General features: G+C 34.7%; 1 protein-coding gene across 1 annotated transcript; it reads left to right on the top strand.

The window, feature by feature from the left end:
• The first annotated feature begins 38,654 nt into the window (after nucleotides 1–38,654).
• LOC134246461 (uncharacterized) lies at nucleotides 38,655–40,984 on the top strand. Its single transcript, XM_062728828.1, has 2 exons — nucleotides 38,655–38,794; nucleotides 39,262–40,984. The coding sequence occupies exon 2, from the start codon at nucleotides 39,263–39,265 to the stop codon at nucleotides 40,727–40,729; it is 1,467 nt and encodes a 488-aa protein (XP_062584812.1). The 5' UTR covers nucleotides 38,655–38,794; nucleotide 39,262; the 3' UTR covers nucleotides 40,730–40,984.
• The last annotated feature ends 31,105 nt before the right edge of the window (nucleotides 40,985–72,089 follow it).

The following is a 72,089-nucleotide window of genomic DNA, read 5'->3' as shown; positions in this document are numbered from 1 at the left end:
TTGCTTAACGGCCCCATTAAGGAGTTGAAGGGTTGGCCCCTAATTATATCTTTTGCTTATAGCTCAAAAACAAATAAGAATTTCTGAACAGTTGTTGAACAAAAAATGTTCAAAATCTTAAGAGCTTTAAGATGAGATCCCGAAAAAGGGGCTGGGCACTCGAATTAGGGGCCAAGAGGGGCCAAAAGTCTTCAATCGATAACTCTTTATCAGCTTATATTTTGTAATACATTACTGAAGCAAAGATCTTTATCTCAACCATCTACAACTATATATTATGATTTTCATGTCGTATGGTACATAATGAGGGGCCACAAGGGGCCAGAATGCTAAGTCTTTGATGCCTTATATCTCGAAATGGAAAAATATTTTGATAAGAAATATTGAAGAAAAGTTGTTCAAAATAATGTTCTGAACAATATGCAACCTTTCATTTTTCGCTAAACGGCCCCATTAAGGAGTTAAAGGGTTGGCCCCTAAATATTTCTTTTGCTAATAGCTCAAAAACGAAAAGGAATTTCTAAACAGTTGTTGAACACAAAATGTTCAATATCATAAAAGCTTTAAGATGAGATTCTGAATAAGGGACTGGGCACTCAAATTAGGGGCCAAGATGGGCCAAAAGTCTTCAATCGAAAACTTTTTATCAGTTAATATTTTGTAATACATTACTGAAGCAAAAATGTTCATCTCAACCATCTACATCTAAATATTATGATGTCGTATGGTTCATAATTAGGGGCCATAAGGGGACAGAATGCTAAATCTTTGATGCTTTGATGATATTTTGAAAGGGAAAAATATTTTGATAAGCAATATTGAACAAAAGATGTTCAAAATAATGTTCTGAACAATATGCAACCTTTAATTTTTGGTAAACGGCCCCATTAAGGAGTTGAAGGGTTGGCCTCTAAATATTTCTTTTGCTAATAGCTCAAAAACTAAAATTAATTTCTAAACAGTTTTTGAACACAAAATATTCAAAATCTTAAGAGTTTTAAGATGATATGAATAAAGAGGGCTGATTCATAAAATTGGTGCCTGTTAGGGGCAAAAGGCTGATTTTTAAAAGTCTTTAATGTTCAATTTTTTTTTACAGATTGTGGTAAATCATTATTTTAGAATGAAAATCGCAATCAAAATCTTATCTCATCTCATCGAGAATTGGACGGAAGACCCACTCGTTGCTCGCAACGAGATCTCATCTAGTTATTATTCTTTTTTTTCTTACCGATATTGTGCAGGCGATTTCTCGAGAACGCCTGGACAGATTTTCATGAAACTTTCAGCAATGATTGGAAACTATTTGAACTTCATGCGTTTTTTTTTATTTTGCCGTCGTCACTTCCGGTCGCGAGATATGGCCATTTTTCTGTTTTTAAAGTGTCATTTTGTCCGAGAGTGTTCTCGAAAACGGTTGGAGATTGAGTCCTGAAACTTTCAGGGATGATAGATTATGTCTCCTAGATTTGAAAAGGATATAAAGTTTTTGCTTCCGTCGCGTCCGTCGTCCACCGGAAGTAATTTAAAAATATGCAAAATTTAATTTTTTTCTTTTTTAAATGTTTCTTATGGAGGCAAATAGTGTATCTCGAGTAATATTATGTCCACCGGAAGTTATTTTTTCCAAACCGGAAGTAGTCCAAAAAATAAGCATTTTTCCTCGATATTATCAGAGAAGACAGGGTTTGACATTAAGGCACGTCCGACCGACTGAGTCTAGTAAAAGATGGGTCCGGTCGGGTAAAATGCCTGTGTACTAGACCGACTGGTCGTGTAAGAAAGATAAAGGAACTTATATATTTTAAAACAAATTTATTGTCAATGAAAAATAAAATCAAAACGTTTCTAACCGCATAGTAGAAAGAAAACTACATACGTAACGGACAGCATGACGGAAGTGCTTATTAACAGCAGTCATTGGAGACATTCGTAACTACTCGGCCATTTTCCTAAAGAGAAACAATATGCTATTTATCATTTGCGGAAAAGGCTGAGTAGTAACGATTGTCATTGTCGAAAGATATTCACGTTTACGACATCGGTAAACCGTGTAAATGGCAATAAAACTATATAATTATAACATTATTTTTACTTTACTTAAATTCTCTGAACAATTTAATGGTATTGTACACAAATTGATAAAGTTAAGACTAAACACGACAAGCTGCATGTATATGACCTAGTTTCGATGTTGACATGTGTGCGGGAAAATTTTGTTATCAAGATACGGATTACATTGGTAAAGATAAACCAAAACAATTTTAGACAGATTATAAAAAGGGTTAGTCATAAATTATTACTATTTCGTGCTTTAAATATTTTTTCTTCAGTTTGGTCAGGGCTAGTGGTTAAAGGGTCAGGGCTAGTAAAAATTTGCCATAGTAGCCCGACTGGTCTAGTATTCCAAAAGCTTAATGTCAAACCCTGGAAGATTCCTAAACGCTCAGAGAGGAGTCATAGGTCATTTTAAGTACTTCCGATCACACCGGAAGTGAATTATAAAACCGGAAGTTGTTTGAAATTGATAGATTTCACTCTTAAATGTGTTCTCACGTATTTTGAATAATTGATCTGAACACTTTTTTTCATTTAAAGTTGTTTTATAACCTTATCAAAAATCGAACGGAAGACCTACTCGTTGCTTTCAACGAGATCTCATCTAGCTTTATTAACTTTTTTCTTCTTTGGTCATTTCAAGTCTCTAAAGCTGTCATTACAACATCAAATTAGAACTGATTGTTTTCCGGTGCGCCGTAACGTCATAAAACGTCGCTATTTTTCGTGTGTTGTGTTTACCACTTTCCCATTTCGAATGCCCGAGAAACTGCCAAAAATTAACCAATGTCTTAAAAATTTTACAAAGATTACAAAATTGATTGTCGATTTGAATGAGGATAATTTTAATCCAAATCTTATGTATTTAAAACTTTTATCTTGAATTCAAACTTGTGTATTCTTAAATAAAATCTTGGTTTTTTGTCCGTGCGCCATAGGTCAATACCCTGTGCACATTCAAGCATAATAAAATCTTTATTTTTGCCTATATTTTTTCGAAAAAAAATTATCATGCACTTAAATCTGATAAATAAACATTTACTGAAATTTTCAGCTTAGTGTGCCCATCTTTTCGAGAAAAAGGCTTTGTCCACGATTTTACGGGACAACCCTCGTAATCATCAAGGTATGCAGACGCTCACGGTATCAATCACCCAGCATTCCTCTTTCCCCTCTTTATAGTCCAGACACCACGACAATCGAACCAACGCACTCTACACCAACCTCATCGTCAGAAGAAGAATTTTTTAACAATACAACACTTACATCTATATCGTCAGAATCAACGCCAAAATAATCATTCACACCTATAGATACATCTCATGTCCAACTGATAGCACCAAGTGTGAAATAAAGACATCAATCAGCCAAACTTGTCCATGAAATTTATTAGGACGTGTGAATTGTGAATCGAATTTAGTTCGTGTTTTAAACCACATGCCATGAAATTCAAAATTTTAAAAGAGGCACCGTTGCTTTTAATTATTATACACTTAGAATGCTTACACTAATTACTTAATATCCAGAGTTAAAAAGAGAAAATGCATCTTCACTTTATTTCCAGTCGTGCACCCAATCCCACAGGAACCACTGACCTTGGGGCCACATAATTAGGGCCCCGCAAGGATTTGCGGGTGCCCTATAGTAATCACTCTGTCTGTCCGTCTGTCACTCTTCCGTCCACAAATTTTCTGTTTTTTGCAATAACTTTTTTTATGATTGCCCAATCAAGTTCAAATTTGGTATGGTAGTTCAGTAGGCAGAAAGACATATTTTGATGCTAAGTTTGGTTCTCTATGTCTTCTGGTTTGGAGCTGGGGTGGTGGGGTAGATTCCTTAACTATGCATAAGAATGAATGGGCAACGTTTTTTATGGTTGTCCAATCAAGTTCAAATTTGGTATGGTAGTTCAGTAGGCAGAAAGACATATTTTGATGCTAAGTTTGGTTCTCTATGTCCCCTGGTTTGGAGCTGGGGTGGTGGGGTAAATTCCTTTACTTTATATAAGAATGCATTGGCAAAGAGAGATAACTGTTGAAGATGTTCCCATTGTAACCTGAATGCTGCTATGAGTCCCTTGGGATTAATTAGCTTTCTCCTGAAGAAAATCCAGAGCATTATCTTTATCTGTCACATTGAGATGAATTACCGCAAATGAAGTTTGTTTTGAAGTTAAGTCAACTTGGAATGCTATGAACACTCTGAAATGTGGAATTAAATGTAAATTTTTGCAATTTATTTTTGTTAAATAGTTATCATTTCATTGAATTCTAAAAACAAGAAATAGATTAAAGAAGATTTATCTGAAATGTGGATCTAAATGTAAATTTTTGCAATTTATTTTATTTTTTTTTACTTTATGTTAATTCACGGATATTATTAATTTTAAAGGTAGTTGTATAAAAACCCAATTCTATCATTAATACTGAAAACGTTCTTATTGTAACTTTAGAAGAAAATGATTAGAGAGGTACAATTAATCCCTTGGGATTAAATATCTAGCCTGTTGCAAAAAATTTAATAGGCTTTTCTTTATCTGTCACTTTAAGATTAATTAAAATCTTTGTCTGCCACTTGCTGTTTGTTTGAAGTTATATTTGCATTCATTGAAGGCTGGCATTTTTATACGATAAGCTTCATAATTGTGTAAATAAAAATTGTGTAAAAATGTTAAGTTTTTCTTTATTGCCTAATGTAAATACAAGGATATTATTTTCAGGTTTTTGAATATTCAGGAATTATCTAAAATTTTAAGAATACAGTTGCTGTTGCTTATTCTTCGTACATTTTTTAATCATTCCGTAAGCTGCACCCTTATAATTCTACCCCATGGCGGCGCCCTTGCTGACTGGTCAGTTTTCTAGTTCAACAAGAGGCCGAGGGGCCTTATAGGTCACCTGAGTATCATGCGACAACTTTCCAACAATTGAATTTGATTCATGTTTTAAACTAGAGGCCATGCGATTCACAATTTTGAAAGAGGCACCATTGCTTATCATAATTATACACTCAGCATGCTTATTTTGGTTACTTAAAACCCAGAAGTAGATCAGAGTAACAAAGAGAAATGCATTTCCACTTTTAGTGAATTTCAGGGCCCCTGGGTCAGGGCTTCTTTTGTTAGGGTGGGTCCACAGTTGAGCTCCCCATCCACCGGAACCGCTGACCCTAAGGCCACAGCTTTCAAAATTTTGGAATTTTTCAAAAAAATTATTTCATCATGCTGTTGATTGATACCAAAGTGCAAACTTCAAAGCAGAGAATTATTTCAAAGTACCTCTGTTCCAGGGGACAGGAAATTAACCATTTTTGGAAGAAGCAGGTTTTTCTTTTATAAATATACACTAAGATCATTGGCATTCAAAATAACTATGTACTTGGTAAGTTTATTTAATACTCAGGAGCAAAGAAGATTTTCAAAGAAATAATTCATTTTTTACTTTATAATCCATATATCCCCGCCCTAGCACTAGAACCCCTGACCCTTGGGCAATGAAATTCATACGTTTGGAAAAGGCAGCCTTATTAAACATAGCCATACACTTGGTTAGTTTATTTAATGCCCACAAACATAGAAGAAGAATTTCAAATATTTTTGCATTTTCACTATATAATCTATATAGCCCCACTCTACCACTAGAACCCCTGACCCTGAGGCCATTAAATTCACAATTTGAGAAGAGGCAATCTTATTCAACATAACTATGCACTTGGTCAGTTTATTTCATGCCCACAAACATAGAAGAAGAATTTCAAAGAAATAATGCTTTTTCACTATGTTACCTGTTTAGCCCCGCCCTAGCAGTAGGACCCTTACCTTGGGGTCACTTAAAGGTCTTTAAAAAACTCAGAGATTATTAAAATTATAATTAGGAATTTTTTATTGTTATTTTAGGTTATGAAGAATTGTGGTATGGACACCCAGATATTGTTTTGATGCCGGACGACCACAACAAAGAACAAGATTACATACCCCTTGCCTTTTATGAAGACAAGAATGATGATGGTGACACGAATTTCACAATTTTGGTAGAGGACTCAATGCTGATTACAATCAAACCAACAGTTTAACTGCTTGATGTCGAGGAGTAAAGAAGAAGATTTTTAAAGATTGCACTAATTTTAGTGGTTTTTGCCCCACCCCCAGGCCCAAGGGGTGCAAGGACCATGAAATTCACAATTTTTGTTCCCCTTCACCCATTGATGCTATAAGCCAAATTTGGTTGAAATTGGTTCAGTGGTTTCAGAGAAGAAGCTAAAAATGTTAAAATGTTAACGCACGACGACGGACAAAAACGGATAGCAATAGGTCTCCTGAGTTTACTCAGGTGACCTAATAATTTGAAAATTTTATAGTAAATTTTATTTCATCATAAATGGTAGGTTAAAACCACAGATTTTTGACAAGTCTCGAGGAAACAGACAGCATGGCTTCTTAAAAAACACATTACCGTAACAAATACAAACAAAATATCAAGAAATAAGATGACCAGCAAAAGAGCTAAAGCCACGAACCATCGAAATGCGCCTTAACTAAAAAATTAATGAGAAAATCTATAAAGATAGTGCAAGCTTGTATTTTTTCATAACTGTTTTCCTTTTTTAGATATCTATAATACTTTTCCAAGAAGAGAATTGACAATATGGCATTGTTTTGAACCAAATATCCGCGAACATTGAGATTGCCAGGAAACCCTAATACTGACTTATGGTCCTTTTATAAATTTCTTACTTGTACATCCACTACTCTGGATAATCGTCTTCTTATTATTCTTTCTATTCCTCTTTTGGATGCTCAGGAAATTTTTATGGTCTATAAAATTCATAATTTACCAGCTCTTATGACTAATCGTACTAATACTATCACTGATAATGAATGTTGTATGGTGGCGCAATATAGCTTAGAAACTTCGGCTGTGGCTATAAATACAAAAAGAACTCAGTATATTTTATTAACATCTGAAGAATTACAATCTTGTTCCAACCCAACTTAAAGGGTTTTGTTTTGCTAGAAGTCCAATTTATAAAACAATTGTTTCAAAATTATGTGTGATTTCGTTGTTTTTGCAAGACACTCGGAGGACAAAGAAATATTGTAAAGTAAATGTTAAATTAAAAACAATCTTACCTATGGCAAAATATGTAACTAATGGCCACTGGATTATCTCTACTCAAACTAAACTACCATTTGTTAAAATTTGTGAACATGGTCATACTTCATTGACTTCTGATTTTGTTGTTCGACCTCCATTACAAATTGTTAAATTGGGTGAATCTTGTTCTGCAGTAACAAGTCAATTGACATTACCTCCTCATTATCATCAAGAAAGTAAGTATGATATAACTAACAATTTACTAACTTTTATGGAATCGTACAATGTGTCATCAATAAAAATTTGGGAGCCTTTGCATTCTAAAATGAGTAATTTATCAAACCTTCAAATTCCTACTAAATTACAAGACGTTGAGACAGTACCAATGAACAGACTGGTTCATGAGTTAACAAGCATTGATTCAGTTGATTATTTACCTCCCCGGGGGGGGGGGGGGGGGTGGGTGGCCAAATTGGGTTTTGCAATTTTAGCTTTTATTATCGCTTTAATCCTTGGAATTGTAATTTATATTTATTGTAAATGCAAAAGGCGTTGGTCAGGTAGATTTTGGCAGAGAGGTAAGAAAGCAGATGGAGAGCAAGGACAGTACCCATTGCTGGCGATTAACTCGTCTGGTGAAGCTAACACTGACAGAGATACAAAGGCCTCTGCACCATTGCTGACAACCGTTTACACCGCTGTAGTGGACTCCGTGGACACCATTACTACACTTTATCTAAAGATTAGGACGGATGCAGTACCACCCAGTGCTGAGCGTACCACCACAGCGTGATTGAACTTTTATTGTAAGTCGATACCTCTTTTATTAGAGCCGAGGATCGTGAATAGTGGACTTATAATTATACAATAAAATTTTGAAAATTAAATTGAAACCCGTGGTTTACTACAGTCAACGGACGTAACGAACAATGATTCGAGCATAGCCGTATATCAAAGTGTACATAGCGATTTATATTTCTACGATGGAAATTATTCTATCATTGGAGGAAGGTACCATATTTAATCAGTGAAAATCGGTGATCGGTTTATATATCATTCTCAATAGTGTTATTCTTACAGTGTCGCCACGAATTAAACTAATTCATTTCCTGCAAGGGAGGAGTGTAACACAATTGACGTTATGAAAACTTTTAACATTAAATTATTGCATAATTTATTAACTTAATGAACTTATATTCTTGATCAGGTGAAGGTTCTTATATTGTCCTCTATTTATTAATGTGTTTATTATGTATAAATATTTGTTTGTGTTTATAATTCGGACGTGTATAAACAAGGCAGAATAACCCCTGTACGTCCGGTGCTGAATGAGTGATAGATCATTCCGCTTGTCATTTACCGCGCTAATGTGAACACTAATGTGAACGTAGAGTGATAGCCGTACCATCTGGACCACGCTTTGGTCGCACTTCGCTCCTGATGATAAATTATCTACTGCTACTAATGTCCAGTATACTGACTGACCAAGCGAGTGTACCACAGCCCGAGGCAAGGTAGTAACAGCTGAACCACGCTTCGGTCGCACCTTTACTCCTGATAATTAATTAACTGCTACTACTACGGCTATCAGATGTACCATGGCCCGAGGAAAGGTGAAAGACAATATAGCTCTAAGTTTGGGCTCTCGGTTGGACACAACGCACTACTATACGACCAGATTAACACTGACGTTAAAGCCTTCCCTGTACTAGAAATATCAGTGACTATATTTGAGACTGTAAATACTGCACACAAGTTTATATTATAATTCGGACTTGCTGTTTGTATCTGAACTGATTGTTTGTCCGTTACTTGATTAAAAAACTTATATAACCCGCATTGAACGTTGATGTGTTATACACATGAAATATCGACTTTAGACGATGATCATACTGATGATGTCATCGTGATTTCTGAGTGAGTATACCTTAATCAGAATAGTTTAATCAATGATTTTATCAGTTCTTTTTTAATTGTGCACAAGCCTTATCTTAATTTTAATAAAATTACAGTGATGAAGAGAGTGAAGAGGACGAATGGATGGACTTTGAAGAAAAAGAAAACAATGAAGTCAAAGAAAAAATCGTGCCAACAAACCAAAGGTACAATATTAAAATTGGGAAAAAAATCTTGTATCATTTTTTTTAATTATTGCGAACAAGATCTTATTATTATCATTATAAAATATTATTCTTGCAGGGAAATACTAAAAGCACATGAAGAGGAACTTCTAACGAAAAAAAGAATCCTACAAGAACAAATTGACAGACTTCAACAGCAGATGAATCGAGTAGATGACGAACTTGAGGGTGTGCATTTAACCCTTAACCTGCTGTTCGAAGAAAGTGATTAGATTATAGCTTGGATATGGAATTCGTTTAGTGTTTAAAGATTAAAGTGTGCTTATCTGCGTCATATGTTAACTTTTGTGTGAATTTCTAGTGGATTTTTCCCCCAATATGATCAGTTTGGATTTTATTGAAGAATAAGTATTTCTGAAACAGTCTATTATATCTCTTACCTCTGGAATAACGGACAAAAAACTGACCAAAGTGAACTGGAATTTTTAAAGAATAAATTAAACAAATTTTAAAGTCAAATCAACACACCGACACTGTTATTTTTGTTGTGAATAACTAATCTTGATATAGATACAGTAATATTCTATTTACAAACATTGTCATATTTTTGGGAATAAACGAAATAGTAAGAACGTTTAATGGAATATTTTTTTTATCTTGTGTATATATTGGATATATCATATTTTGAAAGTAAGTTTATTCCTTTAAAAAACTGAATAAAATAAATTATTCGAGGACCCCATCATTTCTTAATTTCTGATATTACTGCTCAAATTTGTTGACAGTTCTGGGAATACAACGTTATTTAATTTGAATGTATTCGATATCGAAATTTCTACACATAAAAAAGAGAAGGCGGAATTTAAAGACAAAACGGTTGCATTAAAGAATGAATAAATGAAAAAAAACTACTTGGATGGCGTTACATTTTTTTCTTTGGCTCATTATATGTTACAACAATGTCAGTCAATGTGGTCTAATGTTATCGCTATTTTTTAAAATTATTATATTTTATGATATTACAGTTCATTTTCCTCAAGTTACTGAATTAAACAATTCCTTTTACCAACACGTCGATAGGTTGTTTTTTTTATTTATTTCTTTATTTTTGCTATGACAAATACAGAGTCATCATTACATAAAGATTAAACCCTGTTTATTTTTTTAATCGTATAATTCTATGACAAAATTCTTTGCTTTTGTAAAACTGAAATCTTGAATTTTTCTCTTTTATGATTATTTTTTCTAGAAAATAAGAAAGTGGGTTTTTTCTTTAAGTACACAGTTCTTGTTGATTGATTAATTCCCGCTCATTCGTCTGCTTGTATAAACTTCACTTGCCATTTATAAGCCAACTGACCTGCTGGGAGAGATTTTTCTTCACTGGTGCCAAACATAATTATCTCCGCGAATCTTGTAGATTATTAATTTCTTTTGTTTTTTTCTTTTTAATCCAGATTCTATGATTTTTCTTTATAAGTACTACAACGTTCTATTAAAAGCAGATACAGAATTTATTATTAAATATTTTCACCACTTACTGTTCTGAGGAGACATACTTTTTTGCAATGTGATATACAGTCAAGAAATAAAAAAAATATCTAATTTGCTAAAAGATACTATTCAAAAAAAATATTTAAGTTTTTCGTAAGTGAAGAAAATAAAGTGGATGAATTAATTATTCTAAGTTTGTTCAGTTAAACTCCATTATCTTTATTTTTACATATTAGAAGTCAGTAGTAAAGATCCTCCTTATGAAAAATGTGAGATTCCGTTTAGAAGATTGATGGATGCTAGTCCATATTCTTTTGGATGTAAAACTCCTCATCTAGATATTATTTCCATGTAAAACTCTGTTTAAAACGTTTTGATAGGATTCAAGTCAAAGTCCATGTGGTGTGCCAACGATAAACTTTGTGATTTAATATGAGTAATTCGCCTTTAGGGGATTTCCAAAAACATGACTTCATTTTTGGCAACGTCATTGCATTATGTTAAGTATTGAATGACGTAATTATCTTTTACATATTCTTCCTATGACGTCATATCCATATTCATTGTATGATGTCATTTCCATATTCATCAGATGACGCCATTATCGTTCATGAATATTTATCACCTGAAGTCACTCATTTACATATTCATCACAGGACGTCACTAATTTGCATATGCAAATCCACATCCAGACAACCATATATGCAGCAGGTGTGCTGTTGAGTTTTTCATTAACCGAGTCATTAAATAAAAGGTGTTCTAAATGACGATTTTAATGTGCTAGAAGAGGGGAGGTACATGGCTTTATATTACCACTCCCAGATAATTTTCCCCTCTCTTTCCCTTCCAACTATCGTCAAAGTAAGTACTTCTTGAAAATAATTTATAACTTTTACATTATTATATAAATTATTACATTTTAATTTCATAATAGTATTACGCCAATGTCTCTTGTAGACTTCTTATATCTTCGAGCCCATGGACCACTCCACTCCTAGGGTGATAATTGTAAGTAGTTCATTATTTGAAATTCATAACTTTCACGATGGAATAAAATGCATCCTTTTCTGATACTTAGCTTCTTCAATGGTATTTGTTTTATATCTAAACGTGTAATGTTTGCATTAAAGATGACAATACACAATAATTGATATATATATATATATTATAGAAGTAAGAACACACCCCGCCGACGCTTGTTTTCGCTCGGTAGAAGAAGGTCGGAGTCCGACCTAGACTCTGCAAGTAACTTATTCCTTAAAAATGTAGAATGATTAAATTATCATCTATTTCTTACAGTTTAACGAGATTATTCCGAGGGTGATAAATCTTTTGTGTGTGTGTGTATTACATTATGAGCCTCTTTTTTTATTTCAGCCCACCATCGAGTGGGAGAGTTTTACGTCCAGAAGATTGTCTTCATTGGAGGAGCGAGTTCTTCAATTAAAAAGGGCCAGGGAGAGCAGCGCAGTTATTCTGCGCTGCAAACGTATTTGCAAAAAATGTAAGTATACGTTTTTGTGTCTTTATAGTTTATAAATTTCTTTTAACAACCCGTCTCTGAGAAAAACATGCAAATTTGAAAGAAAAAAATTGTCCGAAAGTCAGTGTTGGAAAAAATTATTACAAACATGTTTTAAATAAATGATAGTTGATATTTGAAAATATTACATTTTTTTCAAAAGGATCTTATATTTTTTTCAAATAGCTCGGTCACATATATAGGTGTTATCAATCATATAGGGGTCTTGAACTACAATGCTTTTTTTCTTTTTTTGCTCATTACATTATTTTTTAAAGAATATATTAGAAGCAAATAATGAGTTTACTGACATTTGTATTAAGTTAATATGAAATAGTATATTTGGAAGATTCTTCTTGTCATTCATTTCAAGTGTTAAAAAGAGTTTTTTTTTTTGTAATTAAGAATAAACTAGGAAACTTATTGTTCAAAGAACAATAAGAGGTCTTTCCACCTTTTGAATTTCAATTTCATTTATAATTTATCTCTTTAAGATTAAATTTCAAAAAAAAAAACAAAACCAGGAATGGCTTAAAAGAGGAAAAAAATGAAAATCTAATATTTTTCAGGTGACCTTGACCTTTGACCTTCAAAATCATATTCAAGGTCAAAGGTCAATGGTCACATTGTAATTAACCTCATGTCTCTGACTTATAGTTTTAAAGTTATAAGGTTTAATAGTAAGCACAAAAGCATTAAAGGGCAGTAACTCATTCAAGGAGTCACCATATCCTATTGCGCTTGAATATAAAAGTTTTGCCTAAAATCCCATCAAACATTAGATTAGTTTTCATGTCTTTTCGGTTTACGGTTTTGGAGCAATAGCAAATAAAATGTTTTTTGCACAAGGGGCAACAACTTTTAATAGGGTCAATCTTAAGGGACAAGAATGAAGTCTTTGAAACAGTTTTAAGAGTACATATTAATTATGCATAGACATTAAGCATATGTTGAAAGACAAAAGAGATATAAAAAGAGCTTAACTTCTCAATTTTGGAATGACCTTGACCTTTGACCTTTGCAATAATTTCATGATCAAAGGTCAATGAATCTTATGCAGTTGGTCCCATGTCTCCACACTTCTCGTTTTGAAAATTTTTAATTATTTGTACAATTCAAAAAGTTTCAGGGGCAATAATTCATTGAAGGGGTCACCGAAGACTTTCGCAATGAATAGATTCCAGAGTCCTCTCAATGAGTCGAAGACTTTAGTGAAGGTTTTATATTTCTACGGTTTACGGTTTCGAAGGAGTAGCGATAGCAAGGTTTTACGTAAAAGGGGCAAGAACTCCGTAAGGGGTCATAGGTCATATACGTTGGGTTGTTTTTCGAAATAACTTTTAATGTCCAGTATCATAAACTAAAAAGTTTTTCGATAAGTCTTTCGGTTCAAAAGTCCGTAGCGGAAAAATAATAAAAAAAATAATAACTAGGAGACTTATTGGTCACAGAACATTAAGAGGTCTTCCCACCTTCTTTGAATTTCAAATTTTTATTTTTGACTCCTTAAATTTAATTTACATGAAAAAGAAACCAGAATTGTCTTAAAGCACAGAAATTATGAAAATTAAAAGAAAAAAATTGAATGACCTTGTCCTTTGACCTTGACAAAATATTCAAGGTCAAAGGTCAAGGGTCATAATGCAATTGACCCCATGCTTCTATGACTTATAGTTTTCATCAGTTATAAAGTGTAATAGTAAGCACAAAGAAGTTAAAGGGCAATAACTCACATAAGGGTCATCAGATCCTTTTGCACTTATACAGTGAAGTTAGGCCTAAAGTCCCTTAAGACATAAGTGAAGGTTTGGTGTTTCTACGGTCTACTGTTTCGGAGGAGTAGTGATAACAAGGTTTTTCAAACAAGGGGATATAACTTTTAAAAGGGTTATCATAGGGGACAAGAATGAAATCTTAGAAATAGTTTTAAGAGTGCATTTTAATGATGCACAGACAGATATTATAAGTTAAAAGAGATTAAAATAGCTTAATTTCTCATTTTTGGAATGACCTTTGTCCTTTACATAAATTTTAAGGTCAAAGGTCAATAAATCTCATGCAGTTAGTCCCATGTCTCCACGACTTCTCGTTTTGAAAATTTTTAATTATTTGTAAAATTCAAAAACTTTCAGGGGCAATAACTTATATAAGGGGTCTTTGGATCCTTTCGCAATGAATAGATTGAAAGATCCTTTCAAGTAGTCAAAGCCATTGGTGAAGGTTTCATACCTATACGGTTTACGGTTTTGGAGGAGTAGCGATAACAAGCATTTCTTGCATAAAGTGTGATAACTTCGAAAAGCCTAAAAGTTCAAACTTCTTGGGTCGTTTTTCGGAATAATTTTAAATATCTAATATCAAGAACCATAAAATTTTCCGAGAAGTCTTGCGGTTTCAAAAGTCCGGCAGAAAAAGAATAAAAAACATAAGTATTTCAATAGGTCTTTCCACAGAAAGGTGGAAAGACCTAATAAACAGAAGCATTTCAAGAGGTCTTTCCACAGAAAGGTGGAAAGACCTAAATATCAACATTTTGTCTTTGGCTCAATACTATGAGCTTTGGTGTAAACACTAGAATATATCTTATTATAGCAAAATTGCCAATTATTCACCAATAATTCCGTTTTCGGATTGTTTTTTTAAAGTATAATAGAAAAAAAATGTCATACCTTGCTTTGATGTTGACGGTGGTTCCGTTTGTTTGTAATTTTTTTTTTTACAATACACACAAGCTTTAATTTGCTATCCGCGTGAAAAGTAGCGATATGATTCTTCATTTCTAAACTTGATAAACTTATGTCACAGTTTATACAAACAAGAAGCATATTGACGCAAGCGTCAAAAATCGGCCGCAAACCAATTAATTAATCCTTTCATATAATAAATTAGAAACTGAATTCTTATATTTATCTGTTAATTAATATATATATCCCTGTGACATTAAACATTTGAATGCGACATCCCAGGATTTTCTTCAGTACATAATACATGTACATTGCTACATGTACAATGTATTTAAGCAACTTACTCTTAGCCCTCTGCGTCCCCGCACCCAGTAAGTTTATTTGGTACTATTGACGAACTCTGGCGGATGTTTGATGTTTAAGGTCAAGATCTAGTAAATGAAAGGTGCCTACAGATTTATCAAACTTGAGAAACAAATTTCTTTATTGATGCTTAACAACTTTAGCTTGGTCAAATAAGGTGTTTCGGGGCATAATTTGTAGGTAAACAAGATGAAAAACTGTATTTTAAACTGTCATTTTCAATGAAAAATTAAGAAAACCAGTCATGAATTTGGGAGGTTTTTTTTTATTTTCGACAAAGGAAATATATCCAGATTGCCTACAGACTCCCAGAAAACGGTAATTTATTAGTATGTTCATAGCCTCTTCTTTAAATTAAAATCAAAAAACTTTTCATATGATTTCAAATTGAATGTCATGAAAATACCCTATTTTCCACATAATTCTGCTAAAGCCGTAAAGTACGGGAAAAAGAAAGTTGAAATTGATTATGACGTCATAATGGATCTAGCACCAGAAATTAGTCTAAAGTTATTTACTAGATCTTGACCTTAAGTAGTTTTAACACTTAACTATTAAAACTAACGTTTAAACTTATATAACTAGAGATAGTTTAACATTAAATAAAACGTAACAACTATATGAGGCTCCTCGCTCGCTCAGAGGATATTGAAACCCCCAACTCCCTCTAGATCCGCCACTGCATTTCTTCTCTATCTTGTTTTGGTGTGAGGTGTGGCGGGAAAAGGCTTGGCATGTTGTAAAACGCGCTTTATCCTTGTCTGTTGGAGAAAAATTTCCTAATATTCTGTCCGATAATAAATTAAGAATAAGTCATGATTTTGAAAATTTTCCGTATTAAAAGTGCATTGTATATTTATATTTACACGTCATTCTAAATTATATATACAACAAATCCTGTTGAAGTAGAGAAAGTAAAATTTGTTTAGGCAATCATATAACGCGGTCCTTGCTTTAGACTATGCCCAACATGCGTGCTTATTTCTCCGCACTTCAGTTACGTAGGAGTTTGTCAATCAGGATTGGATGAAACATTTAACCCATTATTCATAAAATTTTAGTTTGATGATTATTATGCGTTTTTAATTTATATTCAGACACTCTTTCTTAATATTCTATTACATGAATGTTAAATATTTTTTATTCAAATTGTTCTAATATTTTTTATTCAAATTGTTCTAACTCCGCAGAAACGCACGGCGACTTAAAACTTTCTTATCATATAACCGACTGCCTCCTGGCGGCCGGTAATAACTGAAGGGGCCGTTTTGTACATTCCTAGAATATGTCTTTTTAGTGCAAAGTTTGTGGTATAGGATAGCTCACAAAATTCACATTGAAACATGACTGTTGATGATGGGATACGGATATAATGTGTCAGTTAACATTACCTCTTATAATATTTGTAAATAAATCGTATAAGTCACGGTTTTATATATCCACTCTCAGATAATTTTCCCTCTTTCGATTCCAACAAACGACAAAGTAAGTACTTCTTTTTACAAATTATTATATAAAATATTGCATTTCAATTTCAGAATAATACATGTATTATGTCAATGTCTCTTGCAGATGTCAAATTCTTACATGTTCTATTCAACTTCCACTTCAACACCGAAGACAATGATTGTAAGTAGTTAATTTGAAATTCATAATTTTCACGACGGAGTGAAATGCAACTTCTTCAGTAATATTTTTAAAATATTTTAACGTAATGTGTTTGCGTTAAAGATAACAATACACAAAGATTGATATATATATATTTAAATTTATTTTTATAGAACACAACCCGGCGACGCCTATTTGCAGTAGAAACAAGAAGCAGGTCAGAGTCCGACCAGGACTCTGTTAAGTAACTTATTCCTTAAAAATGTAGAATGATTGATATTTCTTACAGTTTAAAGAAATTATTTAGGAGGTTCTTTTCTTGTTTCCACCCACCATCGAGTGGGAGAGTTTCAGATCCAAAACAATCGAGGACCTTTAAACTCGTGTAGACGCGTTTGAAAGACAACAGCAGGCGCAGCACAATGCAGAATAACTGCGCTGCAATTGCGTTCGTCAGAGTCAGAAATGTTCAATTTACAATTATATTATACATGATATTTTGTGGCCTTTCAAGCTAGAGGGGGGCTAACCTTTCAACGTCTAGCACAGTGCGCGGAATTCACTAATTTCCCCAAACTCCCCCCGATGTGTGCTTTCTGCAAATGGGAGGCAACGATTTATGCCGGGGACAACTCCATAAAGTGTTGACAGATTTACTCTCATATGCCCAGTTTGTACATGACGGCGTGGGAATCAGAAACGTTATAGTGAGTGAATTGTTACGTCGACAGCCATAGGTGACCAGACCAGGGTATAATGAAGATCAGGGTCACAAGCTTCTACATCAAGGACACAACAGAGACAGTGTCACAACTAGTATCTAGGATATTTGATTGTTTATTGTTAAACGCCCCTCTCGAGAATTTTTCACTCATATGGAAAAGTCACTGTTTGCCGGTGAAGGGCTTCAAATTTAGACCTATACTCGGCACTCGGGGCCATTGAGCAGTGAGGGTTCTTTATCGTGTCAGCGATAATATATCCCATTATCGACAGTTCTAGGGATGCCAAATGCTGTTGACTTTCGGTGTCCGAGAAGTGCGCTTTTGAATTAGAATGTACAAGGAGTTTAGAGAAAAGGTAATTGGAATATATGAACTAGTGTTCCAAACAAAGTCTCCATTCCTTTACTGAGAACCACAGTAAGTACATGCACTTTTTAAAAAAAATTACTTCTCCAGATATTGTTTCTTTTACAATGAATCATGATTTCTGACTTTTTTAACCTTTTCATTTCAGCAGCATGTCCTACATCTTTGAGCCAATTGATGACAGTACACCTTACCCCTGGGGTAAATTTTTTTTTCATATTATATGAAACTTTGTAAAAATTAAATGAAAATTATTTAAATACTCTGATATTTAATTCTTTAGTGAATATTTTATATTAAGGGAGGGAGTTAACACTAACTTCTTTATTATTTTTTATTTTTAGGGGAAGCCGAGAAGAAGAGTTTTCGGGAGATACAAGTCTCTCTCGGAGTCAGACCTCACCTCTGTAAGTAGTAACCCTTTTCAAAATAAAATACATGTAATAAAACATTTAATTCATTCCATCGTGTTATTAAAGGAGATTTCAAAATTGTGTCTATTGGATATGAATTTACTTGTATTTCTGATTTTCTTATTTCAGCCCACGATCGAGTGGGAGAGCTTTTCGTCCCAGAGGATCTCATTGGAGGAGATGGTGTTGTCCTTGGAAAAAGCCAGGGAGATTTTTTCATCGAAAAGGATATCCTCGTTGGAGGAGAGGGTACTGGCCTTAGAAAAGGTGGAAAAGGCCAGGGAGAGCAGCGCAGTTATTCTGCGCTGCAAATGTATTTGCAAAAAATATAAGTACATTATTTTGATATCACTATGATCTATGTAAAGATTTTATATAGTGGAGCAGAGTGCGGTTAGATTTTTAGGTAATTAATTTTACAATATATACGACTTTGGGTGCGATTTTCTAATCCAGTAAAACATTTGTGTGTAAAAGTTGATGGTATGTGGTAACCCCGTAATTATGTTCCCCAAACGAAGTTGGGGAACATATTGTTTTTACTCTGTTTCTTATTATGTTCCCCAAACGAAGTTGGGGAACATATTGTTTTTACTCTGTTTCTTATTATTATGTTCCCCAAACGAAGTTGGGGAACATATTGTTTTTACTCTGTTTCTTATTATTATTATTATTAAGGTCTTCCGTTTCCAACGGAAGACCTTATTGTTTTCGGTCGGTTTCTTTTTCCCTATTATTATTATTTTTTTTTTTTCTTACCGATTTTTGTGCACGCGAGTTCTCGGAAACGGCTCGGTCGATTTTCACGAAACTTTCAGACCTGATAGATATTGATCTGAACCTTATTGGAAATTTTTTATAAGTACGTCGTCACTTCCGGTCGTGAGATATGAACGATTTACTGATTTTAAGAGGGTCGGCTTGTCCAGATAACTCCTCCTAAACGACTTAAGATATTGAGTCAAGATTATCAGTGAAAGTAAAGGAAGGTTTGTTGAGTTGTATACGGGTCTCCAAATTTTTCTGGCGCAAAAGGTACGGGAGCTCGGTCGGGCCAAAAAAATGTTTCAGAAACATCTCACGAAATTTGACACCTTTTGTTTCATATCGTCTTACCTGTTCACAGTTTGTTAAAACATATTGAAGAGAAGTTAAGCAGAATGTTAAGAGCTTTCATATTATACCAAGAAAAGGGGGCTGATTCCTCAAATTAGGGTCTCAGAAGGGCCAAAAGTCCTTTATTGATATCTCTTTAATGAACAATATTTTGTTATAAATTACTGAAGCAAAAATGTTTATCTTTACGATCTGCAACAATATATTGAACAATTGTGATCATAGTTACGTAATTAGGGGTCATAAGAGAAAAAATGCTAAATCTGTGATTCTTTAAATCTCAAAAGGGAGAAATATTTTGATAAGCAGTATTGAATAAAAGATGTTCAGAATCGTATTCTAGAAAATATACAACCATTTAATTTTCGAAAAAGGCCCCATTAAGGGCTGACCCCTAAATATTTCTATTCTGCACAGCTCAAAAACGAGAAGAAATTCTGAAAAGTTGTTTGAACAAAAAGTCTTTAAAATCCAGAGCCTCATCATTTCATATGAAGAAAAAAGGACTGACCCTTCAAATAATGGGCCTAAAGGGGCCAGCAGACTTTCATCTGTAGACGTCTGATGATACATAAATCAAACAAAATAAATCAAATTAGGGAGTCTTGATATCATCATGTATTAACAAAGATCGTGAAAATATATCGTCTATTCGAAAATTCGGACGGAAGACCTACTCGTTGCTCGCAACGAGATCGTTTCTAGTTATTATTATGTTCCCCAAACGAAGTTGGGGAACATATTGTTTTTACTCTGTTTCTTATTATTATTATTATTATGTTCCCCAAACGGAGTTTGGGAACATATTGTTTTTACTCGGTTTCTTATTATTATTATTATTATTTTTTTTCTTATTTGTTCTCCGGTACTTTTTTGTCCGCGAGTGTTCTCAGAAACTGTTCACCCAACTGACCTAAAACCTTTTTAGGGTTAATGGGTGTGTAGTGTAGGTGTGCGGAACGAAGGTCATTTTGCGCGCATACGCATGCACGTGCGTGCGCGTGCAACACGTGAAATGACTTGTTTACTTAATATAGCTATAACTTTTACATTTTTTAATGAAATGATTTGAAACTTATTATTTAAAGATATATTAATAGTGTAGATAATGTGACACTGTCAAATTAGCACGAACTCACGCGCATGCACGTGCGCTTCGCTCTGATTGGCTGAAACAAAAATCTCAATATCTTTTCTGTTTTTTGACGAAATACTATGAAATTTAAAACATAGGCATACTTTAGGATGTTCTACAATATGATATATAGAAATTGTCATGAAATTACGCGCATGCACGTGCGCTGCAATCTGATTGGCTAAAACTTTAAATGGCTATAACTCCCTTGTTTTTCAACCAAACAGCATGGGATTTAGAACATAGACAGACGTAATGGACTCCTACAAGAAGGTATGGTCATCATGAGCATGCTTGCACGTGCATGAACGTGCACTTCGCTCTGATTGGCTGAAACAAAATTCTCAATATCTTTTTTGTTTTTTGACGAAATGCTTTGAAATTTAAAATATAGACATGCTTTAGGATATCCTACAATATGATATATAATAATTTTCATCAAATCACGCGCATGCACGTGCGCTGCAATCTGATTGGCTTAAACTTTAAATGGCTATAACTCCCTTGGTTTTCAACCAAACAGCATGGGATTCAGAACTTAGATAGACATTATAGACTCCTACAAAAGGGTATGGTCATAATGCACATGCATGCACGTGCGTGCACGTGAAATGAGTAAAATTACAAATACACTAGATTAAACATATTTTTGGATTAAATGCTGTAATATTTAGTATATTAAAATATATGATTAGTGTAGACAAGATGATATGGTCATTACGCACATGCATTCAAATGCGCATGCGTGCAATGCTGAAATTGATTACCTCTGGGAAAATTTTGTTAAAATCTTAAATGTATCGCGTTTGTCTTATTTAATGAAGCTTACACGGAATATGGCACAAAAGGGAGTTGGGGAGCGTTTGGGGAACATCTGTAACGGTTCCCGTTACAATTAGCCCTAGTTATTATTATTATTATTATTCTTTTTTCTTCTTATTTCTTCTCCGGTACTTTTTTGTCCGGAAGTGTTCTCAGAAACTGTTCACCAAACTAAGTTAAAACCTTTTTAGGGTTAGTAGGCATGTTGTGTAGATGTGCCGAACGAAGGTCATTTTGCGCGCATTCGCATGCACGTGCGGGCGCGTGCAATGAGAAAAATGACTGATATATTTAATATGGTTGTAACTTTTATATTTTTTGATAAAATGTTTTGAAACTCATTATATAAAGATATATAAGATGTGTAGATAAGATGAAATGGTCAAATTTGCATGAACTCACGCGCATGCACGTGCGCTTTGCTCTGATTGGCTGAAACAGAAATCTTAATATCTTTTTTGTTTTATGATGAAATGCTTTGAAATTTATAACATAGACATGCATTAGGATGTACTACAATATGATATATAAAAATTTTCATCAAATCACGCGCATGCACGTGCGCTGCAATCTGATTGGCTGAAACTTTAAATGACTATAACTCCCTCGGTTTTCAACCAAACAGCGTGAGATTTAGAACATAGATAGACATAAGGAACTCCTACAAGATGGTATGGTCAACATTCACATGCATGCACGTGCGTGCACATGTGCTTTGCTCTGATTGGCCGAAACAAAAATCTCAATATCTTTTCTGTTTTTTTACAAAATGCTTTGAAATTTAAAACATAGACATACTTTAAGATGTCCTACAATATGATATATGATAATTGTCATGAAAATACGTGCATGCACGTGCGCTGCAATCTGATTGGCTTAAACTTTAAATGGCTATAAATCCCTTGTTTTTCAACCAAACACAATGGGATTAAGAACATAGACAGATATTATGGACACCTACAGAAAGGTATGGTCATCATGCACGTGCGTGCATGTGCAATGAGTAAAAAGTGTAGACAAGATGATATCGTCATTACGTTCATGCAATCACATGTGCACGCCTGCATTGCTTAAGTTTGAAATACTTGGTATACTTTTGGGAAAACTTTGTTTACGTCTTAAATGCATAGATTTTGCCTTCTTTGATGAAACTTACATGGAATATGGCACGAGAAGGGAGTTGGGGAGCGTTTGGGGAACATCTGTAACGGTTCCCGTTACAATTAGCACTAGTTATTATTCTTTTTTCTTCTTATTTCTTCTCCGGTACTTTTTTGTCCGGAAGTGTTCTCAGAAACTGTTCACCAAACTAAGTTAAAACCTTTTTAGGGTTAGTAGGCATGTTGTGTAGATGTGCCGAACGAAGGTCATTTTGCGCGCATTCGCCTGCACGTGCGGGCGCGTGCAATGAGTAAAATGACTGATATATTTAATATGGTTGTAACTTTTATATTTCTTGATAAAATGTTTTGAAATTCATTATATAAAGATATATAAGTTGTGTACATAAGATGACATGGTCAAATTTGCATGAACTCACGCGCATGCACGTGCGCTTTGCTCTGATTGGCTGAAACAGAAATCTTAATATCTTTTTTGTTTTATGATGAAATGCTTTGAAACTTATATCATAGACATGTATTAGGATGTACTACAATACGATATATAAAATTTTTCATGAAATCACGCGCATGCACGTGAGCTGCAATCTGATTGGCTGAAACTTTAAATGACTATAACTCCCTTGGTTTTAAACCAAACAGCATGGGATTTAGAACATAGATAGACATAAAGAACTCCTACAAGATGGTATGGTCAACATTCACATGCATGCACGTGCGTGCACGTGCGCTTTGCTCTGATTGGCTGAAACAAAAATCTCAATATCTTTTCTGTTTTTTTTTACAAAATGCTTTGAAATTTAAAACATAGGCATACTTTAAGATGACCTACAATATGATATATAATAATTGTCATGGAAACATGCGCATGCACGTGCGCTGCAATCTGATTGGCTTAAACTTTAAATGGCTATAACTCCCTTGTTTTATCAACCAAACAAGATGGAATTAAGAACATAGACAGACATAATGCACTCCTTCAAGAAGGTATGGTCATCATGCACGTGCGTGCACGTGCATATGAGTAAAATAGTGTAGACAAGATGATATCGTCATTACATTCATGCAATCACATGCGCACGCCTGCATTGCTTAAATTTGAAATACTTGGTATACTTTTGGGAACACGTTGTTGCCGTCTTAAATGCATAGATTTTGCCTTCTTTAATGAAACTTACAGGGAATATGGCACGAGAAGGGAGTTGGGGAGCGTTTGGGGAACATCTGTAACGGTTCCCGTTACAATTAGCACTAGTTATGTTCCCCAAACGAAGTTGGGGAACATATTGTTTTTACTCGGTTTGTTATTATTATTATTATTATTTTTCTTCTCGGGAAAATTTTGTCCGCGAATGATCTTGTAAACTACACATCCGACTAAGGTAAAATGTTTTTAGGGTCAGTAGACATGTGATGTAGATTTGCGGATCGAAGGTCATTTTGCGCGCACGTGCTTGCAAGAGCGCGCACGTGCAACACCAGAGATGATGAATATAACTGATATCAACATAACTTTTTCAATTTTTGACGAAATGTTATGAAATTCATAATATAAGGATATATTAGTAGCATAGACAATATGACATGATCAAAATAGCAAGATCTCATGCGCATGCACGTGCGCTTCGCTCTGATTGGCTGAAACTAAAGTCTCAATATCCTTCTTGTTTTATGATGAAATCCTTTGAAATTTTGAACATAGCCAGGCATTAGGATGTTCTACAACTTGATATATAACAATTAACATGAAAACACGTGCATGCACGTGCCCTGCAATCTGATTGGCTGAAACTTTAAACAGCTATAACTCCCTTGGTTTTCAACCAAACAGGATGGGATTTGGAATATAGATAGATATAATAGACTTCTACATGAAGGTATGGTCATCATGCACATCCATGCATGTGCGTGTACGTGCGCTGCAATCTGATTGGCTGAAACTTTAAATACCTATAACTCCCTTAGTTTTGAGTTAAACAGGATGGGATTTGGAACATAGATAGATGTAATGGACTTTTACAAGAAGATATGGTCACCGTGCACATCCATACACATGCGTGTACGTGCGCTGCAATCTGCAAGAAACTTTAAACAGTTATTACTCCCTTGGTTATCAACCAAACGGAGTGGGATTTAGAACATAGATAGATGAAATGGACTTCTACAAGAAGGAATGGTCACCATGCTCATGTATGCACGTGTGTGCAAGTGAAATGAGTAAAATCAAAAATACACGTGAATAAGCGTATTTTTTTAATACTTTTGGATTAAATACTTTAATATTTAGTATATTAAAATATATCGAGTGTGTAGACATGATGATATGGTCATTATGCACATGCATTCACATGCGCACGCGTGCAATGCTAAAATTTGAAGGAACTTGGTACCCTTCTGGGTAAACGTTGTTAAAGTCTCAATTGCATAAAGTTTGTCTTATTTAATGAAGCTTACAGGGAAAATGGCACCAAAAGGGAGTTGGGGAGCGTTTGGGGAACATCTGTAACGGTCCCCGTTACAATTAGCACTAGTTAAGGTCTTCCGTCTTCAGCGGAAGACCTTCTTGTTATTCTTAGGTTTCTTTTTCACTTTTATTATTATTATTGTTTTTTTTTTTCTTACCGATTTTGTGCACGCGATTTCTCGAAAACGGCTTGATGGATTTCCATGAAACTTTCAGGACTTATGTAACATCACTTGAACCTTATGCGTTTTTTTTCGTTTTGATGACGTCACTTCCGGTCCAGAGTTATCAGCACTTTAATGGTTTTTTGAGGGTCGGTTTGTCCGCACGATTTCTCCTAAACGGCTTTTAATAGACACGTGATACTTTCAGGTCTGGTAGACCTATGTCTGTAGATTTGCGGAATGTATTTCATTTTTACCGGAAGTGCCGCACGTCGGCGCTCGCTATGGCCCGAAAAAAGTCCTATCGCAAATTTCAAAATTTTTGACACTTTTTCTATGATATCTATTTACCTGGAAATATTTTGTTGAAACATATAGAACAAAAGAAGCGTAGAATCCAAAGATCTTTCAAATGATATCTTGGAAAAAGGGCTGGCCCCTAAAATTAAGGACCTAAGGGGGCCGAAAGATTTTCCTTTATATCTCAAAAAGTATTGAGAATTTGTAATACATCAAAGAAGCAAAGTTGTTCAAAATGTCAAGTTTCATTTATTGGCGTCGTCAAAATACGTCCAGCGACGTCACTTCCGGTCAAACCGGAAGTAGTCCAAAATGCATATTTTTGCCGTTCTTGACAAGTTTTAAGGTAACATATGTCACTGGAAGCATAAAATTTAATTTCCCGTCCATTGTCGTCACTTCCGGTCACACCGGAAGTAGCAAAAAATAGCTTAATTTTGCAATAATTAACATTGATTTGGAGGGTTAAACAATTTTTGGACTTCATTACTCTTTTTTTTTCAAAATTAAAGTTACTTCCGGTCAAACAGGACGGAAGACCTACTCGTTGCTTTGCAACGAGCTCGGCTCTAGTTATTATTCTTTTTTCTTCTTATTTCTTCTCCGGACTTTTTTTGTCCGCGAGTGTTCTCAGAAACTGTTCACCCAACTGAGCTAAAACCTTTTTAGGGTTAATAGATGTGTAGTGTAGGTGTGCGGAACGAAGGTCATTTTGCGCGCATACGCCTGCACGTGCGTGTGCGTGAAGTGAGTGAAATGACTGACATACTTTATATAGCTATAACTTTAACATTTTTTGATGAAATGCTTTGAAACTCATTACATAAAGATATATTAATAGTGTCAATCTCGTGATATTGTCAAATTAGCACGAACTCACGCGCATGCACGTGAGCTTTGCTCTGATTGGCTGAAACAAAATTCGTAATTTCTCTGTTGTTTTTTGACGAAATGCTTTCAAATTTTAAACATAGTTATTAATTCTGATATCTTACAATATGATATAGAAAACATTTTATGAAATCACGCACATGCACGTGTGCTGCAATCTGATTGGCTGAAACTTTAAATGACTATATCTCCTTTGTTTTTTGACGAAATGCTTTGAAATTTAAAATATATTTATACATTAGGATGTCCTGCAATATGATATACAAAAAATTTCAAGAAAACACGCGCATGCACGTGTGCTGCAATCTGATTGGCTGAAATTTAAAATGGCTATATCTCCTTTGTCTTTTGACGAAATGGTTTGGAATTTAAAAAATAGTCATTCATAAGGATATTCTCCGGTAAGATATAGAATAAAATTCATGAAATCACGCGCATGCACGTGTGCTGCAATCTGATTGGCTTAAACTTGAAATTGCAATAACTCCCTTGTTTTCCAACCAAACATGATGATATTTAGAACATTGATAAATATCAGGGACTCCTTCAAGAAGGTATGGTCATTATGCACGTGGAAGCACGTGCGTGCATTTGAACGAGTGTAATTAAAAATACACTTGAATGAATGTTTTTTAAAATAATTTTGGACTGAATGCTTTAATATATACATGTAGTATATTAAAAAATATGTAGAGAGTGTAGATAAGATGATATGGTTATAACGCACAAGCATTCACATGTGCACGGGTTCAATGATAAAGTTTGAACATAATTGGTATCCTTCTGGGAAAACGTTGTTAAAGTCAAAATGCACAGAATTTGTCTTATTTAATGAAGCTTACAGGGAATACGGCACCAAAAGGGAGCTGGGAGCGTTTGGGGAACATCTGTAACGGTGCCCGTTACAATTAGCACTTGTTAAGGTCTTCCGTTTCCAACGGAAGACCTTTCTGTTATTCTTAGGTTTCTTTTCCACAGTTTTTTTTCTTTTTTTCTTACGATTTTGTGCACGCGAGTTCTCGGAAACGGCTCGCTCGATTTTCATGAAACTTTCAGGGATGATGGAACATAAAAAAATCTAGACATATATTTTTTAATTTTGATGACGTCACTTCCGGTTCCGCAATTTTTGCATTTTAGTGAATTTTAGGGGGTTAGTTTGTCCGCGAGTTTTCTCGAAAACGGCTTAAGATAGAAATTTGAGATTTTCAGTGATAATAGAGCAATAAATGTAGTTGTGCGGAACGTTTTTCATATTCACTGAAATTGCTGTGTACGGAAGCTCGTTATGGCCAAAAAATAGTCCTGTCGCGAATTTCAAAAATTTTGAAACCTTTTCAACGATAACTTTTTACTTAGAAATATTTTGTTAAAACATGTAGAACAAAAGAAGTGTAGAATTAAAAGATCTTTCAAATGATATCTAGAAAATAGGGCTGGCCCCTAAATTTAAGGGCCTGGAGGGACCGAAAGCTTTTCCTTCATATCTTAAAAAGTATTGAGAATTTGTAATACGTCAAAGAAGCAAAGTTGTTCAAAATGTCAAGTTTAATATATTGCAGTCGTCCAAATGCGTCCAGCGTCGTCACTTCCGGCGAAACCGGAAGTAGTCGAAAAACGCGTATTTTTGCCGTTCTTGACAAGTTTTTGGGTAACATATGACTCTGGGAGCTTAAAAATTAATTTTCTGTCCGCCGTTGATACTTCCGGTCAAAGCAGAAGTAGTAGAATTTAGCTTATTTTTGCATTAATTAACTTAGCTTTAGAGGATTCAAAGCATTTTTGGGTGTTAATTCTAAAGCTACTTTGGTCAAACAGGACGGAAGACCTACTCGTTGCTTTGCAACGAGCTTTGCTCTAGTTATTATTATTATTATTATTATTCCTGGGAAAATTTTGTCCTTGAGTGATCTTGTTAACTACACATCCGACTAAGGTAAAATGTTTTTAGGGTCAATAGACATGTTATGTAGATTTGCCGAACAAAGGTCATTTTGCGCGCACGTGCTTGCAAGAGCGCGCACGTGCAACATGTAAAATGACCGATTTAATTGATATAGGCGTAACTTTTTTAATTTTTGATGAAATGCTTTGACACTCATAATGTAAGGATATATTAGTAATATAGACAATATGACATGGTCAAAATAGCAAGATCTCATGCGCATGTACGTGCGCTTTGCTCTGATTGGCTGAAACTAAAGTCTCTATATCTTTCTTGTTTTTTGAGGAGATCCTTTGAAATTTTGAACATAGCCATGCATTAGGATATCCTACAACATGATATATAGAAATTATCATGAAAACACGTGCATGCACGTGCGCTGCAATCTGATTGGCTGAAACTTTAAATAGCTATAACTCCCTTGATTTTTAACCAAACAGGATGGGATTTGGAACATAGATATATTAAATGGACTTTTAAAAAAAGGTATGGTCACCATGCACATGCATACACGTTCGTGTACGTGAGCTGCAATCTGATTGGCTGAAACTTTAAAAAGCTATAACTCCCTTGGTTTTCAACCAAACAGGATGGGATTTGGAACATAGATATATTAAATGGACTTCTACAATAAGGTATGGTCACCATGCACATGCATACACGTGCGTGTACGTGAGCTGCAATCTGATTGGCTGAAACTTTAAACAGTTATAACTTCCTTGGTTTTCAACCAAACAGGATGGAATTTGGAACATATATATATATATATATATATATATATATATATATATATATATATATATATATATATATATATATAATGGACTTTTACAAGAAGGTATGGTCTCCATGCACATGCATACATGTGCGTGTATGTACGCTGCAATCTGATTGGCTGAAACTTTAAACAGTTTTAACTCCCTTGGTTTTCAACCAAACGGGATGGGATTTAGAACATAGATAGATTTAATGAACTTCTGCAAGAAGGTATGGTCACCATGTTCATGTATGCACGTGCGTGCACGTGAAATGGGTAAAATCAGAAATACACTTGAATGAGCGAATTTTTTAATACTTTTGGATTAAATACTTTAATATTTAGTATATTGAAATATATAGATTGTGTAGACAAGATGATATGGTCATTACGTATATGCCTTCACATGCGCACACATGCAATGCTAAAATTTGAATGAGCATGGTACATTTCTGGGTAAACATTGTTAAAATTTCAAATGCATAGAGTTTGTGTTAACAAATGAAGCTTACAGGGAATATGGCACCAAAAGGGAGTTGGGGAGCGTTTGGGGAACATCTGTAACGGTCCCCGTTACAATTAGCACTAGTTAAGGTCTTCCGTTTCCAACGGAAGACCTTATTGTTTTCGTTCGGTTTCTTTTTCCCTATTATTATTTTTTTTCTTACCGATTTTTGTGCACGCGAGTTCTCGGAAACGGCTCGGTCGATTTTCACGAAACTTTCAGATCTGATAGATATTGGTCTGAACCTTATTGGAATTTTTTTATAAGTACGTCGTCACTTCCGGTCGTGAGATATGAACGATTTTCTGATTTTAAGAGGGTCGGCTTGTCCAGATTACTCCTCCTAAACGACTAAGGATACTGAGTCAAGATTATCAGTGAAAGTAAAGGAAGGTTTGTTGAGTTGTATATAGGTGTCCAAATTTTTCTGGCGCAAAAGGTATCGGAGCTCGGTCGGGCCAAAAAAATGTCTCAGAAACATCTCACAAAATTTGACACATTTTGTTTCATATCGTCTTACCTGTTCACAATTTGTTAAAACATATTGAAGAGAAGTTACGCAGAATGTTAAGAGCTTTCATATTATACCAAAAAAAGGGGGCTGATTCCTCAAATTAGGGTCTCAGAAGGGCCGAAAGTCTTTTATTGATATCTCTTTAATGAACAATATTTTGTTGTTAATTACTGAAGCAAAAATGTTTATCTTTACGATCTGCAACAATATATTGAACAATTGTGATCATAGTTACGTAACTAGGGGGTCATAAGAGGAAAAAAATGCTAAATCTTTGATTCTTTATATCTCCAAAGGGAGAAATATTTTAATAAGCAGTATTGAATAAAAGATGTTCAGAGTCGTATTCTAAAATATATACAACCATTAAATTTTCGAAAAAAGACCCCATTAAGGGCTGACCCCAAAATATTTCTATTTTACACAGCTCGAAAACGAGAAGAAATTCTGAAAAGTTGTTTGAACAAAAAGTCTTTAAAATCCAAAGCCTCGTCATTTCATATGAAGAAAAAGGGGCTGACCCGTCAAATAAAGGGCCTAGAGGGGCCAACAGACTTTCAACTATAGACGTCTGATGATATATAAATCAAACAAAATAAATCAAATTAGGGAATCTTGATAACATCATGTATTAACAAAGATCATAGTGAAATTATCTCTTCTATTTGAAAATTCGTACGGAAGACCTACTCGTTGCTCGCAACGAGATCGTTTCTAGTTATTATTATTATTCTTCCTGGGAAAATTTTGTCCACGAGTGATCTTGTAAACTACACATCCGACTAAGGTAAAATGTTTTTAGGGTCAGTAGACATGTTATGTAGATTTGCCCAACGAAGGTCATTTTGCGCGCACGTGCTTGCAAGAGCGCACACGTGCAACACGAGAAATGACCAATATCATAGATATTGCTATAACTTTTCTTTTTTTTTGATGATTTTTTTGAAACTCGTAATATAAGGATACATTAGTAGTATAGACAAGATGGCATGGTCAAAATAGCAAGATCTCACGCGCATGCACGTGCGTTTCGCTCTGATTGGCTGAAACTAAAGTCTCAATATCTTTCTTGTTTCTTGTCACAATCCTTTGAAATTTTGAACATAGTCCTACATTATGAAGATCTACAGCATGATATATAAAATTTTTCATGAAAGCATGCGCATGCGCGCGTGCTGCAATCTGATTGGCTGAAACTTTAAATGGCTATATCTTCTTTGTTTTTTGACGAAATGCTTTAAAATTTAAAACATAGTCATGCATTAGGATATCCTAAAATATGATATAGAAAAAAAATCATGAAATCACGCGCATGCACGTGTGCTGCAATCTGATTGGCTGAAACTTTATATGGCTATATCTCCTTTGTTTTTTGACGAAATGTTTGGAATTTTAAAATATTGTCATTCATTTAGATACCCTTCAATACGATAAAGATAAAAATTTATGAAATCACGCGCATGCATGTGTGCTGCAATGTGATTGGCTGAAACTTCAAATGGCTATAACTCCTTTGTTTTTCAAAGAAACAGGATGGGATTTGGAACATAGATAAATATAAGGGACTCCTAAAAGAAGGTGTAGTCATTATGCACGTACTTGCACGTGCGTGCACGTGAAATGAGTAAAATTAAAAATACACTCGAATGAGTGTATTTTTTAATACTTTTGGATTAAATGCTTTGATATTAAGTATATTAAAATTTTAGATAGTGTAGACAAGATAATATGATCGTTACGCACATGAACACGCGTGCAATGCCTATTTTTAAATATATTTTGTATATTTCTGGGTCAGTGGGAAGACTTTGATTAAGTCTAAATTCCATAAAGTATTTCTTATTTAATAGAGATTTCAGGTAATATGGCACCAACAGGGAGTTGGGGAGCGTTTGGGGAACATCTGTAACGGTCCCCGTTACAATTAGCACTAGTTTGAAATGAAATATACTCTATTATCATTGGTAAGAAATTATAAAATTTGGAAAAATCATACCTTTCTTTGATGGTGTTCGTAAATCCGATGATAGTAAATTTCTTTTTACAAAACGAACACATTGTCTTTCCATCTGCATGAAACGTTCTGATGTGGTTTTCTAATTCCGTGTGCAAAAAAGACGCCCCGCAATATTTGCAGTTTTCAAACACCGTGTACGCGCTTCGTAGATGTCCCATTAGTGCAAAGTTGGTAGTATGTAATAAACCGCAAAACTGATATTGAAATGACATGATTGTTGCGTAGTATGACGGAAACTGGTGAAAAGCGGAAAGGTAACTCACTTCTTATAACCGTGGTGGTATTAGTCATAAATCACCTCCAGCACAGGTGCTTCTATTGTTATCATTTAGTAAAATCCACCTGTGACGTCATTCTTTTGTTTGAGCGCTCCATTACTTTTAAGGAATGGAGAGTTGCAAATTACATTGAAAACGGAATTTGTTATGGTCTTTTTCTCCTTTCCGCGCCTCTACCAAGGAAAGAACTTAGAAAATTTTAGAGAAGAGTTTAGAAAATTGTAAAGGTTAGTTTCACAGTAAGAAAATAAGATCACCCATGATAAGAATCGAACCCGGTACCCTCACCATGGCAGTCCGTAGCTCATTTCACTGAGCTAACGAGGCTGTTGAGAGACATGGGTTTAGATTAACTTCAGTACATTACTTTTAGTTTTTCTTTCTATATTATATATAAATAATACTACTAATATGTAAAAAGTATTTACAATGTATCATATAAATATTCTTTATTATTTATTAACTAACAATAAAAACAAGCATTCAGAAAGGCGGATTTTACGCGGGTTAATATACTCGTAGCGCTCCAATACATAAAAGTAATGGGCCTCGGCTCCATTACTTTTAAGGAATGGAGCGCTACTCGTACATTAACCCTTACGTGAGATACGGTGATTGGTCGGATAAACCCGTTATTCATTTCAATTCTTTTGTATCTTAGGTGTTAATTGGTGATGTTCGATATCCATTAGGTGAATGAAACACGATGCATACTTGTAATTTTAATGACATCGATAATTGAACTCTATCGTATGGCATTTGCAAGAAGCCGATAAAGAAAATTTGATTATTTTTTCAACATTGAACACAATTCGTTATTTTTTCAACATTGAACACAATTCGTTATTTTCGCTTTTCATTGAAAAGAACAAAGTAAATTAACTTTAGAGTTTTATACAAGTCTACTAGTCAGCTTCTCTTCACCATGAATCGTCTCAGTCTCAAATGCTTCTATTGTGATACAAATTTTCCTCATAATACAAATCATTCGACACCTTGCAGCGCCATGGTATGGCTCTCCTCGGTTTTATTTTCAACGTAGTAGAATTGAATCTTGCGTAAGACATGCGCATGTGATAGGGCTGTATCAATGTATCGATATTCAACAAAAATGTCGTATCGGACAGACAGTTTTTAGCTCACCTGAGCTGAAAGCTCAAGTGAGCTTTTCTGATCACATTTTGTCCGGCGTCTGTCTGTCTGTCCGTCTGTCTGTTAACTTTTCACATTTTCGACTTCTTCTCAAGAACCGCTGGGCCAATTTCACCAAACTTGCCACAAAGTATCCTTGGGTGAAGGGGACTCAAGTTTGTTCAAATGAAGGGCCACGCCCTCATTCAAGGGGAGAACATTTGGAATTAATGAAAATTTGGTGCATATTTTAAAATCTTCTCAAGAACCACTGTGCCAGGAAAGATGAAACTTATGGGGAAACATCCTCAGGTAGTGTAGATTCAAGTTTGTTCAAATCATGACCCCCGGGGGTAGGGCGGGGCCAAAATGGCCGACTAAAGTTTTACATAGAAATATATAGGAAAATTCTTTAAAAATCTCCTACTGAAGAATGACAAAGCCGTTATTCATCATATTGATATGGATGCATGCTCAGGTAGTATAGATTCAAGTTTGTTCAAATCATGACCCCCGGTGGTAGGGCGGGGCCAAAACGGCCGACCAAATTTTACATAGATATACATAGGAAAATTCTTTAAACATCTTCTTCTCAAGAATGACAAAGCCATTATTCATCATATTTATATGGAAGCATGCTCAGGTAGTGTAGATTCAAGTTTGTTCAAATCATGACCCCCGGAGGTAGGGTGGGGCCAAAATGGCCGACCAAAGTTTTACATAGAAATATATAGGAAAAATTCTTTAAAAATCTTCTTCTCAAGAATGTCAAAGCCATTATTCATCATATTTATATGGAAGCATGCTCAGGTAGTATAGATTCAAGTTTGTTCAAATCATGACCCCCGGGGGTAGGGCGGGGCCAAAATGGCCGACCAAAGTTTTACATAGAAATATAAAGGAAAATTCTTCAAACATCTTCTTCTCAAGAATGACAAAGCCATTATTCATCATATTTATATGGAAGCATGCTCAAGTAGTGTAGATTTAAATTTGTTCAAATCATGACCCCCAGGGGTAGGCCAGGGTGAGGCCAAAATGGCCGACCAAAGTTTTTAAAGATATATATAGGAAAATATTTTAAAAATCATTTTCTAAAAAATAGCAAATCTATGATTTGTCATGGGACTACTTTTGGATTTAAACTTTATAATAAAAAGCCATTTTCTACTTTTTCCTACCCTTGGTGCTCAGGTGAGCGATGTGGCCCATGGGCCTCTTGTTCTTCTAATTCTGTTTAAAAGATGGGAATTTCAATCACCAAAGTTTATATTTTACCTTTTTGAATTAAAACTGTTCAATAATGATACAGTTTGTAAGGAAATAACAGTTTTTATACAAAGAGAAAATCATTTGAACATGTTGCTTTTACTGTCATCAAAAGTTTTAGTTTGAAGTGTTATTTGTAAAGACAATAAGACAAAAACTTCAAAATGGGTAATAAACACTTAATTGTTATGAAATTTATGCATTAAAATGATTTAGAAGCCCTTTCTGATGGACTTGTCTTAGAATCCAATATATCGCATATCGCTTTAAAAAATATTGTATCATATGATATCGTATCGAAATTTGTGGCTCAACACACAGCCCTAGCATGTGACAGGAGAATCCGTAAATCAAAGAACATCTTTGTAAAATATCTTGAACAAAATAAATAAAGAAAGAAAGAGAACATTGATATTTATTTGGATTCTACTTGATAACTAAAGAGATAAAAAAAAGTATTGATAATAGACGCATTAAAGAGAAATAATGACCAATTCACAGTTCTAAGGTTTTATAAGTCCCCTACCGGTAAAACCGGGTGGACTATATAGGTTTTCTCTGCGTCCGTCCGTCTGTCTGTCCCACTTGATTTTCCGCACTTTTTTTCCTAAACACTTGCAGATATTGACCTGAAGTTTGGTATGCGAGTGTATCTTAATGAGTTACAGATCAAGTTTGAATTTCGCATCGCTTCATTGATTTTTGACAGAATTATGGCATTTTGAATATTTTTCATAATCGTTTAATTAAGATCGGGTTCGAACTTCCGATGGTTGACATAAATATATAGCGAGGAAAAGACCGTGAAAAATAAGTTGAATTTTCGTCTTAATGTGGACTATTTTATTAGTTTTAAGGCATTTACAACTTAAAAGTCTTGCAGTTTTACCTTGGACATGACTTTTGCATATTATAAAATGGATCCTGAAGAAAAAGGGGAACCCGGTAGGGGACATGTATTGCTTATACCATACTCTCAGAATGCTTGTTTCTTCTGTTTCAGGAGCGGTCTGCAGGGCATTATGGACATAAAAAAAATTTGAATTCTTAAATAAATAAATAACCGAGAGTTATAAATTGGTTTAAAAATAGAATGTCAATTTCATTCTTCGTTTTTATTTTTTTTTTTAAGTTTCTAATGTCGTGTTGAAAATTTGACTGATTGGGATTCTCTGTAGAAGTGGACGGGTCCTCGGGATTTACGGTAGATGTTGTTGGGATCCTAGAATGCTCATCGACAAAATAAATTAAGATGTAAGTATCAAAATTGTCACTTTGATAATTGAATACCTTTTACACTTCTTCATTCTCACGATATGCCGCTGTTAACAATTTACATATCGACCAATTATTATTTGGGGGGGGTTTACCTGCAAACATTACTCGCCATTCAGTGACACTAACGGCTTTGAAAAATGCTGGATGACCTCCTGACAGGTTAGTGGGGTGTTCCTGATAATAAGATATTTCAAATTAAGAAACTCAACATCACCAATCTCGAAATTTGTCATACGACCAAATACGAGTCCTTGTATTTTCTGGTGCACTGTCTTGGATCTAACAGTTGCAAGCTCCATTTCAATGCAGTCAATGATGTGGTCTTGTGTCTTACAGCTTTGCGGAAACCGTTCTGAATGAACCACAGCCGAAAAGACTTAACAAAATCCAGCGTGCCAACATATTGGCATCTAGCTGTGTCTTACCGTCTTCCCAGGGTCTAAAGTTTTCTTTTGGTCGCGTGATACCTTACGTTATATATTTGTATATTGGGCTGCAAAGCCGAGATTTCTGACTGTCTTCCCAGGGTCAACAGATTTTTGTCGCATGATGAAGTATTTTAAGAAGTACGTGTGTCGAATGCAAAACCGATTTACCCATATATATCCAGGGGTATGAAAGAGAATAATAATATACGTGGTTTTCTAACAGATAATATTACTTAAGTGTTATTCTTTTATTCAATTTTTTTTAGGGGGGGAACAGAATAGGCTGGTTGTTTAACGACTGTTACCGCGCCTTCCTTAACGGTCAATGGTACTCGGCAGACTTGTTTCCTAGTATCCTTTAATAGAAACGGGACATCTGTGAAGAATCACTCCCTGGTGTCCTATACAACACGATTGGACATCAGTGAAGGGTCAGTCCTTTGTGTCCAGAGACAAGACGTCGGGACATTTTTGAAAGATCAGACACTGGTTTCCTACAGTTCCTACTAGTTGATTCTTTTCTCTCCTTTTCGGAGGGTTTGGCTCTAAACTTCACATATCAAATGTGGTAATTTTTCGTGTTAAAAAATTATACCAATGCGACTTTCCTTTGTTTATTATTAACAGCGGTGAGTGTCGATGAACTATAGTCAGTCAATGATTTGTCTTTCGGTGACTTGCCGTATCAGTAATCGCCTGCTTAGCGGAGGTTTTACCCCCTATTGTAAATTCGCAAATCAAAACGCCACCCATTCGTCGCAGGATCGTATCCCACAATGGGACGTAGATACCGGTCCTCAGGAGGAACCATTTAGACCGAAGCCCCGCGTCGCAGTAGATGCCGGCACGTAAAAGTTCCATCCTTGCACATTAGCGCCGAGTGCCAAAGCATAGGAAACCAGAAGTCTCTGTCGAGACTGAAGCTCTACTGGTTTGTACTTATAGCAAAGGAAGAGAAAGGTACTTACGCAGTTGGAAATTGAAACTTTTCAACAGCAATAAATGAAATAATGATCCTTGATTAAGTCTCTTTATGTTCTTAGTGTAGTCAACTTGCATGCCACATTATATTATAATCAGACTAAGACTGTATTTGGAGTAGCATTTTGAGAGTATTTAACAGAAATTTCTATTTTTAGTAACCACGGCAACACCGTTCATCGAAATCAAAAAACGATACACAGAATTATGTTTCTAAGCGTAGTCTACTTAAGTGCCAAGTTATATGGAAATCAGACCAAAACTGTAGGAGGAGTAGCATTTTGAAAGAATTTCACAGCAATTTCTATTTTTAGTAATCACGGTAACACCGTTCATCGAAATCAAAAACCGATACACAGAATTATGTATCTTAGTGAAGTCTAATTGGGTGCCAAGTTATATGGTAATCAGACCAAAACTGTAGGAGGAGTAGCATTTTGCAAAATTGTTTAAAGACGGACAGACAGACAGACAGACGGACGGACGCCGGACGCATTACTATCGCATAAGCTCTTCTGGTCTCTGACCAGTAGAGCTAAAAATTTGCAGCTCTCCACCGGGAAGTTGTGGTGTCTAGATAAAAGTGAAAAATTCTCGAAAGGGACATTAAACAACATACATTCAGGCAATTGCATCAGTGAGTTCTATAATATCGGTAAAGTAATGTGGACGAGTTGTTTTAGACACTTGTCATTGACCTGATCAGACGACACTAGTTAATTCTCCACTCTCGATATCTTGTGGTTGCCCCGTGGTGCACTGTTTATAGTATTTGCGCTAAAATCGCACAGAAAGGGGCCAATCCCTACACTTGTAATGGGACAGTATATACCGAGGTCCCGTGTCGCAGTAGGTGTTGGCATGGATAAATCTCTCCCTGCTCAATGGCCCTGAGTGCAGGACAAGTAGCTCTCCACCGGCAATTGGTGGTCCTCATAGGAATGAAAAATGTTTGAAAGAGACCTTAAACAATATACTAAACAATAGACATTTTTAACCTGTGTTTGTTATACATTGAAACAATTTTAGAGAATTTGAATGAATAATAATAGAATACCCATTTATTTCACCGAAACTTTTTTTCCCATTTCAATAGCCAGTATCCGAACAAATAATGGCCAAGTTCCGCAATGTTTTTTTAATACGAGTTATCGTCCCTAACTGTGAAGCTCTCCACTTCCGGGGCGTCAATACACAAAGCAACAAAATCGCTGAAGCAAGAAGCGTCGAGAAAATACACACTATCGGTATCGAGGACACTGACAAGCCAGGTAAGGGATTTAAATAGCGGTCGTATTTAGGATGTTACACTGGTTTACGATGCATATTAATATAAAAGCAGTACAGAGTTGGTTCTTGAATCTAATACACATGCAACAACCATAAGGATCTAGTATATTCTAGAAAAAAAAAATGTCAATATTTATAAAGGTCTATATACATATATCTATTTTTTTTAAAGTATAGAATTTATTTTTATTCGACGAGGAATGAATATTTACAGCTGTCAAGTTGTGTTCATAAGAAAATCTAACATTGCCCCCCCCCCCCCCCCCCCCCCCCCCCCCCCCGTTGTGTAAAAGGCATTGTTTAATTCGCAAAACAATTCAGTAACATGTAAATAATTTTGAATTCATAACATAATTTATTTTAAAAGGACATGAATGTCAATTGTAACATATTTTTTTAAAAAAAAATTCCTTTTTAAGTACTTTACAATGTACTTTTTATTTTCCAGTATGGGGAAGAAATATTGCTGCGTTCCTGGATGCAGCAACACTTCTCAAACATTGGATGAATATGGAAATAAAATAATATTGCATCGCTTCCCTATGTCGGAGAAAAAGGCCCATATTAAGCGTCTCTGGATTCAGCGACTTCGACATGTGAGAGCAAATTTGGTTGTAAAAGACCACACACGAGTTTGCAGTGTTCATTTTGAGGGAACATTTACTGAGGAATCGATTCCCACAATTTTTCCAAGTAAACCCAAAAAGGAAACAAAATCCCGAAGACCTCTTGTAAGAAAAATTGAAAATTCATTTCAAAATGATGGTTCAGGGCAAAGTGATACTGAAAATCCACAAGATAATCCTGTGTCAATGTACAATGATGTTGCAATACAAACTGACCTCAAATATTTTTATTCAAAAGATGCGTACACAAATACAGAAGAGCATTGTGTACATGTTTCAACTGCAACCCAGACGACTGGCAGCCCTTTGTCTACTGTTAATGCTGAAGTTCAGGCAGATTTGCCTAGGATGACATATGAAGATATGAAAGATGACGATTCTAAAACAAGATTTTATACAGGTTTTGCAACTTTTCAAATTTTTTGGATGTTTTTTGCAGTGCTGAGGCAGAAACATGGTGCAGAGAAACTCAATTACTGGGAGGGAGAGACAAGGTCCATGGGTGAGAAGTCGTATCATGAACCAGGGGTTAAAAAGCCTGGCAGAAAACGTTCCTTGAGACCAGTGGATGAATTCTTGATGGTTTGCATGAGACTTCGTTTAGGGCTGCTTCAGGAACACCTTGCTGATATTTTCAGGGTGTCCGAAACGACAGTATCACGAGTAATGAACACTTGGATTAACTTCCTCTATGATCACTGCAAATCCTTAATAAAGTGGGTCTCCAGAGAGCAGATTTTGTGTAACTTACCAAAGCTTTTTAGCATGCACGCAGATACTAGAATTGTGCTTGATTGCACAGAATTTTTTATTGAAAAACCGTCCTCTTTAAAGGCACAGTGGATGACGTGGTCCGAATACAAACATTCAAACACTTTTAAAATATTGATTGGTGTGTCACCAAGTGGTATGGTAACCTTTGTGTCAAGACTGTGGGGTGGGAATGTGTCAGACAGACACATTACTCAGCACGATGGATTTCTTCCAAAACTGTCACCAGGTGATGTTGTAATGGCAGATAAAGGTTTCACAATAGAAGATTTGTTACCAGCTGATGTTGGATTGAATGTTCCACCACGAGTATCAAGTACATGCCAGATGTCAAAACATGATTTCTTTAAAACAAATAGAATAGCTTCAGCCAGAATAGTAGTTGAAATGAAGATGGAACAGATCAAAAACTACAATATTGTGAACTCAGTTTTACCAATTTCAGAAGTGCACTTATCAGAACAAATTATAGTTATCTGTACATCTTTAACTAACTTATTGCCTCCACTTCTGAAGTGACATAAATATAATTAACTAGATTTTTTTCTGGATGCCCTAACATGTATAATTATTTTTATTCCTGTTATGAGGAAATTTACTTTCCAGGAATTATTTTTTTAAATGCATGATTAAAAAAACACATTTAAAGTATATCACATTTTGTGGTTTTCAAGGTGATGTGAATTTTGACGATTCGATGTGAAATACAAACATTCATTTGAAAATAAACTTGAAATATGTACACTTGGACCTTGAAATCATAAATGAGATGTGGATAAATAAAATAAATCACATAACCTTTTTGTTTTTATTCAATATTTTTACAGATGAATCTAAGCTCTCATGCAAATATAAAAGTTTCAGAGTGTTAACAGTTTTATGTACACATGTTCAAAATCAAATAGAATCATTCTATGCAATATTCAAATTATTAACAAATGTACATCAAATGTTATACATGTACAGTGATTTTCCTCGCTGAATTCTTCTAGTGAAAAGTTCTGGTACAACACCATATGTATAAAAAGATTTCATCTTTGGAACCATATCATTCCAGATTCCAACATCAAAAAGAATTCTTTCAACAGATATACCTTTTTTTGTATAAACAACAAAATCAACCCAGTTAAGTTCATATAATGCTAGCTGGCCTTGAACTTGGTACATATAATTATGGTTCTGTTTTAATTTAAGTTCACCATTGTTTTCAGTGCAAAAAAAATGTTTATCTTGTCCACATTTTGTCGGAGGCATATTCCTCCAAGGACTTTTTTGTTTTCCATAAGGACACTTGACTTCGACAAGTCCTGTACCACATTCTACACAAGTAACAAGTCCATCAACACTGGCCCCAAGGAATGGGTACTTAGGGTTGACATATAGTCCACAGGACTCGATCTTCACATCACCACACAAATTTAAATGTCGCTCCATATAATCACTCAAAGCAACAGATTCATTTGTTCGACCATAACTGATACTTTTTACACAATCTGGTACTACTACGTATCCACAAATTTTCTTGACTAAATTGTCTGGTTCGGACTTTACTCTTTTGACAACGTCACCCATTACTGATGCAGTAATGATATTGCATCTAGCCTTTCTCCAGTTAACATTTGAATTTTGACCTCTAGTTCCCTTTTCTAACAGTTCACTAACCTCTGTTGTTATATTCATATTGTTTACAAAAGATTTAAAATTTTCAACACATTCTTTTGATTTTAGATTTACATTGTCCCTATACATAAAATCTGGCAAAAAAATATTCAAAAAGGAATCTATATTAACATGCTCTGCTCTTAAAGTTTGATACAAGACACATTGTGGGTAAATATCTTTTAAGCCATCCAAAATATCATTCAAAAATGAGCTGCATTCACTTTGACAAGGTCCAGGATTATAAATGCCTGGGAAAGGACGAACTTTGTCTACAATATTATCTTTTTCTGTTTTTGAAAAACTAATATCTCCAACTCTTTTTGGACTTGGTTTTCTTCTCAAAGGTGTAGGTCTATTCCACACACACTGATTAGATGTACAGGAATTTTTTGTTTTTACAAGTACATACAATAATGCTCCAACATGAGCACAAAGACCTGCCTCTCCGGCTTTACAATTACATAAAGCATTTACAACAATGCCTGACTTTTTCTTTATACAAACATTCAAAGAATAATATTTAGCACTTTTTCCAAATCCAACTTGAACAGTCTGTTTCATTGATGGAAGACAAGTTGATCGCATGTAACAAAAATCACTGTTTCCTTTATTGTATTCAATTTCTCTTATGAACCCTTCATTGCACAGACGCTTTGCTTTTTTCATTTGTCTCTCGAAATTTAACCTTTCTCCAGTTACAGGATTTTTATGACATTTAAAATAAATATCAATGGCCTTATGAGAAATTTCAGGAATATCAGTAGAGTCAAGTTCTTTCCATGAACCTGTTGAAGGATGAACAGGAACAGTTTTCTCTATTTCTTCATCTGTATCTATGAAATCTTCTGATGAATCATAACCATGCCTCATGGCTTTGTAAACTCTCTTTGCCAATACCTCTTTATTCCCAGATTTTTTAAGCCTGTGATTTTCAAGCCAATTTTTTAGTTCAACAACTTTCCATGACTGAATTTCTTCTAGAGACAAGTGAGATGGTTCACCTTCATCATCAGTGCTTGAAGACATTCTGAAACATTCAATATTGTATATTAATACAGATTCAGAAAACACACAGTGCCCAAATAACTTAAAAGGGTTTCATAAAAATTGAATGTAATTAGGATCCCAAGATGTAATTTATGTAAACAATTATTGATATCATATCAATATCATATAAAGACATAATCCGAGATTCCCCTGACTCTAACCCCTGCTTTTATTTTATGACATGTGCGGACAAACGTCATAAAATAAAAGCGGGGGTTAGAGTCAGAGGAATCTCGGATTAATAAAGACACCCCCTTTTTTCAGAATTAAACGCTGTTGGATGGTCACATATTCAATTATTCCGACAATATTACATTACTGTTAATATTAAACAGTTATTAAATCATAATTTCAATGTCATCTACATTCGGTTCGAACAGGGTCGATCTTAGACCTTGCAATAGCCAATTCAGTTGAATATTTAAATGCCACGCGAAAACGCTGAGCATTTATATTTTATTATTTGTATACCATTTACCACGTTTAGATAATGGTTATAAATCTTTAAATAAATTAATTATACAGATATATCGCAAATCTTACCTTGGTATGTCCTTGTCTAACGCAGAAATTGCAATTATCAGTACTGTGAGTACACAACACAAGTTGAACAACAAACGCCCCGGAAGTCAATGTGTTGGCGACATCTAGCGATTTTTCAAGAGAGATAACTCCAGAAATAAGACATTGCGGAACTCAGCCATTTGACGGGTTTCAATTTCGGAAAATGGGGTTCAGCGGAGTGCGTTACAGTGGCTGGGGCAATTGGCCATACATTCATGACTACCAATGTGAAGATGCGGAAAACCTTGTCTGTCGTGCTTGCGGGTTTACATACCCCACTGAAATACCATTTTTGCTTGCCTATCATGATTTCAATATCTATAGATTCAATTATCTTAACTTGCTTTTCTGTCACCTGCAAGGTCTTATCTTAAATAAGCAACTTATCCTCCACAATTCTCCACGTTCTGCTAACTGCAAGTTTTTCATTATTGACTGTAAACATGTCAAAAAAAACAGTTGTCATTTTAGTCTCGTATTGATCTTTCACAAATCCATGTTTGTTGCGTAGACTTTTGATGTTTAAATATCCAAATTACAAAGATTTTTTGGTCTACCAGCCGGATATTCATTAATTCATTAAAAATGTCATTTTTTGGTCTATGTACAAGAGAGTCAAATAATCATTTACATACAAAAAAATTGAATTAAACTATGAAGGAAAATCAGAGTATTCCGGATTTAATTGCTTCTGAAACATACATGTACGCTACATTTATACATGGGCTCTTTCAAATACAGACATCTAAATACTGTCCACCAACACTACCTAAGGAGCCCTTCTTTCTGACAAACTGCATGGGGTAACACCTTCAAATCGATAATCTGTGTTGCTTTTATCCTTTTTTAAAATTTCGAAACAAATAAGGTCGAGTTAACATTATACCTCAAACAGTCTATAAAGATAATGCGTTCGTTATATATTTCGTGTTCGTGGTAAGAGATTTATACACTTTGATTTCTGTGCAGTAGACGTTACTGGTTAGATTAGTTCCTACATACAATTGCCCGTAATATAACGGAGAAAATAAAATAACTTAAAGCTTTCGATATTTTGTGAATTGCAGTTTAGATCGTCTTGTCCAGTACGACTGGAAACAACCTTAGTCTCGTTCGACCAGACCCTCGGCTGTCTCCGTAAATCTCCGACCACCCAGAGGGTCTGATAAAGATACATGATATTGTTTGTAACGCCAAAACGAGGCTTACTGAAATTCTGGTAAAGTTTTTGATTGGCTGAAAAGAACACACCCACAAAATTTAAACAAATACATGATAAATCAGCAGAAAAATAACTTAAAGATGTGAAAGTTATATGTCTTAAAGTTAAAACCGTTAGAGAGGAATTGTTTACGGTAATGCCCATCAGTTATCGGTAAGTGTGTTTTATTACGTCTTGCAAATATTCTATACGAAAACAAAAGTGAAAGTAGTGTAGCCCTACCTGCGTAATACACATTCCTTCGATTGATTTTGTTACCGGTTTCAAAATGGAGTGAGTCTGAAAAGGAGGAGGAGACAGTATAAATACAAACAACGTTTATTGGCTCCGACTCTTGAATACAAAAATTATAATACACATTCTTGAACACATTAATTTCATATATCACTAGAGAATGATACATGTAATAATCAAATAACAATACAGATACATGTATGTGGAAAGTAAACTGTTAACTTGTAATTTCAATGTAAACAAAAATATTGACTAGACATGTGACTTAATCTTTGGTAATCCTGAGACTTTAACTAATGAAACTTTATTGACACAATGTGACTGACAAAATAATACTGACATCTTATGACACAAAGTATCACAACCACAACCTTAAACTTATTATCAACTGAATTACTGTAATCTGATGCACTCAACTCTAAATAAAAGTAAGAGATCATACAACATCAACTTGACTTGTACATTGCTATAATTATACCGATTGTAATGTAAACAATAACATGTGTATGGGCGGATGTAGAAAGTGCGGGAATATTGCTATTAATAATATTACCTATATAACTTCCACAAATCATAAAACTAAACATGAACTGACATAAAGGTATGCATTGTAGCTATACACTGTAATACTCTTTATCACGTGACCTAAAACACATGGTTTTGCACTGATCGCTTCAAGGACTAAATATGCATGATAAACCTCAAATGCATCAAAAATAAACATGTATGCAATTAGCGAAGTATCTAAAATATCATCTTGTGCAACATCAATCTCATCTAATATAAAATAATCTGATAATTACCTGAAAAGGAGGAGGAGACAGTATAAATAAAAACAACGTTTATTGGCTCCGTTTCTTGAATACAAAAATTAAGTCGTACCAGGAATCGTCGACAACCATCCAACCGTTTTACCGTACTGTATTGTTAAAGTGGTATACATTAAAAATAATTGTACCCCCTTATTTTCTACAGTATCACACTCTCCCCCTACAAATTAAATGTCGTCTCGACATTTGACAATTACCAAAAAAAAAAAAAAATACAATTGATAAAAAATTTGATTACAGATCATTTATAAGTACATTTCTCAAAAATCCTTACTCTTAATCTTACATTAAACATCTGATTATCATCAGGAAACTTGAACCATATATTCCAAAATATACTTCATACAATACTACAAATACATTTACACTGCAATTATGATCTAAAGCTGACATATCATAATCATGGATCTGTGTTCTCAACTCCTTGACTTCTAATGACAATTTTCCTTCTTTAAAGTCTTTTTTCTTTTGCAGCTCAGGTGTTTCGCTTTCTTGCATGCAGGCAATTTGATACCCCTTTTTCTTTACCAGTTTGGCGGATCTTTCCTCTTCCTTCATCGTAACTTTGCTCATGAACTGGATAAGTTCTTCTTCTTCCAGATGGTGCATGCCTTCTAAGAATCCAGTCACTTCCTGCCTAATGACTTCATTTGTTAGTCCGGTGTCCAGAGTACGGAAAAACACCTTGTCCACCAAGTTCTGTTCATATTTCACTTCCACCTTTTCTTCCTTTTATGCGAATAGAATTTTCTGTCTTAAGTTAAATGCACGCAACAAAAAGTCATTCGGTGATTCCTTATGATGTTGAGCAAGCTGACACAGTTCTGAGTATAATTCTGTAGCGGATTTTTCTTTATAGTGTGCTCTTAAAATCTGTCGCAGTGATGGTAGTGTTAGATAGCACCTCATCCCCGTGCCAACCTGGACAGCTCTGATGACAGCATCTGTTATCTCCACTGTTGAAAAACCCTTCTGTAATCCTGTCTCTATTTGTTGCACTAGAGAAAAGAAAGATAGTCCCTTCTGTAAATCTATCTGGCCATGAATCTTAAACTCCTTTCTGAAAGAAGTAACTGCAGACACGGTTGGTTTCAAATCTGTCTTCAGAAAAAGATTTGGAATGTCTTTTGGTTCTGACTTCCGCTTTAACCGTAGTCTTTCCCGGTTTTACTTCTTCTGCAAACACTTCCAGAGCAAGAAGGGCCACTTGTCCCTTAGTCTTATCTTTCAACTCCTCTCCTAGCCAGTTCTCCACTGCCTTGATGGCCTTGCACCTTGTGTCTAGACCTTCTTTCTTCATGCCGACATCTTCACAAAACCGTAAGATGGCCTCCAGGGTCGCTAAACACAATACAGACCTCCCCTGCAGCAGACGATCTTCAAACTCTGGTGTCTCCATCCCGGACGAGCCCCCAAAAAGTGTTACCGGTTTCAAAATGGAGTGAGTCTGAAAAGGAGGAGGAGACAGTTTAAATACAAACAACGTTTATTGGCTCCGACTCTTGAATACAAAAATTATAATACACATTCTTGAACACATTAATTTCATATATCACTAGAGAATGATACATGTAATAATCAAATAACAATACAGATACATGTATGTGGAAAGTAAACTGTTAACTTGTAATTTCAATGTAAACAAAAATATTGACTAGACATGTGACTTAATCTTTGGTAATCCTGAGACTTTAACTAATGAACTTTAATGACACAATATGACTGACAAAAAAATACTGACATCTATGACACAAAGTATCACAACCACAACCTTAAACTTATTATCAACTGAATTACTATTAACAGTCACTGTGATTTGATGCACTCAAATCTAAATAACTAAGAGATCATACAACATCAACTTGACTTGTACATTGCTATAATTACCGTCTTCCTTGGAAGACGGTATTGTATAGTTGAAGTTTTTTACAGTCTTCGAACTATGCACTTCCTCTCTTTTGTGATTGGTAGAAATTGCATGATGAGAAAATTTTCAATTATTTCATTGGTTGAAATGCTGTTCAGGGCAAGGGAGATAACTTTCTGATGATCTATTTTTCGTACGACTTAACAATTTTGCAAGATTTCCAATCTTAAAAAAATGACAAAACGAACAACAAAATCAGCAGTAATAAATTCTAAAATACATGATATATTTTTTCATAACGATGACTAAAAGGGTCTTTTTAATTTCATTATAAATAAAATTTGATTTTTATTGCTTGCAGACTTTACAATTTGTTATTATTCTTTTCCCCTTTCTTGTTTGAAGAGTGAATGGGAATCAGCCGAGGTTTGACGAAAGCTCTCGGCCAGTCTACGGAGATGACCGAGTGACAACCGTGGTAGGGCTAATGCCAGTAAAAAGCTAATTTAGAAATACAAAATCAAGAAATTCAAAAGAATTATACAGCCTGTTAAGTATAGATCTGTTTACTGTTTAAAAGTGTTGCTAAAGACGGTAAGCTTTTTTGAAAAGCTCTACTTGTTATACCGATGGTAATGTAAACAATAACATGTGTATGGGCGCAGCCATCTTGGAAATACCCGGATGTAGAAAGTGCGGGAATATTGACATTTCACTTTTACATCAACTACGGCCTAACTCAACTAAATATTATGCTATTAATAATATTACCTATATAACTTCCACAAATCATAAAACTAAACATGAACTGACATAAAGGTATGCATTGTAGCTATACACTGTAATACTCTTTATCACGTGACCAAAAAAACCCATGGTTTTGCACTGATCGCTTCAAAGACTAAGTATGCATGTTAAACCTCAAATGCATCAAAAATAAACATGTATGCAATTAGCGAAGTATCTAAAATATCTTGTGCAACATCAATCACATCTAATATAAAACAAGCTAATTCAGAGAATTTGTGTCCCCCGCTTAGGGAAAAAGTAAACCATGCGCAGTTCGTGGAGGGGGGGGGGGGGGGTCGGATCCCCCTGACTTAAGTTGTAAATAATTAAATTTGTAGAATTATTAAATGTATACATGTATACTGAAGCAAATAAAATACATGTATGTCAATATGCATATAAAGATTTGATTGCTTATTTTTTATTATGTGTATGGAAGATTCTTTTTATATGGAATATTTATCACACTGTAATAATGATTTTATAACCTCATAAATTTTTCATTTCACATGCTGAATACTATCATTTAGTTAAAAAAAAAGTACTTTAAAAAAAAAAAGAAAGGATCAACCGAGATTCGATCCCGGGACATCTCACATTTGAAGCGAGAGACATGACCACTGGACCACGGATTAGCTTTACTCGATGAAGAAGTATATGCAGAACTAAAGTCACATACATATATATATTCATGTTTTCATGTTCGGTATTCTCAAAATTTTACACAATCCATGGTGTTTGATTTATTTAGCCTTTATTAAACAGTTCTAATAGATGTAATAAGAACATAAAGTCCGCCGAGAACCTGTTTTATACGCAATAACTCTCCTCATGCCCCTGCGCTAAAAATAGCGCGACATGTAATACTATAAATACTAATAAAACAAACGGGGCGGGGCACTTTGAGAGGGGCGAGAGACGTCCTAGGGGGTTTTGGTATAAAATAACATTGCATAAGCTCAAAATCTTCTTGAAATATCACCCGGAAATGATAGTATTACACACAGACAGAATGTATTAATTTACGACCTTGAACTTTGACCTTTTGACCTCAAAATCAATAGGGGTCTTCATTAGGCCACAGGGAGTTGTTATATAAAATTTCATTGCAATAGCTCAAATGGTTCTAGAGATATCGTGTGGAAACGAAAGTGTTTTAACAGACAGAAATTGCTTATTTATGACCTTGACCTTTGATCTTTTGACCTCAAAATCAATAGGGGTCTTCTTTAGTCCATAGTCCATAGGGAGTTGCTATGCTAAATTTCATTGCAAAAGCTCAAAGGGTTCTCGAGATATCGTGTGGAAACGAAAGCGTTACAGACAGACAGAAAGACGGACGGACAAACCCAAATTAATATCCCCCACTTTTCAAGCGGGGGACAATAATCTGATAATTACCTGAAAAGGAGGAGGAGACAGTATAAATACAAACAACGTTTATTGGCTCCGACTCTTGAATACAAAAATTAAGTCGTACCAGGAATCGTCGACAACCATCCAACCGTTTTACCGTACTATATTGTTAAAGTGGTATACATTAAAAATAATTGTACCCCCTTATTTTCTACAGTATCAAAATTTTATATTTTCTCGTTTGGTATCTCTGATTAAAGACCAGTTTATTAATATAAAGTAACAATCAAGCAGAAGAAACGTTTATAACGTTTGCTTACATAAAGGATTTTTAAAATGAAAACAAGATAGCTCCCTCTGGCGGTTACAAACGCTTACGAGATTCTTTACCAGACTCTCTGCTAGTTTACGGAGACAGCCGAGCGTCTTGTTGAACGAGACTAGAAACAACCTCTGACCATGTTGTAAAGGAGTCTTGCTATATTGTCGGCAGAAGAGGTATTGTAAAATTTCGATCTAGATATGTACGCTAGCTCATTCGTGTGTTAGTCTATGTCTGCAAAGTTGAAAATGTCCAATGGATAACCAGTTATGCCCGAAATGTGATATAACAAGAGGCCCATGGGCCATATAGGTCACCTGAGTATTGTGTAACAACTTACAAACAATTAAATTTGAATCATGTTTTAAACCAGAGGCCATGAAATTCACAATTGATTTCAATATTTTAAAAAAGGCACCATTGCTTATCATCATTATTAACTTAGCATGCTTACTCTATTTACTTAATACCAAGAGGTAGATCAGAGTAACAAAGAGAAAGTGCACTTGCACTTTATACATGGTTGTACACGTCCCCAAAGGAACCACTAATCCAGGGGCAACATACTTCAAAATTTTGCAAATCTTGCCATAAAATAGTCGCTTAATACCAAAAGGCAAATTTCAAAACATTAGGCCATTCCAATTTTTTCTCTGTTTAGCGTCCACCAATCTTTCAAAAACCTACCTACCTATTCGCAAAAAAAACACACAAGCCAAAACATAAAACACGGGCTTTAAAGTCGTTAAAATGACGCCCTTTGAATGATTTAAACTAACTAAACTGCTGTAATAGAAGAAATATGTATTATTTTTCGCAAAAGCAAGAGATTAAATGCTTTCATTTTTTACTTAATTATTTGGAGAAATTGACAAAATTAAAAAAATTCGCCTACATTAATAAATTTCAGGACTTCTGATGTTGTGTAATTCTTTCTATATGGAGTGTCAAAAACCAAGGCGCACGCGGACGCTAAACATAAAAAAAAACTTGGAATGGCCTTAATTTATTTTCAGTCTATGTACCCCGCCCCCGACCTAGGGGGCATAAAAAAACACTTTGTTAGATGCACCTTTCTTCATCATAAATATATAATTGGATCATTGGCATAGAACCCAGAAGCAAAGGAAAATATTTTCAAAGAATAAATGTATTTTTACCATATATTCAATAGAGACCCGCCCTAACACAAGAACCCCTGACCCTGGGGCCATGAAATTCACAATTTTATAGGAGGCACTCTTGCTCATCATAACTATGTGCTTAGTTAGTTTATTTAATTCTCAGAAAGAGAGAAGAAGATTTTCAAAGAATAAATGCATTTTCACTATATAATCTATAGAGCCCCGTCCTAACACCAGAACCCCTGACCCTGGGGGCAATAAAATTCACAAATCTGGAAGAGGCACTCTTGTTCATTATAACTATGTGCTTAGTTAGTTTATCTTATACTCAGAAGGAGAGAAGAAGATTTTCAAAGAATTAATGCATTTTCACTATATAATCTATAGAGCCCCGTCCTAACACTAGAACCCCTGACCCTGGGGCCATAAAATTCACAAATCTGGAAGAGGCACTCTTGCTCATCATAACTTTGTACTTAGTTAGTTTATTTAATATCCGGAAGAAGAGAAGAAGATTTTCAAAGAATAAATGCATTTTCACTATCTAATCTTTAGAGCCCCACCCTAACACAAGAACCCCTGACCCTGGGGCCGGGCCATGAAATTCACAATTTTATAGGAGGCACTCTTGCTCATCATAACTATGTGCTTAGTTAGTTTATTTAATTCTCAGAAAGAGAGAAGAAGATTTTCAAAGAATAAATGCATTTTCACTATATAATCTATAGAGCCCCGTCCTAACACCAGAACCCCTGACCCTGGGGGCAATAAAATTCACAAATCTGGAAGAGGCACTCTTGTTCATTATAACTATGTGCTTAGTTAGTTTATCTTATACTCAGAAGCAGAAAAGAAGATTTTCAAAGAATTAATGCATTTTCACTATATAATCTATAGAGCCCCGTCCTAACACTAGAACCCCTGACCCTGGGGCCATAAAATTCACAAATCTGGAAGAGGCACTCTTGCTCATCATAACTTTGTACTTAGTTAGTTTATTTAATATCCGGAAGAAGAGAAGATTTTCAAAGAATAAATGCATTTTCACTATCTAATCTTTAGAGCCCCACCCTAACACAAGAACCCCTGACCCTGGGGCCGGGCCATGAAATTCACAATTTTATAGGAGGCACTCTTGCTCATCATAACTATGTGCTTAGTTAGTTTATTTAATTCTCAGAAAGAGAGAAGAGGATTTTCAAAGAATAAATGCATTTTCACTATATAATCTATAGAGCCCCGTCCTAAAACCAGAACCCCTGACCCTGGGGGCAATAAAATTCACAAATCTGGAAGAGGCACTCTTGTTCATTATAACTATGTGCTTAGTTAGTTTATCTTATACTCAGAAGGAGAGAAGAAGATTTTCAAAGAATTAATGCATTTTCACTATATAATCTATAGAGCCCCGTCCTAACACTAGAACCCCTGACCCTGGGGCCACAAAATTCACAAATCTGGAAGAGGCACTCTTGCTCATCATAACTTTGTACTTAGTTAGTTTATTTAATATCCGGAAGAAGAGAAGATTTTCAAAGAATAAATGCATTTTCACTATCTAATCTTTAGAGCCCCACCCTAACACAAGAACCCCCGACCCTGGGGCCGGGCCATGAAATTCACAATTTTATAGGAGGCACTCTTGCTCATCATAACTATGTGCTTAGTTAGTTTATTTAATTCTCAGAAAGAGAGAAGAAGATTTTCAAAGAAATAATGCATTTTCACTAGATCTATAGAGCCCCGTCCTAACACCAGAACCCCTGACCCTGGGGGCAATAAAATTCACAAATCTGGAAGAGGCACTCTTGTTCATTATAACTATGTGCTTAGTTAGTTTATCTTATACTCAGAAGCAGAGAAGAAGATTTTCAAAGAATTAATGCATTTTCACTATATAATCTATAGAGCCCCGTCCTAACACTAGAACCCCTGACCCTGGGGCCATAAAATTCACAAATCTGGAAGAGGCACTCTTGCTCATCATAACTTTGTACTTAGTTAGTTTATTTAATATCCGGAAGAAGAGAAGAAGATTTTCAAAGAATAAATGCATTTTCACTATCTAATCTTTAGAGCCCCACCCTAACACCAGAACCCCTGACCCTGGGGCCATGAAATTCACAAATCTGGAAGAGGCACTCTTGCTCATCATAACTATGTGTTTAGTTAGTTTATTTAATATCCGGAAGCAAAGAAGAAGATTTTCAAAGAATAAATGCATTTTCACTATATAATGAATAGAGCCCTGCCATTACACAAGAACCCTTGACCGTGGGGCCATAAAATTAAAAATTTTGGAAAAGGCACTCTTGCTTATCATAACTATGTGCTTAGTTAGTTAATTTAATACCCAGAAGCAGAGAAGAAGATACAATATACAAGGCCACCAAGTCCCTCCAAATGCACCCATAAAATATTCTAGCTTTAAATTACCTATAATACGCATTCAAACCTCAGGTTTCTCTATTTTTTGACCGGTACTTTATTCGAAACTATCCTCTGCCACCTCACGACATGGCAGTCACTTGGTGTCCAGTCACTTCGTACACAAACCGAGTCGTATACAAAAAGTCAACTTGTACACAAAAACCAGAAGTCAGATCGTACACAACATATATATTACAATCTTTATGATTTAATTTTATACAAATAATGTTTGGTAACACGAAGTGTTACTTTTCTTTAAGTGTTTTCCCTTTAAATAATTCAACTTCCTTGATAGGATCATCAAAAGAAATAATTGTTAAAACAACACACACGCGGTGGTTTATGAGATGCTCATAATTCGGTATCCTTTCATTATGAGATACTATAGGCCTATGTATCGAAAACGTCTCCAAGTTTCTTCATTCCTGATACTTCACCATGGTTCGAGAGAGTTGTCTTTCCTGCAGCAAGACGGTAAGTTTCTAAAACTTCTTTTATTTAAATAAGTTTAGATAAGTGTAAGAAAAATGTGTTATACAGTATACCATTAAATTCTTACCATGTATTTAGATCGCTTAGATTCCGTAAGGAATTGCTAAGATTATTACAACGCATAGATCTCTCGAAGGAGAACATCTAACTTAACGTTAGACTAAAAAAAGGAATACAGGGAAAATTTAATATTTGATCTAGGAATAAAATTTTCAGTAAACTTGGATGAAATGATTGACCTTAATTATTCCACCAAGCTAAATTAAATGAAAACTTTGTTTACGGAAGGCTGCATTTCATTTCCGGAATTTTTGGTAATTATTGATTTTTCCTTACCGATATTTGTTAGTTTTCATTTCCGACATTTTTCAAATACATATGTAGTACCTTTAGTACCAGATTTGATAACTTTACTTTTGAAAAGATTACAGGAATGAATCGTTAATAAATCATTGAAATCTGATTTTGTAAATCTATCGGCGATTTGGACGTAAATATGTTGCTGTCACTGACATTTAATTTGATGCAAAGAAAGAGGGCGTATAAGGCGTGTACAATCCCCCGCTCTGAGACAAAATTTTTCTCAATCTTCAAAATTCACAAAAAATTTATATTTTTCTAAAATCATGTTCTCAGTAATGTCATCTTCAAAATATTTTATCATTTTATTTTACTGAACCACTTATCATTTTATAATCTTTATTTTAAAGTTTACAGTTAAGCATATTTGGTAGAAAATGGGTTTAATAGAGCTATAAAAAACGAATTTTGAACATGAGTGGGTCAAGTCTCCATTCTTCGTGAGCGCTTAAATGATGGAAATGTAAATGCGAAATCCATTTCATTTGTCCAAAAAATGGAATCTGAACCCATTCTATATGAAAATCGAACTTTTCTGAAAAATTTTTCGCTTCAACAAACCCGTCCATTTAAATCACATTGAAAGACGTCGATAGTTTATATACTTCGTAGCGTAGTGGTTAAAGCGGTTGGTCTTGGACCAATGCTGCGCTATGGAGAGAGTTAAAATCATACATGAAGCTTTTTCTTTTTTTTTCAAATGTCTTTAAAAACATGAGTAAAAAAAATTATTCATAAATCATTAAAACAATGAAATACAGAATCTGATATGTAAAAGATGATATAAACCATACAATTTTGAAAAAAATACTTTTTGAATTGAGAAATGTCTTTTTTAGAACGGGGGATTACCCTCGCCTTGTACGCCTCCATTCTTAAATGTGCTGAGAACTCTTTTATCTAGAGTTTTTATGTATAGATGTTTTCATTCATTTTTTATTAATATTTTGGTATAAATACTTTTAAATCCCATTTTCATTTACTTAGAAATCATTGTATTGCTGTAAAGGTAAATTCCGGAAATGAAAAGTATGTCGGAAATGAAAACAGAAAATGTCGGAAGTGAAAACAAAAGATGTCGGAAATGCTATGCATATTTCCGGAGCCTTACCCTAATCGGAAGGTTAGCACTAATTAAAACTTAAATATTACCCAAACTTAACCATTAATTCTTACTTTACTAAATCCTATGTCAGATGTTTTGAAGCTGTTTGAGACTGAAATGTATCATTTTCTATGGGGTAGCAAAATTTATACGGTAAAGAAAAATATTATAATCCAGAACTATAAATATTGAGGTCTAAAATGATTGATTATACAGAATTAATTTCTGTCCTAAAATCAAGTTGGATCAGAAGACTTGAAGATTTATTCATTCAAATGCAAGCTGAACTAAAAGTAGATATAAACGATCATTGGATAAGGGGTTCTGATAACCTTCTGAATCTCTCAAGATTTAATAATGTTTTTTTGGAAAGAAGTTCTGGCAAGGCTAACAAGAAAAATCAAGAGAATGACAGGCATGTGCCCTTTGATCATATATGGAGTAATCCAAGGATTAAAATTAATAATAAATCTTTCTTTTGGAAAAACTGTTTTAATGAAGGCATTGTGTTTCTTACTAACCTCTTTAACAATGAGGGTAGTTTCATAAGTCTCGACTAAGAAATCACTATCCTTGAAAGGAAAACAAATTTCGTTGATTATAATGATCTTAGAAAAGCAGCTTAGATACTAGTGGACTGAAAAATATAAAAATTGATGAAGTTAAAAATACTAAGTTGATTGGACTACATCTTCCAAATTCCCAAAGACAGTCCAGCTCCATGTGTTCTTTTTGACTAGGATGATCTGTAATGCATCCATGGCAGTGTTCTTTCGTTTTGTTAATAACCATGTCCTTTAAAACTTCCTTGATCTTGGTTCGCATTCTCGACTCCTTTCTCCATTTTCTTCATGAGAGCATGAGAAATTGGTCCCACTCTTCCACGTTTAAGACAACTCCGAATTTTGTGGGAAGTACAGGCTCGACATGGAAATTTGATTGATTGATTGAATATTTTTTAACGTCCCTCTCCAGAATTTTTCACTCACATGGAGACGTCACCGTATGCCGATGAAGGGCTTCAAATTTTGACCTTTACTCGGCACTCAGGGCCATTGAGCAGTGAGGGATCTTTATCGTGCCAACGCCTGCCGCTGACACGGGGCCTTGGTTTTTAAGGTCTCACCCAAGGACCCGCAACTTTCACTTCAAACTGCTGAGCGTATGTATACATCATTTATCAGTTAAGGATTGATTCAATGTATTCAGGGAATTTGGTTATGTAAATGCTGCTAAATATGAGAAATGCATTTGTTCATGTTTCAATTGAAGCGATTTTGATTTCCGTATGCTTAGCGGTTAACATTTATGCTGTACAGAAGCTGAATCTTTGAAAACCACTCCCTGAAAGCATCGTCATCTGTCTTCCCCTCTCGCCTGAAAAAAAATGTTAGTTACTTACTGATCCCTCATTACATGTATTGATATCATTTCTAAACTAAACCACACATTAAAAGAAAAAAAAATACCGTACAAAAGTAACTATATGGGCCACATCCAACAGTAACAACCGAAGCCGCGCCCCTGTACTCCGGGATTTCATCTCCCTCCATTGGCTTTCACCCCGGCTACCAAACACGAAGTCGTACTTCCTCGTTCTCCTCAATGTTCTTCATAAATGGCAGCAAAGCTATTCTATTTCTCTACTTATTCCCTTGTCGCTAGATTCTTCCAGTTATACAGACGGCTTAAAGGATAAAGGCAGTACCGCTGCAACTCTCAATAAAGATGTTTTTCTACAAGACCTCCAAACGAAGCAACAATTTTTACGCTGATTCCAAAGCTAAACAACTTGCTTTTCAATTATATTAAAATTTCGGATGAAAACTCTTTTACAATATTTTGAAATTCGCTTTCATGTTTACAGTCCATACACAATATGAACAGTGATCATGCGTACATTTTGGGTATATTAAATAAATTCAAACATCTTGCTACACAAAGTAAAAATGTCGAACTTTGTTGGATTCGGAGTCATAATTGTATTCCGGATAATAACAAGGCTGACAGTGCTACAGAATCTGCACTTCAATATGTTTGAATATTTTGAGATTTTTTAGATAGTCATTAAATGTATTCAATATAAACAAAGTCAAGTCAATCAATTATCTGACTTCTGTCTGAAACGTCAGGACGAAGGTATTTATTTGAAGATTAAGAATTGGGACATTCAGTGTTAACCCATTCCTCTTTACTTAGCGGGGAACAGCAACCTCAATGCATATCTTGTGACTGTGCCATAGCTTTAAATCGTATACTTATAGAATGTTCTGATTTTACAACTGTTCGAAATAAACTTTTTAATGGTGTAAAACCGATGCATCATCATTTTAGAAATGTAACTCCTAGTGAAATCGTACAATACTTTCAAGAAACACATTTTTACAATAAGATTTAAATGTTAATATTTTTATAAGCATTATTATATTTATAGTCCCTAGGCACGTAAAAGATCGCTTCTCTGGAGTTCGAAAAAGAGTAGGCTCACTGGGGGCCGCCAGAGACACCCACAATTTTAAAAACCGTTCATACAATATTTAAATATCTCCGCCGAAAAAGGCTGAAATATTGCCAACTCGGCGTTAAAAAAGTTGAGGTAAGTCGGAATCAATTTTTTTGTGGACAGATGTGTGCTGTATTCAGATTATCGTAGACATCAATAGATCCTTTTGATCAATATAAAACGATAAATTTTAATGTAAAGTATTTATTTGCAACGTGTCTACGTAAGATTTTTTGGTTCTGAAATTGTCTTACCACGGTTATTGTTCCTGGTATTTTGTTCGTACCGGAGATAGTTACTGTTGGAACGATTTGGATATCATTAGGTGGATTTGTTCCTCGGGAGTGTCCTTTATATCTTTTGGTGTTTTGCAGTCCGCTTACGGCCATGCCAGTTGATTGCAGTTTTTTGCATAGTCTGTCCTCCGTGCCCTCAATGGAAGCAATTACCGAATCATTTTACCGTAATTTGATGGTTGATTCTTCCAGTTAGGCATACTTGAACAAACCCTCAAAGTTTTTGGGGGTCTTTATCCGGGACATTTTCAGCTATCTCGGCTTTAGATCCTCTTGATATTAGGTGAATTAATATCAGGTCAGAGATGTCGTCATCTCATGCCATTTGCTGAGTACGAGTGATGTTTTCTTCACACAACACATCCAATGTTTGTTTAATGTTGAGTAGTTCTAGGTTGAAGGAGCCTTGTTTACCAAATCTAAGTAAAAATGATGCTTTTATTTGTTGTACAGTGCTTTTGGAACTTCTGGTAAGAACAAGTATCACAGTGGGCCATGTCAGTTAAGTAAAATACAATTCTTCCTAGAATCTGTTGCTCGGTAAGGGATTGAAGTGAACACCATTATATTAACAGCAACCTCCTCTGTGCGGCTTTAACATTCCCATTCTTGCCAGAAAACACTGATTTCTGACCTCAACATTCCTGTAGGTACTGTTAGACTGCTTGAAGTGATAGATGATGTTGAGGTAGCTGTATTTGTCACTGTTATTGAAGCAGATTTCACAGCTGCTTTTACAACAATGAAATGATTTTCACTAGTTATACTAAATGATGGTGATGTAGATACTCTTGTTGCTTTTGAATTTTCACTAGTGACTGTGATTCAGATACTGTTACAGCTGTTGAATTTTCATTATGTACACTATTTGATTGTGATTTCGATACCGTTGTTTGTGTTAAATCTTCAAGTTTACTATAAACTCTTTCTGATGGTTGTTCAGGAACTGCTGTTAATGTTGGATTTTCACAACTGGTGATCACTGACGTTGATTGGGATGCAACTGTTAAATGGTCTCTTTCATATAATTGAAATATTTCCATTCTTTCTGATTAATTGTTCATTTCACTCTTTGACGCATGAGCAAAACGCTTGGGGAGGGGAACACTAGGATTAATTTGATTCCCTCACTACCTATCACCCTCTGATTCTGTCTACCGGAATTAAGGTATTAGCTATGTATGATATGAAAAACCCACAATCACAGTATAGATCTAAAGACAGAATCTAATCTGTAGAATTTCAGAAAACTTTATTGTTTAAGACCAGGATTGGAAGGTGAATATAAGTCATTGTTTTTACAAGCAGATATAGAACTTGGAATGTATGGAAATAAAAAAAAAATTTCAAACAAATTCATGAAAGTAATGACCGTCTGAGAAAAACCCAATTTCACTCTGAGTCTCTTCAATGTTACCATTCTCATGTTCGTCATGCTGCTCACTGACCTCCTGCTGTGACTGCTCCTTAGTATCTGTATCCTATTTGTTCTTCCGTGCCCAACACATTGGTCAATAGGGGTGGGACGATATACCGATACATATCAATATTTTCCTCTAAGATACGGTTTACGGTACAAGCATTCAAATATCGGTATGAAACGATACACGAACGACCTATCCTAAAATTGAAAATGAAAGTACCTGTCCTTGAAAATGGCGGCCTGTACGAAGCGAAGAAATGGTGTTGATATTGAAAACACACTTTAGAACTGATAAGGCGTTGATTAGGGGTAATACGTTTTCACTTTTAAGCAGCCTCGGATGATTGGACAAGAAAAGTTCAGTGTGCAAAGAGTTCTATACACAGAAAAGTATCGTTTCCAGAACATTTGATATTATTAATCTGTTAATTGTTAGTCCATTCATACTTTTTTTTGTAATTTCAACTCGGTTACATACTTTCAGCAATTAATAATTATGTAAATGTGATTTTTTAATGAATTTTTAGTCAGTGTTCGTTGATAAACTACACAACTATTTGTTAATAACTTGTTAATAGAAATTTGGTAATATGTACAATTGTCCTGTACTATTGTTTTTGTAAAGTTTAAGTCAATGAAGTTGAGGAACTTCAAGTATTAATTTCATAGCACACATGATTTGACATGAATAATTTTTTGAATTAATGTCAAGACAAAATTTAAATAAAATACTAATTCTTTTCAATAGTTTTATAATTTATCATATTGTGTTAATGTCAAGACAAAAAAATTAAATAAAATACTATTCTTTAATAGTTTTATGATTTATCATAATATTGAGATACATATCGTATCGTGCCAATATATCGAGATACGTATCGTATCGCAAGATCTGTGTATCGTCCCACCCCTATTGGTCGATATTCATTATTGTACCCTTCAAAGTTTATACCCGTAGAAAGTCATATTCACATCGATTCTAAAATATTAATTTCAACATGTGTCATATCGATGAGATTGACTATAAAAAGAATAAAAATAACATGCATGCACACTTACTAAGAGTCACTTTTCCTGAATTTATACATAAATATGTGTACTATAATTTCTATTTCTAAATTAAGAAGTTTTACAAGCCTTTAAATATAAAAAAAAGTACAAAATAGCAAGATTGAGAATTACTTTTGTTACGTACTATACATTGTGAAGACAAAGGTATGTTTAAGCAAAAATACTTAGCCAAAATATATGCAATACATTGTTTAAGCTAAATAAATACATACCAAATTTGTTAGACACTGGTATAGTTGCTGGTTAGTTTTTGATGTTCATCTGAAATCCGAGCACGTCATTTTCAATGAACCAAGCTACTAGTATATCCAAATCAGGCTCGACTTAAATTCCATTTTTCAACTCGGTCTATTTCTGGCACAGATTCTAAGACTTTTGGACTAATGCTGATAAATGTGGGCAAATTAAATCCATCCATCCTGCGCAAAGCTGAGACACCCTTAAGATACACCAGTTTTCCTGCAGCAACAGAAGTCAAACAATCATCAACATACATATTTCTTATCACAGTATCTGAAACTGGAACAAACTGCTCTTTGTGCTTCTCTTCAGTTATCAAAGTTATCTCTAAGGCATAATTACAACAACTCGGTTATGAATTTGCTCCAAATAAATCATACTGAATTTAATTATCCTATACTGCACAATAGTGTTTGATCTATTGCAATTTCTTCTGGATATCATGCAGAAACTGAGGATATATCGTGCGCAGTTATGATAAAGCTGTCCGAAGGCTTTAATCGCCTTAAATATATACATTTGATTTTGAGCTAGATTTTAATTTTAATACGTAATCCTTGTTTGAAATTGAAGTCAACTTGAGATTATAGTTTAAACAGGTTTTATTTTAAAGCATTTTCATGGTGTCACATGACTATGCTGAACACGTGATGGAGATTTATGATACTCCTAATTGTTGCGCAAAAATCGCTTCGGCATAAGTGCAAAATAAAGATATTGGGCAAAGTTTGTTACATAAATCAATTCATCGTGATCTCTGGTACATAGAAAGTGCGAGGGGCAGGTTTAATTTTTACTCGTTTAGAAAATATCACGTGAAATTCATCTTACCATCATAAGAAGGGGTATTTTCCACTCATTATCGCGACTTATACAACAAGAGGCCCATGGACCTTATAGGTCACCGGAGTATCATGAAACAACTTTCCAACAAATTAAATTTTATTCACGTGTTAAACCAGAGGCCATCGAATTCTGACACAATTTTGAAAGAGGCACCATTGCTCATCATAATTATACACCAAGCATGCTTACTTTGGTTTCCTAATACCAAGAGGTAGATCAGAGTAACAAAGAGAAAATGCATTTCCACTTGATGTTACTCCTCTTACAGCTTTGGTCCAATTTCAGTATAACGTGGCACACAAGTAGACTACACTAAGATATACATAATTCTGTGCATCGGTTTTTGATTTCGATGAAGTGTTGCCATGGTTACTCAAAATAGAATTTCTGTGAAATTCCTTAAAAATGCTACTCCTCCTACAGTTTTCTTCTGATTTCAGTATAACTTCGGACACAAGTAGACTACACTAAGATACATAATTCTGTTCATCGCTTTTTGATTTAGATGAACAGTGTTGCCATGGTCACTAAAAATAGAAATTTCTGTGAAATTCTTTCAAAATGCTACTCCTCCTACAGTTTTGGTCAGATTTCAATATAACTTAGAACACAAGTAGACTACACTTAGCTACATAATTCTCTGCATCGTTTTTTTGATTTTGATGAGTGGCAAGGATCATTTTTCTATTGATTGCTGTTTTAAAGTCTCAAGTCCCAACTGCTGCTTTTCTCTTCCTTAGTTTTAAGTATAAACCAGTAGAGGTACAGTCTCGACAGAGACTTCTGGTTACTATATAATCTAGATAGCCCCGCCCTAGCACTAGAGCCCCTGACCCTGGGGCCATGAATTTCACAATCTTGGAAGAGGCAGTCTTATTCAACATACCTATGCACTTGGTTAGTTTATTTAATCCCCACGAACAGAGAAGAATTTCGAAGAATTTTTGCATTTTCACTATAAAATCCATATAGCCCCACCCTGCTACTAGAACCCCTGGCCCTAGGGCCATTAGAATCACAATTTTCAAAGAGGCAGTCTTATTCGACATAGCTATGCACTTTGTTTGATGCCCAAAAACAGAAAAAAACGTTCAAAGAATTTTTGCATTTTCACTATATAATCTCTTTAGCCCCGCCATAGCACTAGAACCCCTGACCCTCGGGCTATGAATTTCACATTTTTGGTAGAGGACTTAATGCTGATTACAATCATACTAACAGTTTGACTGCTTGATGTCTAGGAGTAAAGAAGATGATTTTTAAAGATTGCACTAATTTTAGTGGTTTTTGCCCCACACCCAGGCCCCAAGGGGGCAGGGACCATGAAATTCGCAATTTTGTTCCCCTCCACCCATAGATTCTCTATGCCAAATTTGGTTGAAATTGGTTCAGTAGTTTCAGAGAAGAAGATGAAAAATGTTCAAATGTTAACGCACGACGGAGGACAAAAAACAGATAGCAATAGGTCACCTGCACTACACACAACCCCCCAGCAATATTCAGTTAGAGGACATGCTTCTTTTGTACAATTATATTTGAATTTCAAATTTAAAGGGGGCAGGGTTATTTATGACTGTGATTATGCCCATGTTTGTGCATTTATAATAATTTTTTTTATCCCAATCCATTAGAATCTAAAATACCCCAGGATTGCTTCCACATAAGTTTCAGTTTTAATAGCCCAGTGGTTCTAAGAAGATTTTTTCATGACCCCACCCTTCATTTCAACAATTTATACTCCCCTTCACCCAAGGATGCTTTGTACAAATTTGGTTAAAATTGGTACAGAGTTCATCAATTCTTGTATACATAATTCTCGCGAAGATTAATTGATTGTATACTGTTTAACGTCCATTTCCAAAATATTTCACTGATATGGAGACCTCACCATTGCCGGTGAAGGGCTGCAAATTTAGGCCTATGCTCGACACTTACGGCCTATGAGCAGGGAGGGATCGTTTTCATGCCACACCTGCTGTGACACGGGGTCTCGGTTTATACGGTCTCATCCGAAGACCGCCCCATTCAGTCGCCTTTTACGACAAGCAAGGGGGGTACTGAGGACCAATTCTAAGCCGGATCCCCACTGGGCTTCTTGCGAAGAAGATGAAAATATGAATAGTTTACATAAGGACGGACAACAGGTAATTAGAGAAGCTCACTTGAGCTTAGCTTTAAAGTTTTTTAATTAAATCTCATTACGATGTGGATACCTCTAAAAAGTCTTGTTTGTTATGCCACATCTCGATTACAATTGGGTTCAAATCATCAAATCTTCTCTCAGGTGTTATGGAGATGTTTCGCAGGTTTTTTTGCCTTTTGTAATCTTGCACGTGTTTAATGGTCTCCCCCAAAAACCACTTGGTATTTTCTAAGAGTGTCCAAGTTACCTGTTTATGAGGGAAAAAATATAGATCGAAGATATACATGACATATGCTTATTCCTGAGACTAGCACTGGGATTCCAGTTCCCCTCCACCAGGACTATTTGCCTCGGCTGCAAAAAGTCCTGGTGGAGGGGAACTGGAATCTTACTAACTTCCTCAATAATATACTTTAACTGTATATAAATGAACATTAAAATGGCCACATTGTATATCTTAAATCACATCTTATAAACAACCACTGGTCAAGTTATAAATGTAGGAACATATTTTACAGAAGGCAGTTTGGTACATTGTTGTAATCTGGTCTTCATAGGAGTCCATACTTGCTAAGCAATCTTCGTGCTTTGCTTAATTTTTGAACTGGATGGGCAAAGGCATCACCTTAGAAGCAACAGCCATTTTCTGTGAAAATTAATATGGAATATGTTTGGGCAAAATCTTGCCAAACCTTCTGAAAAAAGGCAGTTGACATAATATTCTGGAGAGTAGCACACAACATACATCCATGAACTTGTCTTTCCGGGCAATTTGCTCTAAGGAGAACATCATCCGCAGATAATTTGGATACATCAATATTTGGTATATCGTTATTCATGTCAACTGTAGCAACTCGACTAAAATGATGTTTGAAGTAAAAAGATGAAGATCCAGATTCCTGTTTTCTGATGTCAGGTTTGATCTCTTGATATATCTATCCAGGTTATCGCCTACCAGCAAAGAAAAAATCTGTTAATCACAAATCCTGCAATATTGGAAGTCATATGTGTATTACCTAAAAATAGCAGGTAATAGGTAATAAGTTAAAATATTAAATTATGTATTTTATATTATATTATTCTTTCAAATATTGGAATGTCTTCCTCTTCTCCCCTGTTCTTTTTTTGCTCTCTTTTAAATCTTTGTGAGATTGTACCAAACTTCTCCATTAATTTTCGACTTTCAACTGGAAAAAGTTGCATTTAAAAAAGTTGCAGCTTCATTTAAATTTCGACCGCAGGCAACAGGGCAATTCGTATGCCATATCTTCAGGCCCACTACATACAGTTTTGGTTTCATTTCGATATGACCTGGCACACAAGTATATTATGCATCGTTTTTTAATTTCGATGAACGATGTTGCTGTGGTTACCAAAAATCAAAATTTCTCTGAAATGCTTTTAAAAATATTTTTAAAAAATATATTTTATTCACTGATGTTATTGTGAATAGGATTGGGTAGCAGGTACAGTCTATTTTAGCCCTCTCCCTACATTAAGGTCAAGATGCTTGTAAAATGCTACTCCTCCGATAGTTTTGGTCTTATTTCAATATGATTTAACACACAAGCACATCACACTAAAATTCATAATTTTGTGCATCGTTTTTTTTTCGAGGAACGGTGTTGCATTGGTACTGTAAGTAAAAAAAGGAATTTCTATGAAATGCTTTCAAATCCCCCCCCCCCCCACACTTCTGGTCTTATTTCAATATAACTTTGCATACTAGTAGACTAATGTACATTAAGATACATAATTCTGTGCATTGATTTTTGATTTCGATGACAATGTTGCCGTGGTTACTAAAAATAGAAATTTCTGTGAAATGCTTTCAAAATGCTACTTCTTCTTTAGTTCTGGTCTGATTTCAATATAACATGGTACACAAGTAGACATCATTAAGATACATAATACTGTATATCGATTTTTTTCAATTTCAATTGTGGTAAAAAATTAGAAATTTCTGTAAAATATTTTTTAAATGCGATTACAAATACAGCTTTAGTTTGATTATAATATAACGTGGCATGCAGATAGACTATACCAAGATACAATATTGTCTTGGGCTGGGCAAACATATCGATATTTTAAATTATTGCAATACAATGACAAAAAAAATCGTATTGCAATACGACTTTGTAATATCGATATACTGACAATATTCTTAGATTAAGGAATTCATCAGTAAATCTAAGAGGCCCATGGGCCACATCGTTCACCTGAGCACTGTGGCTAGGAAAAAGTAGAAATTCGTTTATTAGTGAAAAGTTTAAATCCAAAAGTAGTCCCATGACCAATCATGACTTTGCTATTCTTGAGAAGATGATTTTTAAAGTTTTCTTATATATTTCTATGTAAAACTTTAATCAGCCATTGTGGTCCAACCTTACGCCTTGGGTTCGCGATTTAAACAAATTTGAATCTACACTACCTGAGGATGCTTCCTTATAAACATGATCAATAATAATGGCTTTGTTATTCTTGAGAAAAAGATTTTTAAAGAATTTTGCTACATATTTCTATAAAAAAAAATTTGGATGGCAATGTTGACCCCCGCCCTACCCCAAGGGGTCAAGATTTGAACAAACTTGAATATACACTACCTGAGGATGCTTCCATATAAATATGATCAATAATGGCTTTGTTATTCTTGAGAAAATTTATTTTAAAAGAATTTTCCTATATCTATGTAAAACTTTGGCTGGCCACTTGCTCCCCGCCCTACCCCCGGGGTTATGATTTAAACAAACTTGAATCTACACTATCTGAGAATGTATCCATATAAATATGATCAGTTATGTCATTTTTAGCTCTACTGGTCAGAGACTAGAAGAGCTTATGCGATAGTAATGCGTCCGTCGTCTGTCCGTCTGTCTGTCTGTAAACAATTTTTCAAAATGCTACTCCTCCTACAGTTTTGGTCTGATTTCAATATAACTTGGCACACAAGTAGACTACACTAAGATACATAATTCTGTATATCGGTTTTTGATTTCGATGAACGGTGTTGCCGTGGCTACTAAAAATAGAAATTTCTGTGAAATTCTTTCAAAATGCTACTCCTCCTACAGTTTTGGTCTGATTTTAATATAACTTGACACACAAGTAGAACACACTAAGGTACATAAATCTATTTATCAGTTTTTGATTTCGATGAACTGTGTTGACGTGGTTCTAAAAATAGAAATTTCTGTGAAATTCTTTCAAAATGCTACTCCTCCTACAGTTTTGGTCTGATTTCAATGTAACTTGGCACACAAGTAGACTACACTAAAATACATAATTCTGTATATTGGTTTTTGATTTCGATGAACGGTGTTGCCGTGGTTACTAAAAATAGAAATTTCTGTGAAATTATTTCAAAATGGTACACCTCCTACAGTTTTGGTCTGATTTCAATATAACTTGGTACACAAGTAGACTACACTAAGGTACAAAATTCTGTATATATTTTTTCACTTCAATGAACGGTGTTGCCACGGTTACTAAAAATAGAAATTTCTGTTTAATACTCTCAAAATGCTACTCCAAACACAGTTTTAGTCTGATTATAATGTAATGTGGCATGCAAGTAGACTACACTAAAACATAAAGAGACTTAATCAAGGATCATTTATCTATGAATTGCTGTTGAAAAGTTTCAATTCCCAACTGCCTAAGTACTTTTCTCTTCTTTTGCTGTAAGTACAAACCAGTAGAGCTTCAGTCTCGACAGAGACTTCTGGTTATTCTTGAGAAGAAGAATTTAAAAGAATTTTCCTATACATTTCTATGTAAAACTTTGGTCGGCAATTTTGGCCCCTCCCTACCCCCGGGGGTCATGATTTGAACAAATTTGAATCTACACTACCTGAGGATGTTTCCCCATCATTTTCATCTTTCCTGGCACAGTGGTTCTTGAGAATAATTTTATAAAACATGCCACCATATTTTCATTAATTCCCAATTATCTCTTCTTGAATAAGGGCATGGCCCTTTATTTGAACAAACTTGAATCCCCTTCATCCAAGGATGCTTTGTGACAAGTGTGGTTGAAATTGGCCCTGCGGTTTTTGAGAAGTCGAAAATTTGAAAAGTTTAAAGACAGACCGACGCCGGACAAAATGTGATTAGACAAGCTCATTTTAGCCTTCGGCTCAGGTGAGCTAACAATTGATGTATGAAAGGTTTGATATTAAGCCTAAGAGTAAGACATAAATTGTTTTGTGGGAGTATTTCAGAGCATAACTTTAATAAAATCAACAAGATTTTTCCCTGTTGATTACTTATCAAAGTTATGTACATTCTGCATGAAAATTAAAATAAATATATATTAAGAAATATGATATTTTAATTACATTGACAATATTGCAATACATATCGCAATACAGTTAAAAATATCGCAATACTAAATCTTAGGACAATACCCAGCCCTAATATGGTCTCTTTTAAAAATTTATTTTATTGAATGATGTTGCCATGGTAGCAAAAGTTCAAAATTCTTTACAATTTTATTTAAAGCTACTCCTACAGTTGTAGTCTTTTTACAGAATTGCCACAAAAAGTGACTTAATCACGGATCATTTTTCTTTTTATTCCTGTTTAAAATTTCAAGTCCCAACTGCAGTTTTTTTTTTTTACTTTTTTGTTATAAGCATTAACCTGAAGAGCTACAGTCTCGACATAGACTTCTGGTTACAGAGTCAAAATAATGAAAATAGGCTTGTTTCGATGTTTGAAAATAAAATGTACATAATTAACAAAAACTCTCAAGTTATTTCAAAGACATTTAGTTGATGGACACAAAGCTTAATTTCTGATAATTGCCTTATCAATATTTCACGTCTCATGAATATTCTTTAAATTAACATATTGAGTCAAAATCGTGTCTTTCTCTATCAAACAAAGAAAGATTTATGAAAATTATGGGTATAGCAAAGATTTGAGAATTTAACCTGCACTGTAAAGCAAGAAAAAACTGCACATTATAGGTTCCGGAAAAAAACAAAACAAAGGTTGTATCTACCGTTGTATTGTTTTCATGTATTTCAACGTCACGTCACTTTATTTATTATATTATTTTTGGATATTTTTGTGCATTTAAGAAATATCATACTAGACTTTTTGCATGAAATACTGTACATGCTATTAGCATATAAATAACCAACCACTCTTATATAAGTTACATCATTAAAGGAGCGAATGACAGACGACACGCGTATTCCTTGAAATACTATTTATTTTGATAATTTGCATTCCTTCTAAGTCATGAACATTAAAAGGACCGGTTGATGAATTTGATCATAAATTAGACTTCTTTACAATTCATTGTGCATACACTGTCAATGATTTTACCTATGAAGGTAATATTGAATGGGTTTTTATCTCCAGAAAAAAGGCAATGGTCCCTTTAACAGGTCGAGGAAACTACCTTATATGGATATTGTTGCGATTGCGCACAGAGTGCTCACAGCAAACAATTGTCCAATCCAGTGAATGAGCCGAAAAGCATGATGGTCTACTACATGTTTATTTTTACTACAAACACGTGGCTCAGGGAATTTTAGGACGCGATTTCAAACGACTGCAGGAAAGTCAGCTAACAATTTTTTTGAAATTTGTCATGAAAAATACGAAGATTGGGTACTTATTAAGATTCCCCATGCTCACATTAACAAACAAAGTAAGTTTTCCTTGTTAAAAAGAACTTTGAAATACCGCTCACAAAGTCTTCACTAGTAAATAAGACTCAAGTTTTTTAACTCGATACTCGTTAATTTGCCATGTTACTGGTTAAATTTATGTAGTTGTTGCTCAGTTATTTGTTACCAGAAATTAAAACTTGCATTTTATAAAAAAAGATTCGTAAGTTGCACTTTTTTTTATTATTTACCTGTTATATAAACCCCTTTGCACATTGATCATAGAACATGAGTAGCATGTATTTCGAAGTTGTATACGTTGTAAACATTGACAATACGTGAGCACACCTCAGAGCTGATTGTTTTTGGACCAAGGAATAGTCACGTGAAATTGACTTTTCACTGAAAGCACAGCTCGGGGAAAGCTGTCAACAAACGGACTTGTACAGTGGACTGGAGAAAACCCTAATTTTTATCATTGTAAATCATTTGTATATAAATGTGAGCATGGAATTAGTAGATAATGATGTTCATATTGTATTAAGTGTGTAAAATGCTTGGAAAAATGCATCATGTTTTTCCGAGAGCGATTTAAAAAATTGGCCTTTTAGAAACACACGTGTAGTATTTTTGTAGTAGACCATAATGCAACTCATTGAGCTGATTGGTCGATTTGTCAGTCACGTTGGTTCCTCATTTTACATGTAAATTTATTCCGACGTCACAGAAAATAGTTTCCTCGACCTGTTTAACTGCATTATTTTACAAACAGGTGCTCAAACACGACAGGTACCGAACTATGATTATAAAATAATCAAGACTGGGAACATTTAGGTTTTACATCTACGTTTACTAGTGAAATATTTTTTTCATTTAAATTTTTTATCAGGAAGTAGTAATTGAATGGTCTTTAAACCCTAATAATACAATACAGGTAAAGGTATTCTGATGCAATGATACTAATCGAAAGTAGAAAAGAGGGGATTTCCTCTTAAGTTTAACATTTTTTTGGAATCTTTAAAGAAAAAAGAGGTATGTTTATTGTATAATTAATCTTCCTCAAATTTGTTACTTGGATATAATAATGAAAAACTATGTAAATTTCTTGCTTGGGCCCTGTTAATTCTATTGATTCAAATCTTTTGATTTAATTGCACAATGGATTTGTTTGATTTAATTCAGTATGCTGCTATAATTCAAAAAAAAAATACATAAGTATATCCGATATAAAATTTTATTCGAAGGCTTCAAGTAGTATTTGTTATGAATATTTATGCATTTCAATTAGCTTTTCTTCACGGAAACGCCCATTCCTCGCCCAGACTTGCATACTCCATGAATTAATCAGTACATTGTACTTTACGAGTGTCAGTCCTTTGTCAAGCATTCCATAGTACGATTGATTGATCATTGTATACTGTTTAACGTCCCTCTCCAGAATATTTCACTGATATGGAGACGTCACCATTGCCGGTGAAGGGCTGCAAAGGACAATTCTCATTTAAGGCTTATTTGTGGTTCCCGGTTACTCGTCAAATTTCTAGCATTTATCAAAGGCTTTAAAATTTAAATGTTCTTAATAACTAATGCCTTTATTATTTGAATCTTCATCTAAAAATGTCAAATAATAGATGAACACAGCATACGAAGCTGCGTTTTGAAGTTCGGTTCCTTTGATTTTCATGAATATCAAAAGAAATCACTGACAGGTACACACTTTCAAGCTTTCGTAAACACCAAGCACATGTTTGTTCAGAGTCGAGATGGATATATAATGTGTATATTATATGGGTAAAGGTTGAGTAAAAATATCTTTGTTGAACAACCTTGTGCTCTATGCTTTCTAATTAAAAGTATTGTGATTTTGAACCTCTTCGCTATGGATTTGTGTCGTTACAGGTAAATGCCCACAGTAAACGTGCTAACAAGCACTCAGTTGAAATGTACTCAGTCTATCATGTATCGGTCAGCATATGGACTTGTTTGGCTAATCTTGTTAAAGTGGTTCATACACATTGCTGTAGAGTTTTGTGAATAGAAAATTGTTTTAGTTGTTGATTGTGAATCTTGAACACATAATTCGTCCTTGAAAGGAAAAGTATTATAGATCACGGATATTCTTTTTATAGTATCTAATCTAAATGTCTCCGCCCATTTACATATAACAGAAAAACCGTAGTCTGATGGAGGGGAAAAGTTCCGGCATTTTTTAGCGCGATGGGTGTTAAAAATTGGCTTGTATTTTTTTGATATATTTGATAATTCATTATGAATGCACAATGATATTATTAGAAATACTTTGTTAAACACAATGAAATCAAACAAAATACCC

This window comes from Saccostrea cucullata, unplaced genomic scaffold, assembly GCF_032062105.1.
Source record: "Saccostrea cucullata isolate Sc308-1 unplaced genomic scaffold, CSIRO_AGI_Scuc_v1 ctg2210, whole genome shotgun sequence".
In the NCBI taxonomy this organism is placed as follows: Eukaryota; Metazoa; Mollusca; class Bivalvia; order Ostreida; family Ostreidae; genus Saccostrea; species Saccostrea cuccullata.
This window is presented reverse-complemented; position numbering and strand designations above follow the sequence as displayed.

Coding starts and splice junctions, on each gene's coding strand:
- LOC134246461 (XM_062728828.1), top strand. CDS start 39,263: ATGGGGAAGAAATATTGCTGCGTTCCTGGATGCAGCAACACTTCTCAA.